This window comes from Felis catus, chromosome B3, assembly GCF_018350175.1.
Source record: "Felis catus isolate Fca126 chromosome B3, F.catus_Fca126_mat1.0, whole genome shotgun sequence".
Classification (NCBI taxonomy): domain Eukaryota; kingdom Metazoa; phylum Chordata; class Mammalia; order Carnivora; family Felidae; genus Felis; species Felis catus.
This window is the reverse complement of record NC_058373.1, coordinates 22,703,168-22,775,256: the sequence shown is the minus strand read 5'-3', so window position 1 is coordinate 22,775,256 and position 72,089 is coordinate 22,703,168. Positions and strand designations below refer to the sequence as shown.

The 72,089-nt window shown below is 36.7% G+C and overlaps 1 pseudogene; it reads left to right on the top strand.

Annotated features, from left to right (window-relative positions):
* The first annotated feature begins 38,129 nt into the window (after nt 1-38,129).
* On the top strand, nt 38,130-38,857 carry LOC101087407 (annotated as a pseudogene).
* The last annotated feature ends 33,232 nt before the right edge of the window (nt 38,858-72,089 follow it).

Genomic DNA, 72,089 nt, shown 5'->3' with positions numbered 1-72,089 from the left:
TGCCAAGTAGTATTCCATGGTATATATAAATCACATCTTCTTTATCCATTTATCAGTCAATGGACATTTAGGCTCTTTTCATAATTTGGCTATTGTTGAAAGTGCTGCTATAAACATTGGGGTACACGTGCCCCTATGCATCAGCACTCCTGTATCCTTTGGGTAAATTCCTAGCAGTGCTATTGCTGGGTTATAGGGCAGTTCTATTTTAAATTTTTTGAGGAACCTCCACACTGTTTTCCAGAGCGACTGCACCAGTTTCCATTCCCATCAACAGTGCAAGAGGGTTCCTGTTTCTCCACATCCTCGCCAGCATCTATAGTCTCCTGATTTGTTCATTTTAGCCACCCTGACTGGCGTGAGGGGGTATCTGAGTGTGGTTTTGATTTGTATTTCCCTGATGATGAGTGATGTTGAGGATCTTTTCATGTGTCTGTTGGCCATCTGGATGTCTTCTTTGGAAAAGTGTCTATTCATGTCTTCTGCCCATTTCTTCACTGGATTATTGTTCTTTTTGGGTGTGGAGTTTGGTTAGTTCTTTATAGATTTTAGATGCTAACCCTTATCCGATATGTCATTGGAAAATATATTTTCCCATTTTTCATCGGTTGTTTTGTTGATTGTTTCCTTTGCCGTGCAGCAGCTTTTTATCTTGATGAGGCCCCAATGGTTCATTTTTGCTTTTAATTCCCTTGCCTTTGGAGATATGCTGAGTAAGAAATTTCTGTGGCTGAGGTCAAAGAAGCTTTCTCCTGCTTTCTCCTCTAGGATATTTATGGTTTCCTGTCTCACATTCAGGTCCTCATTCATTTTTAGTTTATTTTCGTGTTTGGTGCAAGAAAGTGGTCTAGTTTCATTCTTCTTCATGTTGCTGTCCAGTTCTCCCAGCACCATTTGTAATTGCACCAAGAACCATAGAATACCTAGGAATAAACCTAACCAAAGATGTAAAAGATCTGTATGCTAAAAACTATAGAAAGCTTATGAAGCAAATTGAAGAAGACACAAAGAAATGGAAAAACATTCCATGTTCATGGATTGGAAGAATAAATATTGTTAAAATGTCAATATTACCCAAAGCAATCTACACATTCAGTGAAATCCCAATCAAAATTTCACCAGAATTCTCAAAGCTAGAACAAACAATCCTAAAATTTGTATGGAACCACAAAAGACCCTGAATAGCCAAAGTAATATTGAAGAAGAAGACCAAAGTAGGAGGCATCACAATCCCAGACTTTAGCCTCTACTACAAAGCTATAATCATCAAGACAGTATGATATTGGCACAAAAACAGACACACAGACCAATAGAATAGAATGGAGACTCCAGAATTGGACCCACAGATGCATAGCCAACTAATCTTTGACAAAGCAGCAAAGAGTATCCAATGGAAAAAAAAGTTAGTCTCTTCACTGTTGCACTGTATTTTTTAATTGAGGTACATGAAGAAAACCTGGCCTTGTACAGACATATATTTGATAAAAGGAAATGTTTTATTGACCTTTATAGATTTTCTTCATATATTTAAGCCAAAACAACATAGTTCAACACACTGAATATAGAAGTAGATATGTGAATATTTTTTGATAACCACTGTCTTAGTCCTTTTGGGCTGTTATAACAAAATGCCATAGACTAGGTAATAAACAACAGAAATTAGTTTCTCACAGTTCTGAAAGCTGGGAAGTCCAAGATCAAGGCACTGGCAAATTTGGTGTCTAATCAGACACCACTTCCTGCTTTATAAACAGTTATCTTTTCCTTGAGTCTTTTAATGGCATAAGGGACAAGAGGTCTTTCTGGGGTCTTTTTTATAAAGGCACAAATTTCATTCATGAGGGCTTTTTCCTCATGAGTTGACAAACTCCCAGCGGCCCCACTTCCCAATATCACACATCAAAGATTAGGTTGAATATATAAATTTTAGGAGGACATAAACATTCAGCCTATGGCAATGATGAACACCCTCAACAAGTGGTAGGTTTTTTTTTAAATAAGCTGCACTATATCATCTGAAACCATGCCAGTGAGTCTTTTATGTTGGAATGCATTGTTTCGTTTTGTATGAGATGAAGGCATAGTTTCCTAATAGAACTTCCAACATAACTTTCTAAAATAATGAAAATGTTCTAATCTGTGCTATTCATATGGTAGCCACTAGCCACATGTGGTTACTGAACTTATTGACTATGGGTAGTGAGACTGAAGAGCTAAATATTTATTATATTTTACCCCAATTAAAATTAAAATTTAAATAGTCACATGTGACTGGTGGCTCCCATATTGGACAGCATAGCTTTGTAATGTCATGTATTTGGAAAATAATTGTTCCCTGAGTCATACAGATGTTCCAAATGTAGATACACTTTATTATGAAATACATAAAAAAATCTTTCATTAATTACCACAAATCTTATCAGAAAAGTCATTAAATGTTAAGAAAGATGTCGGGGCGCCTGGGTGGCTCAGTCGGTTGGACGTCCAACTTCGGCTCAGGTCATGATCTCCTGGTCCATGAATTTGAGCCCCGCGTTGGGCTCCGTGCTGACAGCTCAGAGCCTGGAACCTGTTTCAGATTGTGTGTCTCCCTCTCTCTGACCCTCCCCCGTTCATGCTCTCTCTGTCTCAAAAATAAATAAACGTTAAAAAAAATTAAAAAAAAAAAGAAAGCTGTCAAAAATTACTGTTTTTTCCTTGAAAGCTCACATTTTAGTTTTGGAAACTCATATTATTAGTTGTTTTGTTTGAAGTTACTTGCACTGTTTGTCATTTTGGAAAAAAAAATGACAAATATCTAAACTTCTGACTAACTTCAGTTTATCTACCACTCAGTTTAAAATGATACTCTATGAACAAAAAGGCAGCTAGTTTAGCTTGTAATTCAAATGATTACACAAGTGTTTTTCTACAAGTAAACCATCCCTTAAAATGCAATAGAAGTGTGCTTCATGTGGATTTCCAATATCTTCACAGAAATTATTAAAAGGAAGTGCATAGAAGGGCTACCATTTAAAAATTAGAATTTTTTTATTGTTTTACCAATGGAATTATAAAGTGAGTTTCAATTTTTTTTTCTTGCAAAGCCACGATGGTGAAAAACACATTGCACTGCTACATTTTGACAACACAGTGTTAATTCATGCTAAGTCATCAGCAGCTTTACCATTGTTTCCCCCTATTATTACTAGTGTCAACAGTTAAAAATAATATCTTAGCAATATTATGACATTATTTTGATCTCAGGATTCCCTAAAATATTGTCAAGGACCCCCAATAATCCATAGGAAACCTTCTTATAAATGTTAATCTATAGTACTGTAGGATATCTCTTTGTGAGGTAAAGGACAAATGATTGAACGCATTAATGGTGTAATAGAAATCATATTATTAAGAATGAGATACAGCACTTGGTAGAGGACTTTAGATTTTGGAGATTTACACTTGGGAATACTGCTATGACTTGTATGTTAGGTACCTTGGAAGACTGAGAGTTTTAAGTGGGATTCATAGCAATAGAGGGCTTTGCAGAAGATCCAGACTGTGGTTCAAGTTACCCTGATGCATAGGCCATCACCTGACAAATTAAATAGTGCTAGATGTACTTATGGAAGATAGGATCTTTGTATGGGTCCTTGGCACGTTCCATTAAGAGGGTCAGAGTGTAATCCCTTAGGGGTTTGGAGCATGGCTAGGTCTTTACACCATTTCATAAACAACTTCTAGACTATAAGAGAGAATGAACACTGACCTGAGGGTATTCTATCAGAACTGACTATAACACTAGGTATTATCATTTTTTCCCAAGTCATTAAGTGATGTAGACATATAGCAGACTAGGAGGGGCTCAATTATACCTAAAACTTTATCTGTTGCCTAGTCATGTTGGGGTCTTCATGTCAGTAGATAAACAAGGATGAGAGTAATTGCTATGATTATGATAACAAACTAGAGTTGCAGCTCCATACGGTGGGAAACTAGGGAGAGCTGAGAATTTTCTCTGGATCCTTTGAGATTTCATGCCTAGTGATAACAAATAAATAAGCAATTAAAATACCCAATATACCTAGGATAGAGTAAAACTTTTGGCAAGCCATATAGGAAGCTGAGGGGCAGGCCAGCGTGAAGGAATATAGGCCAGAAGTATTTATCTATAGTTCTCTTGACACCTTGAAGTGCCAGCGTATCAGAATGGATTTCCTACAGGTCTTTAATAAATCTGACAAGGACCCGGAGTGTATCAGACACTCTACTCCATCAGTCCTTGGCCCACTTGAGTTTGTTTACAGCTGCAATGGAAAATTATGGAACACAAGTACGAGATTCATTTTCAGCTTGAGGACTTTCTTTAGCACTGGTGAAGATTGATCGGCTTAGTCACTGGGCAGTTTAGATATGCCACAGTTTTAATATCTCCAGTATTCTGTGAAAAGGATATAAATTGATGGATAGTATCACAATTTATCAGTGTGATATCCTGAAATTCATTCTATATCCTTTCCTCCAATGAGTTTCTAGTGGAAATAAGCTTGTTTGCCCAGTTACCTGCTCATTAACACTTTTTTTCATTGCCTCCACCCCTTGTCCTATTTCTGGGTCTCTCACTTACACATCCCATGGTCATTTCCCAAATAAATTACCTGCAAGTAGGTCCTTGACACAATGTTTGCTTTTGTGAGAACTCAAAGCAACACAAGTGGTATCAGATAAATTAATGTTTGATAAATATATGTAATTTTAATGTTTGTTTTCTTTTCTGCTTCCCGAATATTAAGCAATGACTAGAACTTTCTTTTTCCCACTGCACTTTATTTAAAGCCATGAGGTCACTTTGTGGTTATTGCACTTTGCTGCTGCAAAGGCTTAACCTCAGTGGGAATATGGTCTAAGAATGAAGAATTACTGGTATGAGGTTAAACATATTTTACCTCACAGATTACTAGTGTGTAACTTCAGGATAGGCAGCCTATCTATCTCTACTAATCAGTGATTCAAAATTTAGTCAAAATTTTGTTTGCAGATATCTTTTTTCTTGTGCAATTATTACTCTTGGGGAATATTTTATTCCTAATTAACATCAGCTGTTGTGAAAGAAAAAGTGACTCAGGCTACCTCAAGACAAGAGGGAAATATATGGAAATATATGACCCATGGACAGTAAACAGGATGCTCCAATCTTCATGGAATGACAAGCTATTTCCATCTAAAAGCATCCCTTAGAATTACCTGTGTCTCATTCACTTTCTTTTTTAGAATATATGCTAATCATTTTGAGAAATTGACTTCCTCTGTTGCCTTATTTCTTTTCTATCACTCCAGCTTACTTATGACTTTGGCTTCTATGGTATTACCCAGCCTCAACTTTATATGACTTTCAGATCAAGATACCCAGAGCTGATAAGTGTCTGGGTCTCAACCCTCAATTTTCAGTTGAGGTTTATGATTAACTACAATTGGGTCAGGTGTCCACCCCAGTCCATTTATTTGTGGCAGGAGGATGGTTGCACAGTACCTGGGTTTTCTCCTTTAGATCAGAAAAAGTGTTACATTCAGAATTTTATTCTTATGGTGGAAAATATTTTTCTAACAGAGAACAAGTGTATGCTGGACTGGGAAACTATACTAAATTATGCCCTGTGCTGATTTCCTTATCTTGCTACATTTCTCAGGGTCCTTGGAGTGAAGGAAACATTAATAGACTTTAGTTTGACCTAATGACAGTTTTCAGCCTCCTTAGGGGCTGTAATAATTAATACATTCCTTTATATCAGATGTTTAACAATACTATCTATGAAAAATGGTGTTTGCTCATTGTAGATATATAAGGCATTGAGGACTGATAAAGATGCTCCCAAGTTAGCTTTATTCCTGAACTTTTAAATTCAATTATTTTTGGTTCTCATCATTTTGCTCCTGTCCCACCCCACAATACCAATAAGAAGGTGTCTATACCAAGTGTATAGGCTGCTAGATTCTATAAAACCAAGCTTTCTGGGAAATTAATAAATTGATTGTCCAAAATAAATTGTCAAAAATTCCAATTGAATTAACACAAAGTTAATAGACTACTCCATATGGCAGAATTCCAGAAGGAACTCAGGACACTCAGATATGAACAAAATCAAAACATAGAGAAAGAGTGATAACTGGTGGATAATCATCTAAAAAATTCCTTTGGTCATACCTGTTTAATCATTTATAAACTGCTTAGTTTGTAGAATTGTTATCATGTGGGAAAAGATTTCAATGAAGGACATAAAATAATCTTTAAACCTGAAATACTTATGTCTTAGGTGATAGCAAAGAACATTATAATAATGAAGACAATATTCAGAAGAATTCCATAATAAAATGGAAATGGTTTATGCGCTAATATGCTAACAGGATAATTCAGAAAGGTACCTATCATTTTCCCAGACAGGTAGACTTTGTTCCCCTAGGGCTAAGTTTGAAGCCACCTAAACAACAGCCAGATTGTGGTGCCCTATAAGCTGCTCCTTATTGACCATAAAATAGATATTTAGTTTGTGGATAACAGTTCCAATATGGAGGGACAGTATCCTGTATGAAAGGCCACCACAAAATGACTTACTGACAGAAAAAGTCTGATTGAAGAAAGTAAGAAAAAAAATCAGCCAAAGGATGAATTGCACACTATTTTCCTTACAGTGATGGAAGAATTGAGCCATTGTAAGCACCCTTATATTTGGATTTTTACAAACTCATGGGCAGTGGCCAATGGCCTGGCCAAATGGTCATTAGGGGCACTGGAAAACTGGACCATTAAAAAGATACCCATTTGGGTCATGTGAAGGAAAAAAAATGTTCAATGACATGTATAAAAGATGATACGGCATACTTTACTTAGAATCTTTGCAACAGGTATAGGGACCACTGCAATGGGATTCTATAGTAGGAGAGAGAGAGATTTGTCTCAACTTCAAATATGGCATGGCAAGTGGCATTTTATAGCCAAGTAGCAGGATGGGAGTTAGTGAATGGAAAATTACTAAGAGGAAACATTGGGGTAAGGGGAATTCTGGTTAAACCAACCTAAAAGGATTCCTCGCTGAAAACAGGCTAGCGTTATCAGACATCACCCGGAGAGATGGTAGAGAATCAGAAACCCCATCAGATTTAAGAAGTGAGGGATTTGGGCTAAAATGATTTAGCAGTGATCTTGTTAAAACTAGATTTTAGAAGAAAGTGGACAAATGAGCCTGCAAAGAATTTCAGTCCTATATACAGTTGGAATCTTGTCATCTCACCTTTGTTCAAGGGAAGAAAAAACATTCTTTTTCCTTTGTATGGTGTAAATCCATTTCTTATTTGTTCATCTTTTGTTTTTTAAGGACAAGCTGGATCATCTTTTGAGACTAGAGTGTAAAAAGTACATGCTGGCTATGATGCTGGCCATCAGTTTTTTAACTGGTGGTATTTCTATGAAAATAAAACAAAAAACAACGATTAGTAGTTGGAAGCCGGGTGAACTTTACGAGTGGCCCACACAGCAGCAGGTATGAAAGTAGCCCATATGTGCTGTGCTGTGGTGATTTCTCCAAAGTTCGTAACAAGTCACCCATTTAACTTGCAAGGCTTCAGGAAAAAGGTCTGTTTTAGTTCTCAATGATTCCAAGTCAGAAGGGAGAAAATGGGAAACATTCGTTTGGGGAATTGTAACCGATACTGGAAGAAACAAGAAGAATTCAGGATTTGACCAGTTATAAGTAGGTAACAAAACCTTAAATAAAATGAAAAAACCAAGAAATTAATACCAACAAAAGTGTGCTATAGTTTTCCACTGAAATGTAATTTTTTCCTCTATAGTCACTCCCATTTTTTCAATTAATTAATTAATTTTTAAATTTACATCCAAGTTAGCATATAGTGCAACAATTATTTCAGGAGTAGATTTCTTTTTTTTTTCCAATATATGAAATTTATTGTCAAATTGGTTTCCATACAACTCCCAGTGCTCATCCCAAAAGGTGCCCTCCTCAATACCCATCACCCACCCTCCCCTCCATCCCACCCCCCATCAACCCTAGGTTGTTCTCACTTTTTAAGAGTCTCTATGCTTTGGCTCTCTCCCACGCTAACCTCTTTTCTTTTTTTCCTTCCCCTCCCCCATGGGTTTCTGTTAAGTTTCTCAGGATCCACATAAGAGTGAAAACATATGGTAGCTGTCTTTCTCTGTATGGCTTATTTCACTTAGCATCACACTCTCCAGTTCCATCCACATTGCTACAAAGGGCCATATTTCATTCTTTCTTATTGCCATGTAGTACTCCATTGTGTATATAAACCACAATTTCTTTATCCATTCATCAGTTGATGGACATTTAGGCTCTTTCCCTAATTTGGCTATTGTTGAGAGTGCTGCTATAAACATTGGGGTACAAGTGTCCCTATGCATCAGTACTCCTGTATCCCTTGGATAAATTCCTAGCAGTGCTATTGCTGGGTCATAGGGTAGGTCTATTTTTAATTTTCTGAGGAATCTCCACACTGTTTTCCAGAGAGGCTGCACCAATTTGCATTCCCACCAATAGTGAAAGAGGGTTCCCATTTCTCCACATCCTCGCCAGCATCTATAGTCTCCTGATTTGTTTATTTTGGCCACTCTGACTGGCGTGAGGTGATATCTGAGTGTGGCTTTGTTTTGTATTTCCCTGATAAGGAGCGACGTTGAGCATCTTTTCATGTGCCTGTTGGCCATCCGGATGTCTTCTTTAGAGAAGTGTCTATTCATGTTTTCTGCCCATTTCTTCACTGGGTTATTTGTTTTTCGGGTGTGGAGTTTGGTGAGCTCTTTATAGATTTTGGATACTAGCCCTTTGTCTGATATGTCATTTGCAAATATCTTTTCCCATTCTGTTGGTTGCCTTTTAGTTTTGTTGGTTGTTTCCTTTGCTGTGCAGAACCTTTTTATCTTCATAAGGTCCCAGTAATTCATTTTTGCTTTTAATTCCCTTGCCTTTGGGGATGTGTCGAGTAAGAGATTGCTATGGCTGAGGTCAGAGAGGACTTTTCCTGCTTTCTCCTCCTAGGTTTTGATAGTTTCCTGTCTCACATTCAGGTCCTTTATCCATTTTGAGTTTATTTTTGTGAATGGTGTGAGAAAGTGGTCTAGTTTCAACCTTCTGCGTGTTGCTGTCCAGTTCTCCCAGCACCATTTATTAAAGAGGCTGTCTTTTTTCCATTGGATGTTCTTTCCTGCATTGTCAAAGATGAGTTGGGCATATGTTTGTGGGTCTAGTTCTGGGGTTTCTATTCTATTCCATTGGTCTATGTGTCTGTTTTTGTGCCAATACCATGCTGTCTTGATGATGACAGCTTTGTAGTAGAGGCTAAAGTCTGGGATTGTGATGCCTCCTGCTTTGGTCTTCTGCTTCAAAATTACTTTGGCTATTCGGGGCCTTTTGTGGTTCCATATGAATTTTAGGAATGCTTGTTCTAGTTTCGAGAAGAATGCTGGTGCAATTTTGATTGGGATTGCATTGAATGTGTAGATAGCTTTGGGCAGGATTGACATTTTGACAATATTTATTCTTCCAATCCATGAGCAGGGAATGTCTTTCCATTTCTTTATATCTTCTTCAATTTGCTTCATAAGCTTTCTATAGTTTTTAGCATACAGATCTTTTACATCTTTGGTTAGGTTTATTCCTAGGTATTTTATGCTTCTTGGTGCAGTTATGAATGGGATCAGTTTCTTTATTTGTCTTTCTGTTGCTTCATTGTTAGTGTATAAGAATGCAACTGATTTCTGTACACTGATTTTGTATCCTGCGACTTTGCTGAATTCCTGTATCAGTTCTAGCAGACTTTTGGTGGAGTCTATCGGATTTTCCATGTATAGTATCATGTCATCTGCAAAAAGTGAAAGCTTGACTTCATCTTTGCCTATTTTGATGCCTTTGATTTCCTTTTTGTCTGATTGCTGATGCTAGTACTTCCAACACTATGTTAAACAACAGCGGTGAGAGTGGACATCCCTGTCGTGTTCCTGATCTCAGGGAAAAAGCTCTCAGTTTTTCCCCATTGAGGATGATGTTACCTTTGGGCTTTTCATAAATGGCTTCTATGATGTTTAAGTATGTTCCTTCTATCCCGACTTTCTCAAGGTTTTTATTAAGAAAGCGTGCTGAATTTTGTCAAAGGCCTTTTCTGCATCAATTGAGAGGATCATATGGTTCTTATCTTTTCTTTTATTAATGTGATGTATCACGTTGATTGATTTGCAAATGTTGAACCAGCCCTGCATTCCAGGAATGAATCCCACTTGATCATGGTGAATAATTCTTTTTATATGCCGTTGAATTCGATTTGCTAGTATCGTATTGAGAATTTTTGCATCCATATTCATCAGGGATATTGGCCTGTAGTTCTCTTGTTTTACTGGGTCTCTGTCTGGTTTAGGAATCAAAGTAATACTGGCTTCATAGAATGAGTCTGGAAGTTTTCCTTCCCTTTCTATTTCTTGGAATAGCTTGAGAAGGATAGGTATTATCTCTGCTTTAAATGTCTGGTAGAATTTCCCAGGGAAGCCATCTGGTCCTGGACTCTGATTTCTTGGGAGATTTTTGATAACTGATTCAATTTCTTCGCTGGTTATGGGTCTGTTCAAGCTTTCTATTTCCTCCTGATTGCGTTTTGGAAGAGTGTGGGTGTTTAGGAATTTGTCCATTTCTTCCAGGTTGTCCAATTTGTTGGCATATAATTTTTCATAGTATTCCTTGATAATTATTTGTATCTCTGAGGGATTGGTTGTAATAATTCCATTTTCATTCATGAGTTTATCTATTTGGGTCATCTCCCTTTTCTTTTTGAGAAGCCTGGCTAGAGGTTTGTCAATTTTGTTTATGTTTTCAAAAAACCAACTCCTGGTTTCGTTGATCTGCTCTACAGTGTTTTTAGATTCTATATTGTTTATTTCTGCTCTGATCTTTATTATTTCTCTTCTTCTGCTGGGTTTAGGCTGCGTTTGCTGTTCTGCTTCTATTTCCTTTAGGTGTGCTGCTAGATTTTGTATTTGGGATTTTTCCTGTTTCTTGAGATACGCCTGGATTGCAATGTATTTTCCTCTCAGGACTGCCTTCGCTGCATCCCAAAGTGTTTGGATTGCTGTATTTTCATTTTCGTTTGTTTCCATATGTTTTTTAATTTCTTCTCCAATTGCCTGGTTGAACCACTCATTCTTTAGTAGTGTGTTTGGAGGTTTTCCAGACTTTTGGAGGTTTTCCAGACTTTTTCTTGTGGTTGATTTCAAGCTTCATAGCATTGTGGTCTGGAAGTATGCATGGTATGATCTCAAGTATTGTATACTTATGAAGGGCAGTTTTGTGACCCAGTATGTGATCAATCTTGGAGAATGTTCCATGTGCACTCGAGAAGAAAGTATATTCTGTTGTTTTGGGATGCAGAGTTCTAAATATATCTGTCAAGTCCATCTAATCCAATGTATCATTCAGGGCCCTTGTTTCTCTATTGACCGTGTGTCTAGATGATCTATCCATTTCTGTAAGTGGGGTGTTAAAGTCCCCTGCAATTACCACATTCTTATCAATAAGGTTGCTTATGTTTATGAGTAATTGTTTTATATCTTTGGGGGTTCCGGTATTCGGTGCATAGGCATTTATAATTGTTAGCTCTTCCTGATGGATAGACCCTGTAATTATTATATAATGCCCTTCTTCATCTCTTGTTACAGCCTTTAATTTAAAGTCTAGTTTGTCTGATATAAGTATGGCTACTCCAGCTTTGTTTTGGCTTCCAGTAGCATGATAAATAGTTCTCCATCCCCTCACTCTCAATCTAAAGGTGACTTCAGGTCTAAAATGAGTCTCTTGTAGACAGCAAACAGATCTTGTTTTTTTATCCATTCTGATACCCTATGTCTTTTGGTTGGCGCATTCAATCCATTTACATTCAGTGTTATTATAGTAAGATACGGGTTTAGAGTCATTGTGATGTCTGTATGATTTATGCTTGTAGTGATGTCTCTGGTACTTTGTCTCACAGGATCCCCCTTAGGATCTCTTGTAGGGCTGGTTTAGTGGTGACTAATTCCTTCAGTTTTTGTTTGTTTGGGAAGACCTTTATCTCTCCTCTCTTCTAAATGACAGACTTGCTGGATAAAGGATTCTCAGCTGCATATTTTTTTCTGTTCAACACATTGAAGATCTCCTGCCAATCCTTTCTGGCCTGCCAAGTTTCAAAAGAGAGATCAGTCACGAGTCTTATAGGTCTCCCTTTATATGTGAGGGCACGTTTATCCCTTGCTGCTTTAAGAATTTTCTCTTTATCCTTGTATTTTGCCAGTTTCACTATGACATATGCAGAAGATCGATTCAAGTTACATCTAAAGGGAGTTCTCTGTGCCTCTTGGATTTCAATGCCTTTTTCCTTCCCCAGTTCAGGGAAGTTCTCAGCTATTATTTCTTCAAGTACCCCTTCAGCACCTTTCCCTCTCTCTTCCTCCTCTGGGATATCAATTATGCGTATATTATTTCTTTTTAGTGTATCACTTAGTTCTCTAAATTTCCCCTCATACTCCTGGATTTTTTTATCTCTCTTTTTCTCAGCTTCCTCTTTTTCCATAACTTTATCTTCTAGTTCACCTATTGTCTCCTCTGCCTCTTCAATCCGAGCCGTGGTCATTTCCATTTTAATTTGCATCTCGTTTAAAGCGTTTTTCAGCTCCTCATGACTGTTCCTTAGTCCCTTGATCTCTGTAGCAAGAGATTCTCTGCTGTCCTGTATACTGTTTTCAAGCCCAGTGATTAATTTTATGACTATTATTCTAAATTCACTTTCTGTTATATTATTTAAATCCTTTTTGATCAGGTCATTAAATGTTGTTATTTCCTGGAGATTCTTTTGAGGGGAATTCTTCTGTTTGGTCATTTTGGATAGTCCCTGGAGTGGTGGGGGCCTGCAGGGCACTTCCCCTGTGCTGTGGTGTATAACTGGAGTTGGTGGGCGGAGCCGCAATCAGACCTGATGTCTGCTCCCAGCCCACCGCTGGGGCCACATTCAGACTGGTGTGTGCCTTCTCTTCCCCTCTCCTAGGGGCGGGATTCACTGTGGGGTGGCGTGGCCTGTCTGGGCTACTTGCACACTGCCAGGCTTGTGATGCTGGTGATCTGGCGTATTAGCTGGGGTGGGTAGGCAAGGTGCACGGGGGCAGGAGGGGCAGGCTTAGCTCGCTTCTCCTTAGGTGATCCACTTCAGGAGGGGCCCTGTGGCAGCAGGAGGGAGTCAGATCCGCTGCCGGAGGTTTGGCTCCGCAGAAGCGCAGAGTTGGGTGTTTGCGCGGAGCGAGCAAGTTCCCTGGCAGGAACTGGTTCCCTTTTGGATTTTGGCTGGGGATGAGCGAGGGAGATGGCACTGGCGAGCACCTTTGTTCCTTGCCAAACTGAGCTGTGTCATCCTGGGGCTCAGCAACTCTCCCTCACTTTGTCCTCCAGCCTTCCCACTTTCCAAGCAGAGCTGGTAACTTATGACCTCCCAGATGCTAAGTCTCAGGGGTAGATTTCTTAATGCCCCTCACCCATTTACCCCATTTCCCCCCCAGAATCCTTCCAGCAACCCTGGTTTTTGTCTATATTTAAGAGTCCCTTATGTTTTGTCCCTTCCTTGTTTTTATATTATTTTTGCTTCCCTTCCCTTATGTTCATCTGTTTTGTATCTTAAAGTCCTCATGAATGAAGTCATATGATATTAGTCTTTCTCTGACTAATTTCGTTTAGCATAATACCCTCCAGTTCCATCCATATAGTTGCAAATGGCAAGATTTCATTCTTTTTGATTGCCGAGTAATACTCCATCATATATGTATACCAATTTTCTTTATCCAATTATTCATAAATGAACATTTGGGCTCTTTATATACTTTGGCTATTATTGATAGTGCTGGTATAAACATTGGGAGACATGTGCCCCTTCAAAACAGCACTTCTGTATCCTTTGGATAAATACCTTGTAGTGCAATTTTGGGTCATTGGGTGGTTCTATTTTTTAATTTTTTAAGGGATATCCATACTGTTTTCAAGGGTGGCTGTACCAGTTTGTATTCTCACAAGCAGTACAAAAAAGATCCTCTTTCTCTGCAACGTTGCCAGCATCTGTTGATACCTGAGTTATTAATGCTAACCATTCTGACAGGTGTGAGGTGGTATCTCATTGTGGTTTTGATTTGTATTTCCCTGATGAGTGATGAGCATTTTTTCATGTGTTGGTCGGCCATGTAGATGTCTTCTTTGAAGAAGTGTCTATTCATGTCATCTGCCCATTTCTTCAATGGGTTATTTGCTCTCTGATTGTTGAGTTTGATAAGTTCTTTATATATTTTGGATACTAACTCTTTATCTGACATGTCATTTGCAGACATCTTCTCCCATTCTGTTGGTTGCATTTTAGTCTTGCTGATTGCTTCCTTCACTGTGCATGAGCTTTTTATTTTTTTGAGGTCCCAATGGTTCATTTTTGCTTTTGTTTCCCTTGCTTCTGGAGATGTGTTGAGTAAGAAGTTGCTTCAGCCAAGGTCAACGTGGTTTTTGCCTGCTTTCTCCTTGAGGATTTTGATGGCTTCCTCTGTTACATTTAGGTCTTTCATCCATTTTGAGTTTATTTTTATGTATGGTGTAAAAAGGGTCCAGGTTTATTTTTCTGCATGCCTCTGTCCAGTTTTTCCAGCACAATTTGCTGAAGAGACTGTCATTTTTTATTGGATATTCTTTCCTGCTTTCTCAAAATTAATTGCCCATACCTTTGTGGTCCATTCCTGGGTTCTCTAGTCTGTTCCATTAATCTGTGTGTCTGTTTTTGTGCCAGTACCATACTGTCTTGATTATTATAGCTTTGTAATACAACCTGAAGTCTGTGATTGTGATGACTCCAGCTTTGTTTTTTTGTTTTGTTTTGTTTTGTTTTGTTTTGTTTTGTTTTGTTTTCAAGATTGCTTTGGCTATTCAGGGTCTTTTCTGGTTCCATACACATTTTAGGATTGTTTGTTCTAGCTCTGTGAAGGATGCTAATGTCATTTTGATAGGGATTACATTGAATATGTAGATTGCTTTGGGTAGTATTGACATTTTAATAACATTTGTTTTTTCCAATTCAGAAGCATGGAATCTTTTTTCCATTTTTTAGTGTCTTCTTCAATTTATTTCATAAGATTTATATCGTTTTTCATGTACGGATATTTCACCTCTTTGGTTAGATTTGTTCTTGGCATTTTATGGTTTTTGGTGGAATTGCAAATGGGACCAATTCCTTGATTTCTCTTTCTGCTACTTCATTATTGGTGTGTAGAAATGCAACTTATTTTTGTGCATTGATTTTATATCCTGTGACTTTGCTGAATTCATGGATCAGTTCTAGCAGTTTTTTGGTGTACTCCTCTGGGTTTTCCATATAGAGTATCATGTCATCTGTAAAGAGTGAAAGTTTGACTTCCTCCTGGCCAATTTGGACGCTTTTACTCCTTTATGTTGTCTGATTGCTGATGCTAAGACTTCCAACACTATGTTGAATAACAGTGGTGACAGTGGACATCCTGTCATGTTCCTGACCTTAGGGGGGAAGCTGTCAGTTTTTCCCCATTGAGGATGATATTAGTGGTGGGTCTTTCATATATGGCTTTTATGATCTTGAAGTATGATCCCTCCATCCCTACTTTCTTGAGGGCTTTTATCAAGAAAGCTTGCTGTATTTTGTCAAATGCTTTCTCTGCATCTATGGAGAGGATCCTGTGCTTCTTGTCCTTTCTTTTATTGATGTGATGTACCACATTGATTGTTTTGTGGATGTTGAACCAGCCATGCATCCCAGTATAAATCCCACTTGGTTATAGTAAATAATTCTTTTAACGTATTGTTGGATTCAGTTGGCTAGTATCTTGTTGAGGATTTTTGCAACCATGTTCATTGGGGAAATTGTTCTGTAGTTATCCTTTTTAGTGGGATCTTTGTCTGGTTTTGGAATCAAGGTAATGCTGACTTCATAGAAAGAGTTTGGAAGTCTTCCTTCCATTTATATTTTTTGGTACAGCTTCAAGATAATAGGTGTTAACTCTTCCTTAAATGTTTGGTAGAATTCCCTGGAAAGCCATATGACCCTGGACTCTTGTTTTTTGGAAGATTTTTGATTACTAATTTGATTTCTTTAATGGTTATGAGTGTGTTCAAACTTTCTATTTCTTCCTGTTTCATTACTGGAAGTTTATATGTTTCTAGGAATATGTCTATTTCTTCCAGATTGTCCTTTTTATCAGCATATAATTGTTCATAATATTCTCTTATTATTGTTTGTATTTCTGTTGTGTTGGTTGTGATCTCTTCTTTCATTCTTGATTTTATTCATTCGGATATTTCCTTTTTGTTTTGATCAAACTGGCTAGGGGTTTATCAATTTTGTTAATTCTTTCAAAGAACCAGCTCCTGGTTTCTTTGATCTGTATTACTGTTTGTTTGTTTGCTTGTTTGTTTCATTTGGTTTGGTTTGATAGAATTGACGTCTGCTTTAATCTTTATTATTTCCTGTCTTCTGCTGGTTTGGGGTTTTATTTGCTCTTCTTTTCCAGCTCTTTAAGGTGTAAGGTTAAGTTGTGTATCTGAAACCTTTCTTCCTTTTTTAGGAAGGCTTGGATTGCTATATGCTTCCTTCTTATGACCGAGTTTGCTGCATTCCAGAAGTTATGGGCTGTGGTGTTATCATTTTCATTAGCTTCCATGTACTTTTTAATTTCCTCTTTAACTTCTTGGTTAGCCCATTCTCTCTTTAGCAGGATGTTCTTAACTCCAAGTATTTGTTATCTTTCCAAGTTTTTTTTCCTGTGGATGGTTTCAAGTTTCATAGCATTCTGACCTGAAGTATGCAAGGTATGATCGCAATCTTTTTGTACTTGTTGGGGGCTGATTTGTGTCCCAGTATGTGATCTATTCTAGAGAATGTTCCAAGTGCACTGGAGAAGAATGTATATTCTGCTGCTTTAGGATATGTTCTCACTATATCTGTTAAGTCCATTCAGCCCACTGTGTCATTAAAAGCCATTGTTTCCTTGTTGATATTCTGTTTAGATGATCAGTCCATTGTTGTAAGTGGGGTGTTGAAGTCCCCTACTACTATGGTATTATTATCAATGAGTTTCTTTATATTTGTGATTAAACCATTTGTATATTTGGGTTCTCTCACGTTTGGAGCATAAATGTTTACAATTGTTAGATCTTCTTGGTGGATAGACCCCTTGGTTATGATATAAAGCCCTTCTTCATCTCTTGTTACAGTCTTTATTTTAAAATCTGGATTGTCTGATATAAGTATAGCTACTCCAGCTTTCTTTTGGCAACCGTTATTATGATAGATGGTTCTCCATCCCCTTACTTTCAATCTGAAGGTGTCTGTAGGTCTAAAATTGTTCTATTCTAAACAGCATATAGATGGATCTTGTTTTCTTATGCATTCTGTTACCCTATGTCTTTTCATTGGAGCATTTAGCCCATTGACATTTAGAATGAGTACCCAAAGATAGGAATTTATTGTCATTATGTTGCCTGTGGAGTTGGAGTTTCTGGAGGTGTTCTCTGGTCTTTTCTAGTCTTTGTTGCTTTTGGTCTTTGTTTTGTTTTCATCTTTTCTCCCCTCAGAGAGTCCCCCTTAAAATTTCTTGCAGGGATGGTTTAGTGTCACAAAGTCCTTTAATTTTTGTTTTTCAGGGAAACCTTTTTATCTCTCTTTCTATTTTGAATGACAGACTTGCTGAATATGGCAGACTCTTGGCTGCATATTTTTCTGACTCAGCACATTGAATATATCCTGCCACCCCTTTCTGTCTTGCCAAGTTTCTTTGGATAGGTTTCTCCTCCAAACCTGATCTCTCTTCCCTTATAGATTACAGACTTTTCCCCTTGCTGCTTTCATGATTCTTTCCTTGCCAGAGTATTTTGTGAATTTGACTATGACATGCCTTGTTGATGGTCTGGTTTATTGAATATAATGGGAGTTCTCTGTGCTTCCTGGATTTTGATGTCTGTGTCTTTCCCAGGTTAGGAAAAATTTCCACTATTATTTGCTCACCTAAACCTCCTACCCCTTTTTCTCTCTCTTTAACCTTTGGAACCTTTATGATTCTGATGTTTTTTTTTCTTTTTCTTTTTTTTTCTTTTCAATGGGTCACTGAGTTCTCTAATTTTTATATCATGCCCTTTTGCCTTAATATCTCTTTTTTTTCTTCATCATTATTCTCCATAAGTTTGTCCTATATTTCACTGTTCACTGCTCTGCTTCAAAAATCCTTGCTGCCGTGGCATCCATTTGAGATTGCAGCTCGGTTATAGCATTTTTTTATTTCATGCTGACTAGGTTTTACTTCTTTCATCTCTGCAGAAGGAGATTATAATCTATTTTCAACCCAAGCTAGTACTTTTATTATTGTGATTCTAAATTCTGTTTCAGACATCTTGTTGACTTTAAGTTATGTTTCAGACATCTGTGATGATTAAGTCCCTGGCTCTCATTTCTTTCTGTTCTTTCTCTTGGGGTGAATTCCTTACCTTTGTCATCTTGAAGGAAGAAAAGAAATTAACAAAGTAAATAAAAATTAAAAACAACACAAAAAAGTCAAATAAAGAATACTATATCCTAGGTGTACTTTGGTCTGGTTGTTGAAAGAAGTTTGATAGATTAGAGAAAAAAGGGAAATATAAGAAAAGAAAAAAAGGAAAAATGTTTGAAAATTTGAAAAAAATGAATACAACAAAATAGAATAAAATGAAATGATGAAAGTAAAATAGAATTTTAAAAATTTACAAAAAATAAACAATATAGTAGAAAGAATTTAAAGATAAATCTTTTTAATAAAAATGGAAAATAAAAATATTTTTTCTCTATATGTATTCAAGAATAAGTTAAGAAAAAGAAAAAAAAAGTTGAATAGATGGACCAGCATACAGAATGAAATATGATTGAAATTGCATCTGTTTTCCCCTACAAGTCAAACTATGAAGCACTTTATAGTTTATAAACTAAGCAGACAGAGAGAATTGTGATTTTCCTCAAGAGCATGGTTGGCCCAGTTGGGCAGGGCTTAGTGTAATAGCTCAGTTCTTCACTACATGGTGCTGTTTAGCTTAGTGGGGTGGATTTTTGTGGCATGTGTAGGTGTGTATGTGCATGCACGGGAGCAGTGAAAATGGTGTCACCCAGCTACCCAGTCTCTAGTATCAGAACTCTGTGCTCTCCCCAACCAACAATCAAGTACCCCTCCTTTGTCTCTGGCTTCTGTCCACTCCCTGCTTCTACACTGTTAGTGACCATGCTGTCAGGCTGCCAGGCGGCACCTCCCTCCTGAGTTTTATCTCAGATGGGGCTGTATTTCCCAACCCCTCACTTCTAAAGGACTGTGGTTTTGACCTGTTCTGACACTCTGGGGGAAGGTCTCGCTGAGCAATGGCTGGGTGCTGGCCCACCCTCAGAAACTTTCATGACACTGTGTTGCTGCCAATGCCCAGAGACTGTGGCTAGGTGCCAGCTCATCCCCAAAAATGTTCATGCAATCATGTACATTCAGCAGCATTTCAGGATTATGGTAAATCACAATACACATCTGGTGTCAGGCTTCACCCTTAATGTCGTTTTTCCAATAGTAAACGTGGTTGTTCTCTGAGGTCCACTGTGACCTTTGCTTGTGGGGTGGCTGCACAGCCTCTACAAAATGTACTGCCAGCAGGGGAACTGCCTCTTCCCTTGTGGCCCGTGGACCCTTCAGACCTCACTTTCTGCTCCTGGGGATTCACTTTTCCCACCAGAGCACCACTAGGTATCAAGCTGAAAAGTTTTAGACTTTGCACTTCCCCTATTTATAGAGTCTTAATGGAATTTAAACCCTCCCCTTTCTCCTTTCTCCCTTTTTTGTTCAGTCCCTTGCATCTGCTTCCACTCTTCCTATTTCTCTCCAGCTGCTTTTGGGGGGAAGGTGTGGCTTTTCCCATACCCTCCCCCCATCTCCATCTTCTCTCCACAAGCAAAAGCAGCTCCCTGCCCTCTGAAGCTTCTCTCTCCCCCCATTCACCTCCCCATGCTGTGTACCTGCTGAGCTCTGTGGTTCAGGTTGTGAGGATTATTGTGTTAATCCTGAAATCGGTTTTCTAGGTGTGCAAGATTGTTTAGTGTTGATCTGGCTGAAATTCAGGGGTGAAAGACGCAAAACAAAACAAAACTAAACACAACTTCCATGCTGTTCTGCCAACTTGGCCCTTCCTCTGTTACTGCCATTTATATCAAATGTAATCAAGTACAACTAATGTGTTTGCAGAGACAGAGAGAGAGAGAGGGAGAGAGAGAACTAATTTGTTTGCAAAATGTCTCATTAAAGTTGACTGATTACTTACATAAGTAAGCAGCAAGAATAGTAATTGATCACATAGATCTTTTAAGTTTGCTTTGCTGGAACTTTTAAGAATCTCACATTAACCTTTTCAAAGACCTTTGAAACTAGGAAGCCAAGCCAATAATTTCATATCAGATTTTTCTGGCAATACCTATAGTTTGGGTGAATTCCTCCCTTCTTGAAGTCCACAAAATATCTTCAGGTTCCTGAGCCTCTCATAAACTGACCTTCCCTTACCTTGTAAGGCCATCAGAAACCCTGTAAACAAGATACCAGTAGTTTTCCCAAGGTGAGCCTTTTAAGTGTTGTCTCCATAAAGTCAACCTTATTTCTTTAAAGCTTTCTAGTCACCTGATTCCATGTACCATTCTCAAATATAGCATTCCAATCAAAGCCTTGGTACTATAATCAATACTTCCAATTGTATCCTGATACAAGAACAAATTCTTATTGAACTTATTCAAATGTCTATCTTGCCTTGAAAATAAAAATATTAACTGAGAGTTTCTGAATTCTGGATGGAGCAAGTAATGAAAAAATATATTTATTTTCTTTGTTCACTAAGAGATACTTTACTAAATTTCTATGTTATACAGAGCTTTATAGAAAAGAAAAAAAAGATTTCCTTAAATATAGGAATGAAACATTAAAACACCAACAATGTTTCAAAGAATTGTAAAAATTTATAATCATCTTCATCAATTTACTCAGTTCCATTCAGTAACTTTTGTTCTGCATGATCTTGAGTTAGCAGTTTCATAAAAACTTCAACTTCTTAATTAGTTCTATAAAGTCTTAGTCTAGAGTCATGATCATGAAGTTTTTTTAAGTGATGCCATCATAGAGTATCCTCACTATAGCTAATTGTAAATGCTTTAAGAGAAGAATCAGAGTAAAATAGCTGTCTGTGAATGATAGACTTAAAGTGGCCAAGGTTAAAGAATGATAGAAATTCATTTGATAAGAAAAATTAGTTATTTATGTGGTGTCCAATATTTTAACATAACAAGACAATGGAGGTATTGACACATTTCTATGAGTGTTTTACAATTTCTGGAATACTTACATTAGTAACATATATCCATATACTTGTAACCTAAAAAGTTTTATCATTACTTTTATCATTACTTCTTATTTAACAATGTTTCCTACATAATTTAACATATAAAATAAACCAAATTATTTTAATATCTCTCTTTGACAAAGTGAGAGACCAATTTGAGATTTTTCAGGGGTGTTATGGGATATTTCAAAGTTAGGTTAAGGTAAAAAATATTCCATTTAGAATTTGATTTGGTGCAGCTTGACAAAGATATTAAAGATTCTGAACACTTTATTAACTAAAATTTTGATTATCTGTTCATAAAATATTTCAAAAGCAAATACAGAAGGTTATATAATAGTGAGCATAACATATCTTTTACAATTGAGAAAACCTGATTTTCTTTTTTTTTTTTAATTTTTTTTTCAACGTTTATTTATTTTTGGGACAGAGAGAGACAGAGCATGAACAGGGGAAGGGCAGAGAGAGAGGGAGACACAGAATTGGAAACAGGCTCCAGGCTCTGAGCCATCAGCCCAGAGCCTGACATGGGGCTCGAACTCACAGACCGCAAGATGGTGACCTGGCTGAAGTCAGACGCTTAACCGACTGCGCCACCCAGGCGCCCCAAGAAAACTTGATTTTCTTAAGTGATCATAGGGTTGATAAAAATAACATAAAGCACAGAAAATTACTCTAAAACACAAAAGCTTTGTTTTCCAGGCAGGTTAATAAAAAAAGTAAAGAAAAAAAAACTTTTAAAATAATTTCTTATTAAGAGCAGACTAATAATCTATGAAAACTATTGTTTTTTTTACAGAGAAACCCAAATTCTAGTTTTACACCAATATGCTTTTGACATAAAAGCTCATTTTTTTAAAAATTTTAAGTAAATTCAGTCTTAATAGCTCTGACTACTAAGATAGCATTTTTTTCCCCAAGATTTCTTTTACAATACATTTAAATATCTACTTACTTTTTGTCCTACTCTTTTTATCTTTCTCATTTTGAAAAAAAAATACAGTCATTCTACTCTAGGACAAAATTACTTCTTTTCCCCTTAACAAAGACATGTCTTTCTTTCCTTTTCTTATAAAAAGTAGCAAATTTCTCTAGCAAATTTATAAATACATTATTTAATAATTTTCTAGTGTCATATGACTTTTTCGCAGTACAATATCTCATGTTTACTAACAGAGATAAATATACTTTCGTTATTTTTACCATATAAGAACAAGATTCCAAAAGTAGATAAATTTATGTTCATCAAGTTATGTTTCAACATTTAAACGATCTAGATATTCAACGAATATCCATCGTTTAACTTAGCATAGCTTTAAGTATCAAGTTATCATAAATATTTTAACCTATTTTTAAGTAGACATATAAAACATAATTACTGTTAAAAAGTTTATTTATAAAATTCTACTCCACTTACATCTATTTAATTAGCTTGTTCTGAACAATTATGCATGAATTGATAAAAAAAAAACTCATGGGACATTAAATAAAGCAAATCTTTATATATTTTTTCTTGTTGACAAAGCAATTTCCAAAGAGAAATCCCAATGGGAACAGTATTTCCCTCCCCATTCTTATTGTCATAATTGACATGAATCAATAAACTAGGTTTTATTATACTTTTTGCTTTTTGACTGGATTGACACTTTATAATTGTAAACCTTTACTAGAGATAACATAAACTTGTTTCACTAGTAAATCTAGGTAGAATAAATTGTTTCTTCATTATGTTGAATACTGACAACTCTGAAAACATGCCTATTGGGAATTTATCGATAGTTTTAAAACTATCTTTATTTTCCAAAGATTACTCCAGGTCATGTTAACTTACAAACAAAACAAATATTCAGAATAGTTTCCCTACTTCCAAGAGTTTCAAGAATTATTATTTTTCTTTTTTATTCTTTACAAAATTTATTTATTATATTTATTTATTTATTTAAATTCAAGTTTGTTAACATACAGTCTAGTATTGGTTTCAGTCTAGTAATGCTTAATTTACATTATCACTCATTTGTGTCTAAATCATACTGAAAAGGATCCATACTGAATATCTGTAAGGTGTTTTATAAATTAATTTGATAACACTATCCAGAAGTAGAAAAATATCACATAAACAGAACATACGTGCATGCATACATGCACACATAAACACACAGACCCAAATAGAGATTTATGGCATTCTAAAATTTTAGCCATGAATCAGTAAAACAGTAATATAGAACTCACTGGTTTATACCCACATTATTTTTCTTTCAATTTTTTATTTAAATACAAGTTAGCTAACATACAGTGCAATATTGATTTCAGGAGTAGAAATCAGTGATTCATCACTTAAAACACTCAGTACTCATCATAACAAGTGGCCTCCTTTATACCCATCACCTTTCTAGCCCATCTCCCATTTATCTCCCTCCATCAATCCTCAGTTTGTCCTCTATCTTTAAGAATCTCTCATGGTTTGGGGCACCTGGGTGGCTCAGTAACTTGATCATCCGACTTCAACTTAGGTCATGATCACATGATTTGTGAGTTCAAGCCCCACATAGGGCTCGCTGCTGTCAACACAGATCTTGCTTTAGATCCTCTGCAATTCTCTGTCCCTCCCCAGCTCCACTCTCTCTTGAAAATAAATATAACATTAAAAAAAATAGACTCTCTCATGGTTTGTTTCCCTCTCTTCTTGCCCTCCCTCCATGTGCTCATCTTTAATTTCTTAAACTTTAGATATGAGCCAAATCATATGGTATTTGTCTCTGACTGACTTACTTTGCTTAGCATTGTACATGCTTGCTCCATCCATGTTGTTGCAAATGGCAAAATTTCATTCTTTTTGATGGCAGAGTAATATTCCATTAAAATACATATATCACATCTTTATTCATTAATCAGTCTATGGACATTTGGTCTGTCTCCATACCTTGGCTATTATTGATAATGCTGCTATAAATGCATGCTTTGGTGTGCATGTGCCCCTTTGAATATGTATTTTTGTATCCTTTGGGTAAATACCTACTAGTGCAATTACTCGATCCAACAATAGTTCTATTTTTGATTTTTTGAGGAAACTCCATACTGTTTTCCACAGTGGCTGCACCAGTTTGCATTCCCCTCAATAGTGCAAAAGGATTGCCCTTTCTCTGCATCTACACCAAAACCTAGTGTTTCTTGTGTTGCTAATTTTAGCCATTCTAACAGGTCTGAGGTGGTATCTCATCATGGTTTTGATTTCTATTTACTTGATGATAAGTGTGTTGACATATTTTCATGTGTCTCTTAGTCGCCTGGATGTCTTCTTTAGAAAATTGTCTAATCATGAATTCTGCCCATTCCTTAACTGGATTTTTTGTGTTTGGGGCGTTGAGGTTGCTAAACTCTATATAGATTTTGGAAAGTAACCCTTTATCAGATATGTCATTTGCAAATGTCTTCTCCCATTCCATCGGCTGCCTTTTAGTTTTGTTGACTGTTTCCTTCACTGTGTGGGGGTTTCTTATCCTGATGAAGTCTCAGTAGTTCATTTTTACTTTTGTTTCCCTTGCCTCCAGAGAAATGTTTAGTAAGAAAATGCTATGGCTGAGGTCAAAGAGATTGCTGCCTGTGTTTTTCGGTAGGATTTTTGTGGTTTCCTATCTCACATTTAGGTCTTTCATTACTTTTGAATGTATTTTTGTGTATGGTGTGAGAAAGTCGTCCAGTTTCATTCCTTTGCATGTCACTGTCCAGTTTTCCTAGCACCATTTGCTGAAGAGACTTTTTTCTTTTTCTTTTTTGATTATTTTTAATTAATTAATTAATTATTTATTTTTAAATATTTTTTAATCTTCATTTATTTTTGAGAGAGAGAGAATGTGAATGGGGGAAGAACAGAGAGAGAGGGAGACACAGAATCTGTAGCAGACTCCAGACTCCGAGATATTGGCACAGAGCCCGATGCGGTGCTTGAGCTCACAAATTGCAAGTTCATGACCTGAGCCGAAGTCAGATGCTGAACTGACTGAGCCACCCAGGCACCCCTAAACATTTATTTATTTTTGAGAGAGAAACAGTTTGTGAGCAAGGGAGGGGCAGAGAGAGAGGGAGACACAGAATCCAAAGCAGGCTCCAGGCTCTGAGCTGTCAGTGCAGAGCCCAATGTGGGACTCAAACTCATGAACCATGAGATCATGACCTGAGCTGAAGTTGGACACTTAACAGACCGAGCCACCCAGGTGCCCTGAGACTTTTTTCATTTGATTATCTTTCTTGATATGTCGAAGATTAGTTGGCCATACATTTGTGGGTCCATTTCTGGGTTCCCTATTCTGTTCCAATGACCTATGTATCTGTTTTTGTTGTTAAGGATGATATTAGCTGTGGATCTTTCATATATGGACTTTATGATGTTGGGATATGTTATTTCTATCCCTACTTTGTTGAGGTTTTTTATCAAGAAGTTATGCTGTGTTTCGTCAAATGCTTTTTCTGAATCTATTGAATCATATGGTCTTATTCTTTAATTAATGTGGTGTATACATTGATTTGCGAATATTTTTTTTTAATTTTTAATGTTATTTTTGAGTGAGAGAGACAGAGCATGAGTGGGGGAAGTGCAGAGAGAAGGGGAGACACAGAATCTGAAGCAGGCTTCAGGCCTGCATGCTCCATATTCAATGGAAAGACAGTCTCTTCAACAAATGGCACTGAGAAAACCGGATAGCCACATGCAGAAGAATAAAAGTGTACCACTTTATCACACCATACACAAAAAATAAATTCAAAATAGATGAAAGACTTAAGTGTGAGACCATAAAAATCCTAGAAGAGAAAACAGGCAGCAACCTCAATGAACTAGGCTTCAGCAACTTCTTACTAAGCACGTCTCCAGAAGCAAGGGACACAAAAGCAAATGTGAACTATTGCAACCTCATCAAATAAACAAACAAACAAAAAACAAAAAAAAACAAAAAAAAACTTCTGCAGAGAGAAGGAAACGAACAGAACTAAAAGGCAACTGATGGAATGGGAGAATACATTTGTAAATGATATCAGATAGAGTTAGTATCCAAAATCTATAGAAGATAGGATACAAAGTCTATAAAAAACTTATCAAACTCAATATCCAAAAACCAAATAATCCAGTGAAGAAATGGACAAAAGACATGAACAGACATTTATCCAATGAAGACATACAGGTGAGCAACAGACACAAAAAACGATGCTCAATATCACTTATCATCAGGGAAATAGAAATCAAAACCACGATGAGACACTAGCTCACCCCTATCAGAATGACCAAAATTAACAATTCAGGAAACAACAGAAGTTGGTGAGGATGTGGAGGAAGGTAAACACTTTTGCAGTGTTGGTGGAAGTGTAAGCCGGTGTAGTCACTCTGGAAAACAGTATGGAGGTTTCTCAAAAACTTAAAAGTAGAAATACCCTAGGATCCAGCAATTGCAGTACTAGGTATTCACCTAAAGGATACAAAAACACTGATTTGATGGGGCACATGCACCCCAATGTTTATAGTAGTACTATCAGCAATAGCCAAATTATGGAAAAAGCCCAAATGATGTCCATTGACTGATGAACAGATAAAGAAGTGATTTATATATATATGAATAAATATATATGAGTAACATATATATTGTTCAATATTATTCAATAAATATATAACATATATATATGCATATTACTCAGCAATCAAAAAGAATGTAATATTGCCATTTGCAACAACATGGATAGAGCTAGAGTATATAATGTTAAGCAAAATAAGTCAGAGAAAGACAAATATATGATTTCACTCATATGTGGAATTTAAGAAGCTCAACAGATGAACACAGGAGAATGGAGAAAAAATAAGAAAAATAGAGAAGGAGGTAAACCATGAGACTCTTAAATATGGAAAACTGAGGATTGCTGGAGGGGAGATGAGTGTGGGATGGGCTAAAATGTGATGGGTATTAAGGAGGGCACTTGGGATGAGCATTGGGCTTTACATGTCTGTGATTAATCACTAAATTCTACTGAAACCAATGCTACACTATGTATGTTAACTAACTTGAATTTATACAGATAGAAGATAGATAGATAGATGATAGATTAGATAAATAGAGAGGTGATAGATAAAAATAAAGGTTATTAACTTCTTTAAATGTCTGTTAGAATTCTCCTGGGAAGTTGTCTGGCTCTGGACTTTGGTTTGTTGGGAGATTTTTGTTACTGATTTGATTTCTTTGCTAGTTATGAGTCTGTTCAATTTTTTCATTTGTTCCTGTTTCAGTTTTGGTAGTCTGTATGTTTTTAGTAATTTATCCTTTCCTTCCAGGGTGCCCAGTTTGTTGGCATATAATTTTTGTAATACTCTCTTATGATATATATATATATATATATATATATATATATATATGTATATATATATATATATATTTTTAAATTTCTATGTTGTTAGTTGTGATCCCTCCTCTTTCATTTGTGACTTTTTTTTAAAAAAAATTGGGTCCTTTCTTTTTTGTTTTTGAGAATTCTGGATAGGAGACTTATCAATTTTATTACTTGTTTGGAAGAACCATCTCTTAGTTTTGTTGGTCTGTTCTACTATTCTACCAATTTCATAGGTAAAGTGTTTTCACCCTTTCTTTATCTCTCTCCTTTTCTCTTACTACTTTTGGGGGGAGTGCTTTTCTTGCACAAACCTGATTCACTGCTCAATCTCCCCCTCTCTTTTTCTCCTCTTCGTGAAAAGAGCTCCCACTCCTCAGCAACACTACCACTTTTCTCTCCCTAATTCATCTCTCCAAACCACATACTTGCTGTGTTCTCTCTCAAATTAAGCATATTGTTTTGTTTATTCTCAGATCAATTACCAAGGTGTTCAAAAATAGTTTGAGGTTGATCTAGCTGTGTTCAAGGGAGGAGACAAGCCCCAGTCCTCCTACTACTCCACCATCTTAACTCCCCCACCACAAACACATGTAACTTACTCTCCATATTGTTATCCAAATTGTGTTTTTTTACATAAATGAAACAAGTTGAGGTTTCCCAACGCAATCAGGGATATATTTTTTTTTTACTAATATTCAGGAAATTTAAGATTTTCTTTTGTCCTGGCATGTAATCTGATGCAGGCTCTGGAGTAAATTTTAGGCAAGTGACTGATGAAATTCTAGCAGCTCTCCGAATGTCTCCATAACCCATCTGAGTGAAGAAACATCCAGTTTTGTTTCCAAATAGCTTTTTCCTTCCTTTTTAACCTCAATTTGTTGTTTTTGGAAGTCCTCTTTATCCCTTGAAAGCCTGAGAGGAGGGGGGGTAAATTCCATGTGACTTAGGGAGATGGGGAGCTGAAGAGGGAAAGGAAAAGTTTGACATGGGTGGACAGAACAATGAAGGAAATAAGGGTGTGAAGGGGGACATCATCAAAGATTCACAGCATGTTGCTGTCCAGTTCTCCCAGCACCATTTGTTAAAGAGACTGCCTTTTTTCCACTGGATATTCTTTCCTGCTTTGTCAAAGATTAGTTGGCCATACATATGTGGGTCCAATTCTGGAGTCTCTATTTTATCCCATTGGTCTATGTGTCTGTTTTTGTGCCAATACCATGCTGTCTTGATGGTTACAGCTTTGTAGTAGAGGCTAGAGTTTGGGATTGTGATGTCTTCTGCTTTGGTTTCTTCTTCCATATTACTTTGGGTATTCAGGGTCTTTTGTGGTTCCATACAAATTTAAGGATTGTTGAGATAAGCACTGGTTGTTATATGTAAGAGATGTATCACTGTGTTCTACTCCCGAAACCAATACTACACTGTATGTTAGCTAACTTGAATTTAAATAAATAAATTTTTAAAAAGAATAAAAGTCATATCTAAATAAATGCAAAAAAAGCATTTGACAAAATTCAACATTCAGCATGAGAGCTTTTTCTATAAGACAACAAGACAAGGATTTCCCTCTTGCCAATTTTACTCAACATGGTATTGGAAGTCCTAGCCACAGCAATTAGGAAATAAAATGAAATAAGGAATATCCATATTGGTAAAAATGATGTTAAACTGTCACTATTTGCAGATGACATGACACCATGCATAGAAAACTTTAAAGGCTCCACCAAAGAACTATTAGAAGTAATAAATTAATTCAGCAATGTTGCAGGATACAAATCTAATACTCAGAAATTGGTAGAATATCTATACATGAATAACAAAATAGCAGAAAGATCAATTAAGAAAACAATTCCATTTACAATTTTACCAAAATAGAATAAAATGCCTCCTTAACCATGGAGGTGAAATATTTACTCTGGGAATTATAAAACATTAATGAAATAAATTGAAGATGATATATCTACATTTATTTAAATGGAAGGATATTTCATGCTCATGGATCAGGAGAATTAATATTGTTAGAATGTCCATACTCTCCAAAGCAATCTACAAATTCAATGCAATACCTATCAAAATATCAACAGTATTTTTCACAGATCTAGAACAAATAATGCTAAATTTGTATGGAACCACACACACACACACACACACACACACACACACACAAAACATGAATAGGCAAAGCAATCTTGAGAAATAGGAACCAAGCTGGAAGTATTACATACTGAAGATACACTACAATGCTGTGCTAATCAAAGCAATATGGTACTGGCAGAAAAATAGAGACATAGATCAATGGAACTAAGTAGAGATGTCACATATAAGCCCATGATTATATGGTCATGTAATCTGTTACAAAGAAGGCAAGAATACAATGGATAAAAGACAATTTCTTTAGTAAATGATGTTGGGAAATTGTGGGCAGCTACATGCAAAAGAATAAGACTGGACCACTTTCAGACATCATACATAAAAATAAAACTCAAATGGATTAAAAACCTAATAAGGTTTTAATACACACAATATAAGGGGTTAATATGCAAAATATATAAATAACTTATACAACTCAATATCCAAAAAAGGAAATAATTACACTAAAAATGGGTAGAAGACCATAAGGGTGCATGTATCCCTTTGAATTAGTGTTTTTTGTTTGTTGCTTTATTTTTGGGGTTTGTTTGTTTGTTTTGGTAAATACCCAGTAGTGTGATTGTTTGATCATAGGGTAAATTTATTTTTAACTTTTTGAGGAACATCCATAATGTTTTCCCCAGTAGCTGCACCAGTTTGCATTCTCACCAACAGCATCTTTCCATGCCATAAAAAAAGAATGAAATCTTACTATTTGCAACAACATAGAGATTATAATGTTAAGCGAAATAAGTCAAAGAAAGACAAATACCATATAATCTCACTTATATGTGAAATTGAAGAAACAAAACAAACAAAAGGTAAAAAAAAATGACAGACAAACCAAGAAATAGTCTCTTACCTAGAGAGAACAAACTGATGGTTACCCATAGGGGGTGGGGGGGAAAGTGGGAGAATGGCTTAAATAGGTGATGGGGATTAAAGAGTACACTTATCATGATGATAAAAAAAAAATTAAAAAAAAAACTATGAAAAAAAACTATGAAAAACACTAACCTAAACAGCCATTTTTCCAGAGACATACAGATGACCAACAGACAAATGAAAAAGTTCTTGACATCACTAGTCATCAAGGAAATGTAAATAAAAATTACAATGATAGATCAGTCAAGACAGGAAGATGGAGGCCTAGGAGGATGCTGGGTTCACCGCGCATCCTGCTGATCACTTAGATTCTACCTACACCTGCCTAAATAACCCAGAAAACCACCAGAAGACTAGCAGAATGGAGTCTCCAGAGCCAAGTGCAGACGACAGGCCCACAGAAGAGAGTAGGAAGGGCGGAGAGGCGGTGCGCGGCACGGACTGGCAGGAAGGAGCCGGGGCGGAGGGGCAGCCTGCCGGCCAAGCAGAGCCCCCGAGTCTGGCTTGCAAAAGCAGAGGGGCTGGATGGAGTGTGTTCTGACAACATGCGTGACTTAGCATCTGGGAGGTCATAAGTTAACAGCTCTGCTCGAAAATCGGGAAGGCTGGAGGACAAAGGGAGGGAGAGTTGCTGAGCCCCGGGAGGACAGAGCTGTTTGGCGGGGAACAAAGATGCTCCCCAGCGCCATCCCCCTCCCCCCTCCCCCAGCCAAAATCCCAAAAGGAACCAGTCCCTGCCAGGGAGCTAGCTTGCTCCACGCAAACACCCAACGCTGTGTTTCTGCGGGGCCAACATTCTGGCAGCGGGTCTGACTCCCGCTGCCACAGGGCCCCTCCTGAAGTGGATCACCTAAGGAGAAGCGAGCTAAGCCTGCCCCTCCTGCCCCCATGCACCTTGCCTACCCACCCCAGCTAATACACCAGATCACCAGCACCACAAGCCTGGCAGTGTGCAAGTAGCCCAGATGGGAGATGCCACCCCACAGTGAATCCCGCCCCTAGGAGAGGGAAGAGAAGGCACACACCAGTCTGAATGTGGCCCCAGTGGTGGGCTGGGGGCTGTGGCTCCGCCCACCAACTCCAGTTATACACCACAGCACAGGGAAAGTGCCCTGCAGGCCCCCACCACTCCAGGGACTATCCAAAATGACCAAACGGAAGAATTCCCCTCAGAAGAATCTCCAGGAAATAACAACAGCTAATGAACTGATCAAAAAGGATTTAAATAATATAACAGAAAGTGAATTTAGAATAATAGTCATAAAATTAATCACTGGGCTTGAAAACAGTATACAGGACAGCAGAGAATCTCTTGCTACAGAGATCAAGGGACTAAGGAACAGTCACGAGGAGCTGAAAAACGCTTTAAACGAGATGCAAATTAAAATGGAAATGACCACGGCTCGGATTGAAGAGGCAGAGGAGACAATAGGTGAACTAGAAGATAAAGTTATGGAAAAAGAGGAATCTGAGAAAAAGAGAGATAAAAAAATCCAGGAGTATGAGGGGAAAATTAGAGAACTAAGTGATACACTAAAAAGAAATAATATACGCATAATTGGTATCCCAGAGGAGGAAGAGAGAGGGAAAGGTGCTGAAGGGGTACTTGAAGAAATAATAGCTGAGAACTTCCCTGAACTGGGGAAGGAAAAAGGCATTGAAATGCAAGAGGCACAGAGAACTCCCTTCAGACGTAACATGAATCGATCTTCTGCATGACATATCATAGTGAAACTGGCAAAATACAAGCATAAAGAGAAAATTCTGAAAGCAGCAAGAAGTAAACGTGCCCTCACATATAAAGAGAGACCTATAAGACTCGTGACTGATCTCTCTTTTGAAACTTGGCAGGCCAGAAAGGATTGGCAGGAGATCTTCAATGTGTTGAACAGAAAAAAATATGCAGCCAAGAATCCTTTATCCAGCAAGTCTGTCATTTAGAAGAGAAGGAGAGATAAAGGTCTTCCCAAACAAAAACTGAAGGAATTTGTCACCAGCCCTACAAGAGATCCTAAGGGGGATCCTGTGAGACAAAGTACCAGAGACATCACTACAAGCATAAATCATACAGACATCACAATGACTCTAAACCCGTATCTTTCTATAACACTGAATGTAAATGGATTAAATGCGCCAACCAAAAGACATAGGGTATCAGAATGGATTAAAAAAACTAGACCCATCTATTTGCTGTCTACAAGAGACTCATTTTAGATCTGAGGACACCTTTAGACTGAGAGTGAGGGGATAGAGAACTATTTATCATGCTACTGGAAGCCAAAAGAAAGCTGGAGTAGCCATACTTATATCAGACAAACTAGACTTTAAATTAAAGTCTGTAACAAGAGATGAAGAAGGGCATTATATAATAATTACAGGGTCTATCCACCAGGAAGAGCTAACAATTATAAATGTCTATGCGCCAAATACCGGAGCCCCCAAAGATATAAAACAATTACTCATAAACATAAGCAACCTTATTGATAAGAATGTGGTAACTGCAGGGGACTTTAACACTCCACTTACAGAAATGGATACATCATCTAGACACATGGTCAATAAAGAGACAAGGGCCCTGAATGACACATTGCATCAGATGGACTTGACAGTATATTTAGAACTTTGCATCCCAAAGCAACAGAATATACTTTCTTCACGAGTGCACATGGAACATTCTCCAAGATAGATCACATACTGGGTCACAAAACACCCCTTAATAAGTATACAAGAATTGAAATTATACCATGCATACTTTCAGACCACAATGCTATGAACCTTGAAATCAACCACAGGAAAAAGTCTGGAAAACCTCCAAAGGCATGGAGGTTAAAGAACACCCTACTAACGAATGAGTGGGTCAACCAGGCAATTAGAGAAGAAATTAAAAAATATATGGAAACAAACGAAAATGAAAATACAACAATCCAAATGCTTTGGGACGCAGTGAAGGCAGTCCTGAGAGGAAAATACATTGCAATCCAGGCCTATCTCAAGAAACAAGAAAAATCCCAAATACAAAATCTAACAGCACACCTAAAGGAACTAGAAGCAGAACAGCAAAGGCAGCCTAAACCCAGCAGAAGAAGAGAAATAATAAAGATCAAAGCAGAAATAAACAATATAGAATCTAAAAAAACTGTAGAGCAGATCAACGAAACCAAGAGTTGGTTTTTTGAAAAAATAAACAAAATTGACAAACCTCTAGCCAGGCTTCTCAAAAAGAAAAGGGAGATGACCCAAATAGATAAACTCATGAATGAAAATGGAATTATTACAACCAATCTCTCAGAGATACAAACAATTATCAGGGAATACTATGAAAAATTGTATGCCAACAAACTGGACAACCTGGAAGAAATGGAAAAATTCCTAAACACCCACAGTCTTCCAAAAATCAATCAGGAGGAAATAGAAAGCTTGAACAGACCCATAACCAGCGATGAAATTGAATCGGTTATCAAAAATCTCCCAACAAATAAGAGTCCAACACCAGCGGGCTTCCCAGAGGAGTTGGACCAGACGTTTAAAGCAGAGATAATACCTATCCTTCTCAAGCTATTCCAAGAAATAGAAAGGGAAGGAAAACTTCCAGACTCATTCTATGAAGCCAGTATTACTTTGATTCCTAAACCAGACAGAGACCCAGTAAAACAAGAGAACTACAGGCCAATATCCCTGATGAATATGGATGCAAAAATTCTCAATAAGATACTAGCAAATTGAATTCAACAGCATATAAAAAGAATTATTCACCATGATCAAGTGGGATTCATTCCTGGAATGCAGGGCTGGTTCAACATTTGCAAATCAATCAACGTGATACATCACATTAATAAAAGAAAAAGTAAGAACCATATGATCCTGTCAGTCGATGCAGAAAAGGCCTTTGACAAAATTCAGCACGCTTTCTTAATAAAAACCCTTGAGAAAGTCGGGATAGGAGGAACATACTTAAACATCATAAAATCCATTTATGAAAGCCCACAGGTAACATCATCCTCAATGGGGAAAAACTGAGAGCTTCTTCCCTGAGATCAGGAACACGACAGGGATGTCCACTCTCACCGCTGTTGTTTAACATAGTGTTGGAAGTACTAGCATCAGCAATCAGACAAAATGGAAATCAAAGGCATCAAAATAAGCAAAGATGAAGTCAAGCTTTCACTTTTTGCAGATGACATGATACTATACATAGAAAATCCGATAGACTCCACTAAAAGTCTTCTAGAACTGATACATGAATTCAGCAAAGTCGCAGGATACAAAATCAATGTACAGAAATCAGTTGCATTCTTATACACTAACAATGAAGCAACAGAAAAACAAATAAAGAAACTGATCCCATTCACAATTGCACCAAGAAGCATAAAATACCTAGGAATAAATCTAACCAAAGATGTAAAGGATCTGTATGCTGAAAACTATAGAAAGCTTATGAAGGAAATTGAAGAAGATATAAAGAAATGGAAAGACATTCCCTGCTCATGGATTGGAAGAATAAATATTGTCAAAATGTCAATCCTACCCAAAGCTATCTACACATTCAATGCAATCCCAATCAAAATTGCACCAGCATTCTTCTAAATTTCATATGGAACCACAATCCTAAATTTCATATGGAACCACAAAAGTCCCCGAATAGCCAAAGTAATTTTGAAGAAGAAGACCAAAGCAGGAGGCATCACAATCCCAGACTTTAGCCTCTACTACAAAGCTGTAATCATTAAGACAGCATGGTATTGGCACAAAAACAGACACATAGACCAATGGAATAGAATAGAAACCTCAGAACTAGACCCACAAACGTATGGCCAACTCATCTTTGACAAAACAGGAAAGAACATCCAATGGAAAAAAGATAGTTTCTTTAACAAATGGTGCTGGGAGAAGTGGACAGCAACATGCAGAAGGATGAAACTAGACCACTTTCTCACACCATTCACAAAAATAAACTCAAAATGGATAAAGGACCTGAATGTGAGACAGGAAACCATCCAAACCCTAGAGGAGAGAGCAGGAAAAGTCCTCTCTGACCTCAGCCGTAGCAATCTCTTACTCGACACATCCCCAAAGGCAAGGGAATTAAAAGCAAAAATGAATTACTGGGACCTTATGAAGATAAAAAGCTTCTGCACAGCAAAGGAAACAACCAACAAAATGAAAAGGCAACCAACGGAATGGGAAAAGATATTTGCAAATGACATATCAGACAAAGGGCTAGTATCCAAAATCTATAAAGAGCTCACCAAACTCCACACCCGAAAAACAAATAACCCAGTGAAGAAATGGGCAGAAAACATGAAGAGACACTTCTCTAAAGAAGACATCCGGATGGCCAACAGGCACATGAAAAGATGCTCAACGTCACTCCTTATCAGGGAAATACAAATCAAAACCACACTCAGATATCACCTCACACCAGTCAGAGTGGCCAAAATGAACAAATCAGGAGACTATAGATGCTGGCGAGGATGTTGAGAAATGGGAACCCTCTTGCACTGTTGGTGGGAATGCAAATTGGTGCAGCCTCTCTGGAAAACAGTGTGGAAGTTCCTCAGAAAATTAAAAATAGACCTACCCTATGACCCAGCAATAGCACTGCTAGGAATTTACCCAAGGGATACAGGAGTGCTGATGCATAGGGGCACTTGTACCCCAATGTTTATAGCAGCACTCTCAACAATAGCCAAATTAGGGAAAGAGCCTAAATGTCCATCAACTGACAAATGGATAAAGAAATTGTGGTTTATATACACAATGGAGTACTACATGGCAATGAGAAAGAACGAAATATGGCCCTTTGTAGTAACATGGATGGAATTGGAGAGTGTGATGCTAAGTGAAATAAGCCATACAGAGAAAGACAGCTACCATATGTTTTCACTCTTATGTGGATCCTGAGAAACTTAACAGAAACCCATGGAGGAGGGGAAGGAAAAAAAAAAGAGGTTAGAGTGGGAGACAGCCAAAGCATAAGAGACTCTTAAAAACTGAGAACAAACTGAGGGTTGATGGGGGGTGGGATGGAGGGGAGAGTGGGTGATGGGTATTGAGGAGGGCACCTTTTGGGATGAGCACTGGGTGTTGTATGGAAACCAATTTGACAATATATTTCATATATTGAATAAATAAAAAAAATTACAATGATATATCACCTTACACCTGTCAGTATAACTAAAATCAAAAGATAAAAATAAGTATGGCAAGGATGTGAGGAAAAGGAATTCTCATATACTGTTAGTGGAATCCAAATTGGTGCAGCCACTGTGGAAAAGAATATAAAGATCCATCAAAATATTAATAATGGGAATACAATATGATCCAATAATTCCACTATTTACCCAAAGAAAACAGAAACATTAAATCAAAAGACATACACAACTCTGTTTATCACACTACTATTTACAATAGTCAAGATACAGAAGCAATCCTTGTGTCCATTGATAGATGAATGGATATAGACAATGTGAGATAGATAGACAGATAGATAGATAATATGGTGGAATATTACACAGTCATTAAAAAGGAATGGATTTTGCCACTTATGAAACCATGGATGGACCTAGAGGGAATTATGCTAGGTAAAATAAATCAAATAGATAAAGACAAATACTATATAATTTTGCTTATATGTGGAATCTAAATAACAGAACAAATGAATGAACAAACAAACAAAAAGCAGAATCAGACCTAAAAATAAAGAGAACAAACTGATGGCTGCCAGAGGAGAGGGGATGTGGGAATGAGCAAAATGGGTGAAGGAAAATGGGAGTTACAGGCTTCCAGTTATGGAATGAATAAGTCATGGGAATAGAAGACACAGCATAATGATAATGTAATAGAGATGTTTTGGGACAGATGGTAGCATAGACAGATGGTGAACATAGCGTAATAGTATGATGCATAAACTTACCAAATCAGTTTGTTGTTCACCTGAAATTAATGGAACACTGTGTGTTAACTATATTCAAATAAAAATATTTTAAAATAAATAGAGTCTCTTGTAAAAATATATTTTAGAGGTGGGCTGGGAGGGTCTGGATGGAGGAGTTGCTCCCCACCCCATCCCTTCCTCTGTGAAGTGGACTCCATTGGTGGCCAGTCCTTGGGAAGGCCTTGGGGAACTACTACTCCCAGAGCATCCCAGGCACCTAATCTCTGCCCTCCTGGCTTTTTGCATGGAGCACTACTACTCTGGAAATGCAGTGAACTTGATGGCCCAGCCTCTGGTGTCCCCCACCATGCATAGAATATGGAGGATTCAGTGCCCCCAGGCTGTAGCAAGCACACCTGGAGAAGCTGACCCTGGGAATCACCTGCATACTAGAATCTTCCCCAGGTGTGACAGAGGGTGATTATCATAGAAAAAAAACCTGCTTAATGTCATATGATTTCTTCATGGGAATAAAAAATAACTGTGTGTTACCTGAGGATGTGAAGAACTTTTACCTGATGACCATTGGCTTCCACAGGACATGGAATGTGAAACTGGATGAGCATATCATTCTACTGGGCATCATGGCAATTAACAGAATCTCAAAACTGACTCAATTCAACCAGTTTTCTGTGTATTCACTCCCTAATCCACCAACCCTGGTAAACCTGGAGGATGATGGTCTTGAAGCCAGTGAGAACCAGCCAGAGAAGACTCACTTTGATTCTCCAAGTGTGATATTTGAGCTGGATCCTCGCAACAGGAATAGGAAGTTTTCCTTGTCTACAAAGAGGGAAAGCAGTGTTAGTGTGACACTGAAATCTGGTTCCTGGACAGAGTGTTATACTGGCATTTTCTTACAGATACCTTTACCACTTACTATCACCTGCTCATCATGCACATGGGTCTGCCACAGTGGCAGTAGGACTTCATCAGCTATGGAATTAGCCCACAAGACAAAAAAAAAATGGTTCAACATGTATCAATCCATAACCCACAGCACAAACCTGCTTGCAGAAGAGACCAACTCCTTTGTGAACAAAGCTGGATCCCAACAAAGTGTTCAAAAGCAAGAATAAGGCATTAATCCCCCAAAAGAAAATGCCTGTCCAGTCTGCATAGGCAGGATGCGAGGAAAGGACTCTGGGGGAGATCTGAGCCCTTCAAGTGCTGGCTAATACCAAAAGGAGTATAAGGCCTAGGATTTGGCCAGAAGGGGCCCTCAGGTCCTCCCTCCACCTCTAAATCCACTTCTAGCCCTGGAAACCCTGTCCATAAATGAGCACCCCCACCTTCCCACCAGCCCCATCAGATGATGCACAGATGACCCAAGGCTCAGATTCTGTGTGTGGACCATAAGCATCTTCCCATCTGAGTGAGTCAAACCCTAGGCTTTCTATGTGCCTTGGTATTCGCCAGGAGTTCAATGGTGTACTCAGGTCTCCCCAGAGTCTTTTCTTCATGCCCTGCCTCCGAAAGATGTGGAGAGTTTCAGAACTTGTTTAAGTAGCTAAATAAATCTGTTAAGAGCTTTCCTCTCTTTCCATCCCCAACCCTCTGTACCTCTCAGCAGTGATTCGAGAAGTCTCACAAATAAACCACTGTTTTGACCCATGAGAGATTAGAGCTGTGCTGTTCAACTGGTAGCCACTAGCCACATGTGGTTGTTTAAACTATATTAAAAATTCAGTTCCTCAGTCTCAAACCATAAGGGACTAATATAGAGAGACCAAACTTAAGGTTTCTGGCAGGGTGCTGGGTGGGGGGGGAATGGGCTAACTGGGTTACGGGCATTAAGGAGGGCACTTGTTGGGATAAGCACTGGGTGGTATATGTAAGTGATAAATCACTGAATTCTATTCATGAAACCATGATTACACTATATGTTAACTGACTTGTATTTAAATTTAAAAAAATCAGTTCTTCAATCACATTACCCATATTGTTAGTATCCATGTGGCTGGCAGATTCTGTATTAGACAACATAGAGATAATAGAACATTTCCATCATCACAGAAAGTTCTCTTGGGCAACACTGCATTAGAATATTTTCATGCTGCCCTTGCTTAGATCAGTTCATTTTTGTTAGACAATGTGAATACCTTAATCTGATAGGTCATAATGTTTCATGAAAACTCTTGAAGATACAATTATGTGTTTTTATTTTTCATGAGTAATTCTCACTCTGCTCCTTTTCCAGTTTCCTATAAAGTTTATTGCTTCCAAAAAAATATTCTAGGCATTTCTGTGAGGATGTTTTGTATGGGAATAAGATTTAAATAAGAAGACTGGGAACCTGGGTGGCCCAGTTGGTTGAGAGTCTGACTCTTGATTTCGGCTCAGGTCATGATCCCAGGGTTGTGGTATCATGCCCCATGTTAGGCTCCAGGCTTAGTGTGCTTAAGATTCTCTCTCTCTCCCTCTGCCCCTCTGCCCCTCTGCCCCTCTGCCCCTGCTCATGAACTCTTTTTTTCCCTTCTCTCTCTTAAAAAATGAACTTAAAAATTAAAAATAAGGGGCACCTGGGTGGCTCTGTCAGTTAAATGTCAGGCTATTGCTCAGGTCATGATTTCGTGGTTCATGGGTTCAAGCCCTGCATCGGGCTAACTGCTGTCAGCACAGAGCGTACTTTGGATCCTCTGTCACTCTCTCTCTGCCCCTTCCACACTTGAACTCTCTCTCTCTCTTTCAAAAATAAACATTTTAAAACTTATTTAAAAATTTAAAAATCAATCAATCAATCAATCAATCAGGAGACTGAGTGATTTGGAGACTGAGTGATATGGGCTATTCTCCATAATGTGGTCTCCCACATCAATCAGTTGAATGCCTCAGGGGAATAAAAAGGCTGACCCTAAGTAAGAGAAGTTTTGTTGTCAGGTAGTCTTTGATCTGGTGTCAGCTGTTTTCCTGCCTTCAGACTTGAACTGAACCATTGGTTCTTCCTGGGGTTCAACCGTGCTGGTCTTCAGACTTCAAGTTTCCAGCTTGACATCTCATCCTGTAGAACTTAGAATTTGCCAGCCTCCATAATAGTGTGAATCAATTCCTTATAATAAACTTGTGTGTGTGTGTGTGTGTGTGTGTGTGTGTGTGTGTGTATAAATCTTATTTGTTATATTTCTCTGGAAAGCCCAGACTAATACAGATGGATTAGTTGTTTCTTTAAATCTATCCCTAAACCACCCTGGCTTCTCCAAATGTTAAGCATATTCATGTCGATACTATTTGAGTATATTTTATATAAATGCTATCCTATATGTAGATGCTCAAATACGATGTTTTTTTCTATAAGAGAACTAAGTCCCTACACCAAGGGATGGGGGGACGACCTGTACAGTAAAGGTTAATGGTAGATTTGAGGTGTTCAGTCCCTTTACATTCCAAAGAAACCGACCCTTGAACCTACCCTTGGGAGGTAACCTCTAAGGACTGGTCAGATCCTGCCTAACAAGAGTGTCTTTGTATACCTGAGGACTTGGGCTATACCAGAGAGGTTATGCTAGTGTAATTTATGGTGGAGACGTTAAGCCATATTGTATCTGTTTTGACCTCTGGAGTAGAAGGGGATTGAGTGACTCATGGACATTTTATGCCTACATGAACAACTCCAATAAAATCTCTGTCTTGGGATTGTATTTCTGGGTTACGATAATACATATGTGTTGTTATGCATTAATCTAAGAGAAATAAGCATTGTTATACAATTCCACTGATAGGGAAAACCAAAAGCTCATACCTTGTCCCTCCTGGACTCTTCTTTATGTGCCTTTTACTTTTACTTTACTTTGTAATAAATTAGAATCATGATTATAACAGCTTTTCTTAGTTATGTTTCTTTATAGTGAATCATTTGACCTAAGGATTGTTTGGGTCCCTGACACAACATTAGCCCCCCCAAAATGTATTATTGGTAGTTTTTAAATATGTATATATATACAAATACACACACCACACACACATATGCATTATGCTTATATGTGTACATGTGGGGTGTGAGTGTGTGTGTGTTTGCTTAAAAGATCAGTTCAGTCCCACAGTGGATTAAGTCATTCTCAACTAATGGTTTTTGTTATTATAAAGTTCCAAAGTAATAAAATAATAACTAATATTTGTTTAGTTCTAATTATGATCCAGATCAGGTGTTATATACCCTTTACTGCATTTCCCAAACTAACTCTGAAGTAAAGTTTATTCACTCTATTTTGGACAGAAGTAACGAAGCTAAGATGGATTACCCAATGTGCCCAGTGTCTCACAGCTAATGCACTCAATCTCAGTTCTGTCTGGTTCTATTCTTTCTGGGAGGTGGGTCCACCGCCCTATTTCCAATGATATTTTGCGGTCCAGATGCTTCAGCAATTTTAAATTGGTTTTTATTTAAATTACAGTTAGTTAACATACAGTATTAATCTTAGTTTCAGTTGTGCAATACAGTGATTTAACACTTCCATATATCACCCAGAGCTCACCACAATAAGTACACTCCTTAATCCCCATCTCCTATTTAACCCATCCCCCATCACCTCCCCTCTGGTAACCAATAATTTGTTCTCTATAGTTGAGTCTGTTTCTTGGTTTGCCACTCTTTCTCTTCTTTTTCCTTTTACTCATTTCTTCTGTTTCTTAAATTCCACACATGGCTGAAATTATATGGTATTTGTCTTTCTCTGACTGACTTAACTTAGCATAATAGTGTCTAGCTCCATCCACATTGTTGCAAATGACAAGATATTCTTTTTCATGGCTGAGTGATAGATGATAGGTAGATAGATTGATATTAGATAGATAGATAGATGGATAGATGATAGATAGATGATAGACCACATCTTCTTTATCCATTCATCAGTCATGCAATTTTGTAAACTTGAACCACTTTTTGTAGAGATTAATCTGTCTTTACTTTCTTTGGATATTACACATTATATTTTACAGTAGACTTTTGCACTAGATTTTCTAGAGTGCCCACATTTCATGCATGAGGAAACTTGGAGCCTCAGAAAAGTCATCTGACCTTCTAAAGTCTATATAGCCAGCTTGAAGACTTAAACTAAAACTTCTGGTTCCAAAGTACACACACTTTTCATGGAAAGAAAAAAAATTAAGTTTTTGTTCTTCCTGAGTCATGGAAGATAAAATGACTACTGGGGTAAAACCTCCTGCCTGCTATTAAAGTTTAATAAGGTCTACAATCTCAAAAACTCTGCAAAAACACTTCAGTATATTTACTTTCTGAATTTTCTAAGTTGTTGAGCTTCACTTGGAGATGACTAAATAAGAATGGTTGGCCTTGACTTTGCCTCTCTCTTTCATTTAGCTTGTGTTTGTCACATTTAATCCAGAATGAAATTGAATCCTCTGTTAAAACATTTGGTTTGCACAAACCCTGAGGCAATGTTGACTTTACCTGAAAATATCCTTCTGTGCTCTTCCATAATGAATGAACATTTCATTCCTAATGTGTGTGAACTCTAGGACAAGATGTCTGAAGGGTAGATAGAGTTGCTTGATTCTAGTGTGTTGTTGTTGCTACTGTTATTTTTCTTTTAATGTTAAAACACTACACAAGGAAGACACTAAATATTTATTGTCATATACTGGAAAGAGATAAGATTAAAATGTTTGTTTATGTATATATAAGTTTATTAAGAAAAGTTTATTATATTTTTATACAGCAGCATATGAGGTGGGCTGATCACAGGCTATAATATTAGAAAAGAGAGTTAAAACTTCATCCCATGAAGTGATATCATGGGCAAGTCACTTCATCTGCAGTGGGATGAATGTACTGAGATGGGATGTCTCATTTGTAGAGTGAGGTGATTGGCCAAGGAGTGATTAAGTATTCTAATTTTTTATCTATCTCCTTGATGTATTATAAGGAATTAATTTTCCTAACAGCTTTGTTGAGGAAAAATGTAAATACCATGAAATTCTCCCATTTTACGTGTATATAGTTAGATGAGTTTTAGTACATTTACAGAGCTACACAACCATCAACACAATCCAGTTTTAAATATTTCTATCATCCCTCAAAGTTTCCTCAATCTGTTGTTTCCCTTTCAACCCCACGCAGCCACAGATCCACTTCTTGTTCTAATAGATTTGCTTCCAACACCTCCCCCAGCTTTATTGTGGATATATTTGACATATATGACACTGTGCAAGTTTAAGGTGTAAAATGTGATATTTTGATACACATATATAATTGTGAAATAATTACCATAGTAAGTTTAGTTAACACATTTATCACCTCACATTATTACCATCCCTCCCCATGGTGAGAACATTTAAAATTTGTTCATTTTGCAACTTTCAGGTATTTAATACAATATTGTTAACTATAGGGGCGCCTGGGTGGCGCAGTCGGTTAAGCGTCGACTTCAGCCAGGTCACGATCTCGCGGTCCGGGAGTTCGAGTCCCGCGTCAGGCTCTGGGCTGATGGCTCAGAGCCTGGAGCCTGTTTCTGATTCTGTGTCTCCCTCTCTCTCTGCCCCTCCCCCGTTCATGCTCTGTCTCTCTCTGCCCCAAAAATAAATAAAAACGTTGAAAAAAAATTAAAAAAAAACCAATATTGTTAACTATAGTCATCATGCTTCCCATTATATCCCCAGAACATAACTGGAAGTTTGTGTCATTTGATCAACATCTCTTATTCCCTCCACCTTCCAGCCCCTTGGCATCCACCAATCTATTTTTTCTTTCTATTAGTTTTTTTTTTTATTCTACATACAAGTGATACCATATACTGTTTGTCTTTGCCTGATTTATTTCACTTCACGTAATGCTCTCAAGGTTTATCCAAGTTATTGTAAATGGCAGCATTTCCTTCTGTTTATGGCTTAATTGTATTCTATTGTATGTATGTGTGTTTCACCTTACCCATTTATCCATCAATGGACACTTAGATTATTTCTATGTCTTGACCATTATAAATAAAGCTGCAGTGAACATGCAGATATTTCTTCAAAATAGTGATATCATATATATATATATCATATATATCATATATCATATATATCATAGTGATATCATATATATAATAGTGATATCATATATATATATATATATTATATGGTAGTAATAAAATCATACATTCTGTGTTTGGCTTCTTTCACTTAGTGTGATGGTATTGAGATTCATTTATGGTGTAGTGTGTAGTTTGTTTCTTTTGGTTTCTGGGTTGCACTTCTTTGTCAACTTTTAAAAAGTCACATCCTCCTCTCTGAGGGGATATGACTTTATAAAAATATTATAAATCTGGGTTTATAATTTCCCATTACACAATGCTTTGAGGTCCTCACTTCTCTCAGAGCTCTGAAGTAAAACGCATCAAATAATTATGTACTTAAAATGTACTGTGTAGGGCACAATAGGTTTTGTAGTACCAAATGTTCTTTAAGATATTATTGCCCTCTTTATACTAGGGAATTATCTGTATTCCGTACCTGTGAAGCCATAATGGAGGACAATATGTTCCTAATAAAACTAGCTCCAGGTGTTCAAATTCATAAATGATTTGTTCTGGATAGATAACCTTAAATTTCCTCTTTGTCAAGGCTTGTTATTCATTTTTAAGTTCTCTTCTTATTATATTGCTTTCCCACTAGTTATTATTATTTTTTTGGTGAAAATATGATTTGAAGGTATTCCTGACTATGTGCAATCATATCCTCAGTTTAAGTACAATGATAATCCTTTCCAAAAGGACTAAGTTTTGGAAAGTTTCCTCTTTCTCAACTAAGTTTCCTCTTCTCTCAACTTCCACATAAATTACCCTAAAGAAGTTTAAATGTTGAAAAAAACCTAACCACGATACGAACAACAGTCATGTTAAGGGTAGTGGTGGTGGTATCATCATTGGGAGGACACTGGTGAGTTTTCAAGAAATTTCTGGGAAATGGAAAAGAGTGGGCATGTAATGGGAAGGTGTTGTAACTAGAATATAAATAAGATCTGGACAACTAATGCTGAGCATAGTGATTATAATAGACAAAACTGTGTTACATACTTCAAAGTTACTAAAAGACTAGGTATTAAATGTTCTCACCACACACAAGAAAAGAAATGATAATTATGTGACTTGATAGAGGTGTTAGCTAATGATATGGTGATCATCATATTGCAATCTATAATTGTATCAAATCAACACATCATATACCACAAACTTATAAATGTTATATTTTAGTTATAATCTCATTTTTAAAAAAGGATGGGAACCTACTAATAAACCATATATAACGGGAAGGCATATCTCAGAAGGTATGCAGAATAGGCTTGGTGAAGGCAGGCTAAAGGTATGAAAGGAAGAATGGGGCAGAAAATGCAGAGTAACTTAACATCTGCTCTTAGAACATTTGCCTATTTTCTTCCTCACCCTCTCTGTATATTCAGCTTGCACAGTTATCAGCATTCTGGACTTTTCCTTGGGCAAAACACAGATAAAATGATACACCTATAAAAGAATAATGACAACAAAACTTCTCAGATATTCTCTAGTTAAAAATAGAGTTATTTGAGGAGTTATGGGTAATTTGAACCTCCAGAAGAATACCTCAAAATTCAGATGCATTTGAGCTAGGGAGCAAGAAATCCACCATTTTCCTTCCACACAGAACCCTAAAGCTCACTTCCCACTTGTGCAGGGCTGCAGCTGAACCTCCAAGATTCCTAGTAATTAATCAACATACTCCTTTATTTTTAAATACAAGTAGCAACCAAGAATCAAAATATTTATGAAGAAAATCAACAGGCTAAAAAAAAAGACAAAAAACAAGGAGGTAACAAACAACTGACATCCCAAGGAACAGAAATATTTTAATATGTTCCATAATTCAGTAGAATAATTCAAATTAAAAAACAAAGAAGTAAATAACTTCAAAGAAACTCAGAAAAATATTTGACACAGTCATAATATGATGTTATGAAAAAAGAGGTCATCAGTGAAGAATACAAGCCTTTCGGAAATTCAAAATCTAATTGCTGAAGTAAAAATTCAATTAAAACTCAGAGGAAAATACAGAAAAGAAAATGATAAAAATAGAATTAAATAATCAATGCATAAATTATGACTTTTAACTATTAGAAGTTCATGAAAAAGAGACAATGGAGATAAATAAATTACCAAATAAAATAACATTTTCCAGAACTAAAAATTAAATTTCCCAGAACTGACTATCTGGCAAGGTAAATGCAACAAAGATTGCACTTTGCCATGTCATGGAAGATTTTTGCATATCCAAATTATTAAAAATAATTCCAGAGAGAAAACAAGATTACCAATAGCCGAATAGGAATCAGATTGAATTCTAAGAATGTTCAAAGGAAGCACTTGATGCTAAAAATTTTGAGTAATGTCAAAAATTGCAAAATATTTTGGTATTTTGGTTACAGTGTTCTAGATCCAGAGAATATATCAGTCAAGAGAGTATTAAAACAAACGAACAAAGAAAACAAACAAACTAAAACTAAGAAAATCCACCTCTCATATGCCCTGAAGTAAAGTTACTTATGATGTATCCACCAAAATGAGAGGAATACAAAACAACAAAAAATAAGGCTAAATAATAATGGCCCTCTCAAAGATATACATATTCTAATCCCTGAAGTCTGTGAATGTTACTTTATATGGGAAATATGAATTTTTAAGTGTAATCAAATTGAGGATCTGGAGATGGGGAGATTATCTTGGATTAGTTGGCTGGATCCAATATAAACAAAAGGAACTTATAAAATAAATGATGATGATAGATCAATAGGTAGGTAGCTGCCATATGATATATATACACATATATATCATATATATACATATACATACACACACATAGGTGGATAGATACATAGATGAATAGGATATGTTGAAAATGTGAGATCTAGCCTTGGCTTTGTCAATTGAACACGTCTTCCTGGATGTTCTTTGTTATTTCAAATTCAACATGCATGAAACTAATTTTTCAAAATTATCTCTTGCCACAAACTAGTTTCTCCTCTTGAGTTCCATTAGATAATTGGCTATTATTCCTTTCTTTTCCTACATCCAGTGATTGATCTATCAATTACATTTTTAGTCTGTTTCCTAAGACATTATATTTTGATGTTATCAAAATATTTTACTGTACTATTGCCAGTCGTGATAAGAGATTAGAGATAGAGATAGAGATGAGACAGAGAAATCCTCAAGAGTGGCAACTAACGCTCCCTCATTGCCTCAAGCCAACAAGTTTTTAAACATATTTTTGTAAGAATAAATATTATGTTTCTAACTTTTTAAAAATCTTTATTTATTTTTGACAGAGAGAGAGAGACAGAGCATGAGCTGGGGAGGGGCAGAGAGAGAGGGAGACATAGAATCTGAAGCAGGCTCCAGGCTCCAGGCTCGGAGCTCCGAGCTGTCAGCACAGAGCCCAACGCGGGGCTCAAACTCACAAACCATGAGATCATGACCTGAGCCAAAGTCAGGACGCTCAACCGACTGAGCCACCCAGGCGCCCCTAGATATTATGTTTCTAAACCATAGATTTAATTGTCATTTCTCTGCCTCAAATTGAACATGCTCCTTCAACTTGCCTTTTACACTTTTTCTCTGACACTACTAATACTCTGTACCTTCTGTGTACAAACAAAAAATCAAAATTTATTTATACTAGGGAATTTCTATCAGGATTTTGGACAGCTTATAGAATTGATGTTATCTCCAGTAAATTTAAGAAAATGGTCATACACCAAAGGAATCAGCTAGAACTACAGTCAAAATCATGCCACAAAGAAAGCCAGCTGCTGTAGGACACTGGACTCTTCCCTTTTATATAATGGGCTCTGCAGCTGTGATCCACTTGAATAATCCAGTGTCTCCTTTGCTTGGCATGACTACTTTCAGATCCAAAATATTGGACAGAAACATCTGTTGGTTGGATTACGATTCAGGCACAAGCAGCAGATAGCATAGAGGTCATATCTGGACATTTTTGCTACTTGTAATGACACCCACTGAAGTTAAACAGCAAGAATGTCTGCCACTTGAAGAATTCCCAGACATTTTGAAGTTAAAAAAATTACAATGTCCAAATATTCCACTCCTTTGGCTGTTCAACACCCATACATGCATTTCTTCTAAAACATCCTACCTAAATTAAAATTTCCTTCATAAAATGGAAAATGTGCACTAAGCCTCTCCCCCAAAAGCAACTGCATCCAGAAACCAATCCACATATGTGGTAGCTATTCCATTCTAGTCTCATCAAAATCTTTTTTTAATAACTCTCATACAACATATGCAGAATTAATGGCAGCAGCAGACTTTTAATTTTAGCAATGATTAAGTTGGTTTCATCAGACTAAGCTTCCTGCCAAGAAAGCTGCTATTTATTTATTTATTTATTTATTCATTTATTTATTTATCTATTTATTTAAAAACAATCACAATAACAGTCACCAACTGTTTGAAGACACTATAGAGCAACCAGCTCATCCAGGACATGATGATTATCTTAGGGAGATAATCCAGGACAAACTATTATCTTGAGGAGAATGAAAACATAATGATGGAAGTTAGATATTCCCCTCCATGTTTTCCTCTTGAGGCATTTGTTGATTTTCAGCAGTGGGCATTGAGGCTGTCTCAGGGTCATCTCTTCAGTCAGATCTTAATGGGCCAAGACCACAAAGAAAAGAAACAACAAACAAGGAATTTCTGCGTTCTGTGTGGCTTTTTCAGTCTGGTCAATTCGTAACTGTCTAAGTAAAGTTTAGCTAGGCATTGCTGAGCAAAGTTCATAGTGTTGGGGACAAACAAATCGAGTTCAGTGTTCACCAAGGATGAGGGATATTTGCTGAGCATGCTAAAACTTGGGTTGAAGCCTCTAAAATGCTATTATTTCCTAGAAACAAAGACAATACATAAATAGGCCAGTCCTCAGACTGAAACCCAGACTCAAAACTACTTGCTCTTGGTTGAATTGGTTTGCCCTTCTCCCGGTGTATATGTCTGACAGAACATTAAATCTTATATGGAGTAAAATGATATTTCACAGAGCCTCTACAAATTTTCAAACACCATTTAAAGTTCTTAATATAAAATTATAAGGTACATCAGGATACAGAACCAAATCACTAAATCTAAGAAACGAGATAATGGAAACAGATTAACTTGTTATTATGTTATACATTAGAATGATCAAACATGGTCTTTCAAGTATTTGTAATTAACGTATTCAAAAACTGAGGGCACAATGAATAATTTTTACAGAGACCTGTATAAACATCAAATGAAAATTCTTACAAAGAAAAATATTACTAACATTAATAACTCATATGAGAATAGCAATAGACATGTTAGTAGAAAATGTCTAGATGGAAACTCAAAGAAAGTAAAGAATAAGAAATACAGAAATAACTTCCAGAGGTACATGGAGCAGGGTAAAAAACTCCGGTACACTTATAATCATAGACGGAAAGAAAAGAGATAATAGATGCAATAAATGAAATACTACTGGCCACTACTTTTCTAAAATAGATAAAATATATCAAGTCATTGCTAACCTTAAAAATAAAACTGCTAGAGAATGTCTGGGTGGCGGAGACGGTTAAGGGTTCAACTCTTGATTTCAGCTCCAGCCCCATGCTAGGCTCTGAGTGGAGCCTGCGTGGGATTCTCTCACTCCTGCTCTCTCTACCTCTCTTCCCACTTGTGCACATGGTCACTCTCTCTCTCAAAATAAATAAATAAATAATAAGCATTGAAAAAAATTTAATGTTTTATTTATTTTTGAGAGAGAGAGACAAAGAGACAAAGAGACAGAGTAAGAGCAGGGGAAGGGCAGAGAGAGAGGGAGACAGAATCCATGAAACACGCTTCAGTCTCTGAGCTGTTAGCCCAGAGCCCCAGGAGGGTCTGGAACCTGTCAACCAGGAGATTGACCTGAGCTAAAGTCAGATGCTTAGCCACTGAACCACCCAGGCATCCCTATGCATTTTTAAAAATAAAACTGCTAGTTATTTTACCAGAAAAAAAAGCGGGATTTATTCAGGAATAGCAGAGAATTGCATTCTGGGACAAGTTATGACAAAACCATATGCAAGTGGGGGGGGGGGAACAGAGGGATGCTCCTTTACAGAGGAAAAGGGGAAGTTGGGAGTGCTGATATAAACAAATCAGCATTAGAGTAAATTAAGAGTTCAAAATATGGTGGCTTTTTATTGGCTGAGTTGTCACAGTCTCTCATTGGCTGGGCTGTTGTCAGAGTAGGAAAAACTTTTTTCCTTCTGCTGAGAGAGTAAAGTGGTATCCACTTGTAGGCTCAGTCTCATCCTGTAGGGTTTGCAATTGTGGACTAGTGGTAGGGTGTAGAGGGCTCCCCCTCCTGGCCTTCCAAATTCATTGTAAATGATATTTTTTCCCACTAATTTTCACATCATGTAATCAAGAAACTCTGAGTCCCATGCAAGATTAAAAACAAAACAAATCAAAACAAACAAACAAACAAAAACAAACACTAAATCACATTATGGTAAAACTCCTGAAAATCAAAGACAAGAAAAAATCCTTGAAAACAGCCAGAGGGAAAAAGATCCATCAATTTCATCAGAGCAACAATCAAAAGAAAATACTACATAAACAAGTATACATTTTAAAAAATCAATTAGATTATCCACTACATTTACAGAATAAAGAAGATACAAATAATTATCTAATAGATAAAGAAAATATAATTTCATAAATCAACAAGTGTTTATTAAACAAATCCCTAAGTAAACTACTGTCTTAGTGCATTCAGGCTGCTATAACAAAATACCACAGACTACTGATTTATACGTAGCAAATATTTATTTCCCACGGTTCTGGAGGCCAGAAGTTTGAGATTATCAGTTTGTGTTCTGGTGAAGATCCTTTTCTGGATTGCAATCTGTTGGCTTTTTGCAGTGTCTTCACATGGTGGAGAGGGCTATGGAGTACTGTAGAATTTCTTATATAACACTAATCCCACTTATTTTATACTACGGGTTATAATCCAATATGTACTATGTATATTGCTCAAATTCTTCCAGCTTTGACCAGAGGGAACTTTTTTGGTTGGTTCCTGCATCATTTTGACATTCCACCATCATTGTGATCTTCTTTTTATCTTATTTATTTAGTTTCTGCCACTATAAGATATTCTATGATTGTCTTGTATATTTTCTATGTTAATTCTAGAATTGGTTATTTCTCCAAGGACTCTGCTTCCTTTTGTTGGAGAATGATTTTAATACCCAAAGAAAGGTGTATTTGTAGCTACTTGGATATCTTAGTCTGCTTTGCCTTCTATGATAAAATACCACAGACTGGGTGATTTACAAAGGACAGAAATTTATTTCCTATAGTTCGGGAGGCTACAAGTCTGCCAGCAAGATGTAATGCCCTTTTTTGGGGGGTTGCTGTCTACCAATTTCTCACTGTGCCTTTACATAGTGGAAAGCGTTAGGTAACTCTCTGGGGTCTCATTCGTAATAACACTAATCCCATTCATAAGGACCCCATTCTCACAATCTGAGCACTTCCTAAATTTCCTATTTGCTAACACCATCACATTGGGCATTAGGATTTCAACAAACAGCTTCTTGTGGAACGCAAACATTCAGTCCATAGCAACTAGAAATAGAAAGCTTAAAATATCATTAAGGGTATATATGAAGAAAATTACAGTTTGTGGTATAAATAATGATAAATTTTGAATGTTTCTTCTTGAAGTGAGGAGCAAGACAAGGACATACATTCCACCACCCTTATTCAATACCATGCTGGAGGTTGTATACTGTGTTAAAAGACAAGGAAGAGAAATAAAAGCCAAGAATAGCAAAGATTGAAATGGCAAATATCTACTGCTTTCTGATTGTTTACATAGAAGACCGAAATAATCTACAAATGATTTTGATTTTAGCAAGCCTTCTAATATAAAGGTCAAAATAACATGTCAATTTCATTTCTACACTACTAGAAAATGATTAAAAAACAACGTTTAAGAGGTGACTTAAAATAAAAAATAATGTTTATAACAGTACCAATAATATGAAATTGCCTATGAATAAATCTAACTAAAAATTAAAACATTACTGAGAAAAAATTTAAAGACTTAACTAAATGGAACTCTATACTCTTAAATATATTGGACAATTCAATGCTGCTAAGATGTCAATCTCCTTTGCCTCAAAAATTGATCTATAGATTCAGTGCAATACAATAAAAATGCATCTTGTCTACCTTACACCCAACACAAAAATTAATTTGGATTGACTCATTGGCCTGAAAATAAAAGGTTAAAAAACAATAGGATTTTTAGAAGAAAACACTGGAAAGTATAGTTTTCAGTCAGGATTCTAAAATTTATGTAAAATAGGGGTGAAGATGGTGGTATAGGCGGAGGCTGGGCTCACCATGTCCTGCTGACCACATAGATTCCACCCACATCTGCCTAAATAACCCAGAATACCGCTAGAAGCCTAGCAGAATGGAGCCAAGCATAGACGAGAGGCCCACAGAAGAGGGTAGGAAGGGCAGAGAGTCAGTGTGTGCTACACAGACTGGTGGGAAGGAGATGGGCGGTGGAGGCGCAGCCAGCCCACCTGGCAAGGCAGAGCCCCTGAGTCTGGCTTGCAAAAGCAGAGGGGCCAGATGGAGTGTGTTCTGACAGCCAGTGGGACTTAACATCTGGAATGTTATAAGTCAACAGCTCTGCTTGGAGAGCGGGAGGGCTAAAGGACAATGGGAGGCAGAGTTGTTGAGCCCCAGAGACAGAGCTCAGCTTGGCAGGGAACAAAGGCGCTGGCCAGAGCCATCTCCTTCACCCATCCCCAGCTGAAATCCCTAAGGGAAACAGTTCCCATCAAGGAACTTGCTTGCACTGCACAAACACCCAATGCTGTGCTTCTGTGGATCCATCCCTCTGATGGGTCTGTCTCCCTCCTGGTGCCACAAGGCCCTTCCCAAAGCAGACCACCAAAGGCAAAGCAAGCTGAGTCTGCCCCTCCTGCCCCTATGCACCTTGCGGATCCGCCCTGGCTAATACACCAGATCCCATCAAAGCAGCACCACAAGCCTGGCAGTGTGCAAGTAGCCCAGACAGGGGCCACACTGCTCCACAGTGAGTCCTGCCTCTGGGAGAGAGGAAGATAAGGTACACACCAGTCTGACTGTGGCCCCAGCGGTGGGCTGGGGTCAGACATCAGGTCGGACTTCGGCCCTGCCCACCAACGCAAGTTACTCCAGACAGCACAGGGGAAGAGCCCTGCAGTTCCGCACCATTCCAGGGACTATACAAAATGATGAAACTGAATAATTCTCAAATGAAACTCCAGGAAGTAGTGACAGCTAATGAACTGATCAAAAACGATTTAAGCAATGTAACAGAAAATGAATTTAAAATAATAGTCATAAAATTAATTGCTGGGCTTGAAAAAAGTATACAGGACAGCAGATAATCTATTACTACAGAGATCAAGGGACTAAGAAACACTCAGGAGGATCTAAATAATGCTATAAATGAGCTGCAAAATAAAAGGGAGGTGACCACAGCTCGGATTGAAGAGGCAGAGGAGAGAATAGGTGAACTAGAAGATAAAATTATGGAAAAAGAGGAAGCTGAGAAAAAGAGATAAAAAAGAATCCAGGAGTATGAGGGGGAGAATTAGAGAACTAAGTGACACAATTAAATGTAATATACGCATAATTGGGATTCCAGAGGAGGAAGAGAGAGGGAAAGGTGTTGAAGGTGTACTTGAAGAAATCATAGCTGAGAACTTCCCTGATCTGGGGAAGGAAAAAGTACGGAAATCCAAGAGGCACAGAGAACTCCCTTCAGACGTAACTTGAATCAATTTTTGCATGACATATCATAGTGAAACTGGCAAAATACAAGCATAAAGAGAAAATTCTGAAAGCAGCAAGGGATAAACATGCTCTAACATATAAAGGGAGACCGATAAGACTAATGATAGATCTATCTACTGAAACTTGGCAGGCCAGAAAGGAATGGCAGGAAATCTTCAATGTAATAAAAAGAAAAAATATGCAGCCAAGAATCCTTTATCCAGCAAGTCTGTCATTTAGAATAGAAGGAGAGATAAAGGTCTTCCCAAACAAACAAAAAATGAAGGAATTCATCACCACTAAACCAGCCCTACAAGAAGTCCTAAGGGGGATCCTGTGAGACAAAGTACCAGAGACATCACTACAAGCATGAAACCTACAGACATCATGGTGACTCTAAACCCGTATCTTTCTATAAAAACACTGAATGTAAATGGACTAAATGCTCCAACCAAAAGACATAGGGTATCAGAATGGATAAAAAAAAATAAGACCCATCTATTTACTGTTTACAAGAGACTCATTTTAGACCTGAGGACACCTTTAGATTGAAAGTGAAGGGATAGAGAACTATCCATCATACTACTGGAAGTCAAAAGAAAGCTGGAGTAGCCATACTTATATCAGACAAGCTAGACTTTAAATTAAAGGCTGTAATAAGAGATGAAGCATTATATAATACTTACAGGGTCTATCCATCAGGAAGAGCTAACAATTATAAATGTCTATGCACCGAATATGGAAGCCCCCAAATATATAAAACAATGAATCACAAACATAAGCAACCTTATTGATAAGAATGTGGTAATTGCAGGGGACTTTAACACTCCACTTACAACAATAGATAGATCATCTAGACACATGGTCCATAAAGAAACAAGGGCCCTGAATGATACATTGGATCAGATGGACTTGACAGTTATATTTAGAACTCTGCATCCCAAAACAACAGAATATACTTTCTTCTCGACTGCACATGGAACATTCTCCAAGATAGATCACATACTGGGTCACAAAACAGCCCTTAGTAAGTATAAAGAATTGAGATCATACCATGCATACTTTCAGACCACAATGCTATGAAGCTTGAAATCAACCACAGGAAAAGACTGGAAAACCTCCAAAAGCATGGAGGTTAAAGAACACCCTACCAAAGAATGAATGGATCAACCAGGCAATTAGAGAAGAAATTGAGAAATATATGGAAACAAATGTAAACAAAAATACAATAATCCAAATGCTCTGGGATGCAGCAAAGGCGGTCCTGAGAGGAAAATACATTGCAATCCAGGCCTATCTCAAGAAACAAGAAAAATCCCAAATACAAAATCTAACAGCACACCTGAAGGAAATAGAAGCTGAACAGCAAAGACACCCAAAACCCAGCAGAAGAAGAGAAATAATAAATCAGAGCAGAAATAAACAATATAGAATCCAAAAAAACTGTAGAGCAGATCAATGAAAGCATGAGTTGTTTTTTTAAAAAAAATAAACAAAATTGACGAAGCTCTAGCTAGGCTTCTCAAAAAGAAAAGGGAGATGACTCAAATAGATAAAATCATGAATGAAAATGGAATTATTACAACCAATCCCTCAGAAATACAAGCAATTATCTGGGAATACTATGAAAATTATATGCCAACAAACTGGACAACCTGGAAGAAATGGACAAATTCCCAAACACCTCAAACAGAAAGAAATAGAAATCTTGAACAGACCCACAACCAGTGAACAAATGGAATCAGTTTTCAAAAATCTCCCAACAAATCATTCAAAGCAGAAATTATACATATCTTTCTCAAGCTATTCCAAAAAATAGAAAGGGAAGGAAACCTTCCAGACTCATTCTATGAAGCCAGCATTACTTTGATTTCCAAACCAGAAAATGACCCAGTAAAACAAGAGAACTACAGGCCAATATCCCTGATGAATATGGATGCAAATTTTCTCAATAAAATACTAACAAATCCAATTCAACAGCATATGAAAAGAATTATTCACCATGATCAAGTGGGATTCATTCCTGGGCTGCAGGGCTGGTTCAACATTCGCAAATCAATCAATGTGATACATCACATTAATAAAAGAAAATAAAAGAACCATATGATCCTGTCAATCGATGTAGAAAAAGCATTTGACAAAATTCAGCATCCTTTCTTGTAAAAACCCTCGAGAAAGTTGGGATAGAGAAACATACTTAAACATCATAAAGGCCATTTATGAAAAGCTCACAGCTAAATCATCCTCAATGGGGAAAAACTGAGAGCTTTTTCCCTGCGATCAGGAACACGACAGGGATGTCCACTCTCAACGTTGTTGTTTAACATAGTGTTGGAAGTTCTAGCATCAGCAGTTAGACAACAAAATGAAATCAAAGGCATCAAAATTGGCAAAGATGAAGTCAAGCTTTCACTTTTTGCAGATGACATGATATTATACATGGAAAATCCGAAAGACTCCACCAAAAGTCTTCTAGAACTGATACATGAATTCAGCAAAGTCGCAGGATACAAAATCAGTGTACAGAAATCAGTTGCATTCTTATACACTAACAATGAAACAACAGAAAGACAAATAAAGAAACTGATCCCTTTCACAATTGCACCAAGAAGCATAAAATACCTAGGAATAAACCTAACCAAAGATGTAAAAGATCTGTATGCTGAAAACTATAGAAAGCTTATGAAGGAAATTGAAGAAGATATAAAGAAATGGAAAAACATTCCGTGCTCATGGATTGGAAGAATAAATATTGTTAAATGTCAACACTACCCAAAGCTATCTGCACATTCAATGCAATCCCAATCAAAGTTGCACCAGCATTCTTCTCGAAACTAGAACAAGCAATCCTAAAATTCATATGGAACCACAAAAGGCCCCGAACAGCCAAAGTAATTTTGAAGAAGACCAAAGCAGGAGGCATCAGAATCTCAGACTTTAGCCTCTACTACAAAGCTGTCATCATCAAGACAGCATGGTATTGGCACAAAAACAGATACATAGACCAATGGAATAGAATAGAAACCCCAGAACTAGACCCACAAACATATGGCCAACTCATCTTTGACAAAGCAGGAAAGAACATCCAATGGAAAAAAGACAGTCTCTTTAACAAATGGTGCTGGGAGAACTGGACAGCATCATGCAGAAGGTTGAAACTAGACCACTTTCTCACACCATTCACAAAAATAAACTCAAAATGGATAAAGGACCTGAATGTGAGACAGGAAACCATCAAAACCCTAGAGGAGAAAACAGGAAGAAACCTCTCTGACCTCAGCCACAGCAATTCCTTACTTGACACATCTCCAAAGGCAAGGGAATTAAAAGCAAAAATGAACTATTGGGACCTCATGAAGATAAAAATCTTCTGCACAGCAAAGGAAACAACCAACAAAACTAAAAGGCAACCAATGGAATGGGAAAAGATATTTGCAAATGACATATAGGACAAAGGGCTAGTATCCAAAATCTATAAAGAGCTCACCAAACTCCACACTTGAAAAACAAATAATCCCATGAAGAAATGGGCAGAAAACATGAATAGACACTTCTCTAAAGAAGACATCCGGATGGCCAACAGGCACATGAAAAGATGCTCAACGTCGCTCCTCATCAAGGAAATACAAATCAAAACCACACTCAGGTATCACCTCACGCCAGTCAGAGTGGCTAAAATGAACAAATCAGGAGACTATAGATGCTGGCGAGGATGTCGAGAAACGGGAACCCTCTTGCACTGTTGGTGGGAATGCAAACTGGTGCAGCTGCTCTTGAAAACAGGGTGGAGGTTCCTCAGAAAATTAAAAATAGACCTACCCTATGACCCAGCAATAGCACTGCTAGGAATTTACCCAAGGGATACAGGAGTGCTGATGCATAGGGGCACTTGTACCCCAATGTTTATAGCAGCACTCTCAACAATAGCCAAATTATGGAAAGAGCCTAAATGTCCATCACTGACGAATGGATAAAGAAATTGTGGTTTATATACACAATGGAATACTATGTGGCAATGAGAAATAATGAAATATGGCCCTTTGTAGCAACATGGATGGAATTGGAGAGTGTTTTGTTAAATGTAATAAGCCATACAGAGAAAAACAGATACCATATGTTTTCACTCTTATGTGGATCCTGAGAAATTTAACAGAAGTCCATGGCGGGGAGGTGGGGGGAGAAAGAGGTTAGAGAGGGAGTGAGCAAAAGCATAAGAGACTCTTAAAAACTGAGAACAAACTGAGGGTAGATGGGGGTGGGAGGGAGAGGAGGGTGGGTGATGGGTATTGAGGAGGGCACCTTTTGGGATGAGCACTGGGTGTTGTATGGAAACCAATCTGACAGTAAATTTGATATTAAAAAATAAAATTTATAGAAAATGGGAAGAATGAAAAAGCCAGAGCATTCTTGATTAAATAACAACCACGTAACAAAGTTGGAGGATTTACACTACTATATAGCAGTAACTATTATAAAACATGAATTAAGTGTGGTTACTGGAATAAGGAAAACAGCAGGACGTTAGAATAGAAAAACAAGAAACAACCCATAAATCAGCCACATGATTTACAACAATAGCAAAAAAAAAAAATGAGTGTAATTAAGTGGGAAAAAATGATAGCCATTTCAATAAATAATGCTGTATCAACTGTTTAACTGTATGTAATAAAAAATACATCTTGAGTACCTCACACCCAACACAAAAATTCATTTGGAATGGGTCATTGACCTGAAAGTAAAAGGTTAAAAAACATTAAGATTTTTAGAAGAAAACACTGGAAAGTATCTTTATGACCTTACAGCAGGAAGATTTCTCAGACAAGACACACACACACACACACACACACACACACACACACACACACCAACTATGAAAACAAGAAGATAAATTTGACTTTATCAAAATCAAGAACCTCTATTTAGCAAAGTACAATGATATGAGAATGAAAAAGGCAAGACACATACAGGGAGAAGATATGTACCATAAAACATTCAGCAAAGTACTCAAATCTAAATCATTTAAAGAACTTCGACAAATGATTATGAACAATGTTAATAATTCAATATAAAACAAGTAATATATAAAATGAGTGAAATACTCTAACAGATACTTCACTACCCATTCACCATAATAACTAAGTTCATATATTGCTGGTGGGAGTGTAAATGGGCACATACCAACTATATATACACACTTATAGTAGGCAGTACCAGATAGATGACAGATAGATAGATAGATAGATAGATAGATAATATGGCCCCAGCAATTTTTGGGTTATACCTAAGAGTGAAAAGTGGTTATGTTCACTGAAAGGCAAATAATGTTTACAGCAGCATTACTTATAATAGTATGCATTAATAGAATGGTTAAAAAGGTATATAAACAACATAAAATGCAACACAATAATAAGTAGTAACCTTTGAAACACACAGCAGTGTGAATGAATAATACCAATATAAAGTTGATTGAAAAAGGTCATTCTTAAAGGTTATATCCTATCCTGTGTGCTTCAGTTTGTACGAAATTCGAAAACAATGTTTCTCTGCTCACATAAATCAGACTAGTGGTCACGTTTTGGGTGGTATCAACTAGGAAGGAGCACAAAGGTGTCTTCTGGCATGCTGAAGATATTCTTAGTTCATTCTAAATGATGACTACATTCATATATGTGCATATAAAATAGTCAAGTTGTGCACTTCAGATTTAAGAGCTCTAGATTTGTTATGCTTTAATAAAATAGAAATGAAAAGAAAAGATAGATGTGCAGGAAAACTACAAGCTCAAAATTATTACTGAAAAAAAAAATTAAAGAAGACCTAAATTGTTAGAGGAATAGACCATAGCCTGGAATTAGATGACATAATATTGTAAAGATGTCAACTCTCTCTAAATTGATCTATAGATTCAATTAAACCGTAAAAATTGTAGCAGGCCCTTTGTGGAAATTTATAAGCTGAATCATGTAAAGACATAAGTAAAACCAAGAACATCTTCAACAAATTTGGAGAACTTACCCCAGTGGATATCAAGTCTTATTTTAAAACCACTGTAATTTTAAAAGTCTCAAATAAATAAAAAATAAAAAGTCTGAGATTGGCTCATGGAGAGATAAAAAGACTGAAGTAACAAAAAAAATTAACAAAAAACACACCACAAATCTATATTTATCTACCATTTATCTATATCTATCTATCATCCATCAATCTGTGTCTATCTACCATTATACCATCTCTGTCACTATAGTATAATGGGGAAAGATGGTATTTCCAATGTACTGAACTATATCTACATGGGAAAAATAAATAATTAACCTAACCACATGTTATACACAGAAATAAATTCCAGATGGATTATCTAGCTAAACATGTAAGATAAATAGCTTCTATAAAGTAACTTAGAATAACATCATCACACACAACAAGCAGTACATAAAAAGCCTGAAACCAAAAGGAAAAAAAAATGATGATGTAAATTCATAAAAATGAAGAATTTCTGTAGTAAAAAACAGCATTAGAAAGTTGAAAGAGCAAGTCAAGATTGGTAGAAAATATTTGAAATAAAAATATCCAGCCATATCTAAAGCAGGTTTCCATTCTACTTAGTTACATAGTAACAAAAATAATTACAGTAATGATAATATGAGTAAAGGGATTAATAAGTGACATTTATTAAATACAGATTTCAGAATCTAATCTAAATATCTTAATGGTTTATTTCTTTTAACTCTGCTAAAAGCCTTATAAAGTGATCTTGTTGTTATTTAAAATTTTCCAGCTAGGAAACCATAGCAGGGTGCATTAAGATACTTTTCTAAGATCACATGAAATGATGGCTTTTGAATGTGAGTGGAGTCCTCCTCTTGTTTCTCACTGGAGATCCCTCTTCTGCTCTGAGATGCAATTACATGTGTATATCTGTAGACCACTTAGTAAAAGGATCAGCACAGTATATCCAGTAGTGTTTTGTGTTTCCTCTAAAATTCAAAGATGTTTACAAATGAGTTGCTTATTTCTTAGAAACTGGGAGTTTAAGGCACAAAAATTGCCTTACATTTTGGGAGATTTACCCTAATGTAACTCATTCTACTGCACATTAAGAACTTCCAAAACTGTAGGCTGCTGAATTTTATTAGGATTTACCTTAATCTTATAAGCATATATCCAACATACCTGAAGGGCATACCATGAGGGAAATTCAAGTCAAACTGTCCTATCACCTGGTTTCCAAGAGAGTTTAACTCTATCTATTGGAGCCAACTGGTACTCAGAGACCCCAGGAAATAGCATTAACTCAGAGTCACTGTCTAATCATTGTAAGTAAATTTGGGTATTCCTATCCCAGTATATCAACTACAGTATGTAACTTCTTTGAAGATTGACAGGAGGAACATTCACAGGAAGAAGTTATGCAGCCACAGGGTTATTCCTTTAATATACTTGGATTCTCCTTCATTATATAATCTCAGATCTGTGGGAGTCAGATATCTATTTTTCAGGCCCAGAGATTTTATTGTTTTTTATTATTATTGAAATATAATTGACATACAATGTTACATTATTTCAGGTGTACAACATATTGATTTAACAAATCTATATGTTACTCAGTGCTTACCACTATAAGTGTAGTCACCATACAGTTTGTTACAATATTATTGACAATATTCCCTATGTTATGCTTTTTATTTCCATGACTTATTTGTTTTATAACTGGAAGTTTGTACCTGTTAGTCTTCTTTATCTATTTGGCTCATTCCCCTACCCACCTCCCCTCTGGCAGCCATCGGTTTGTTATGTGCATTTACAAGTATGTTTTGCTTTGTTTGTTTGTTTTGTTTTGTTTAGATACCACATATAAGTAAAAGAGTTTGTTTTTTATTTAAGAAAATTAAGTAGAGAACACAGAACTTTGGATTGACAAGGTGGCATTGACTCATCTCTGTTCCTTCCCACTGAGTACAATCATAAACACTGGAAATAATAAAAATAATAACTGAAGGAGAATTCTGAAAGGTGGTAAAGGGAAAGAGAACTGGCCAGGGGCCCCAAGTCTGGAGGAACAACTATAACTACCATCCAACAGGAGAGGTGATCCAGGCCCAGAGTTTCCCAACCTCCATGTAGCATCACAAGGGAGCCCAGGTAAGATTATTCCTCCCCTGAATTAAATGGGAGTTTTGCCAGTAACATTACATGAGCCCAGGAGAACCTGCAAGGGAGATAAATTGACTAGAAGTTCAGTTAACAATAAGCATCCAAGATAAGGGCTCTCCTTTTCCAGTAAGCCTGATGTCCCTTCCCCTACCCAGAGGAAATGTGCAGCCAGGAGCACATTTAAAGGCATTCACACCACCACCAGCACCTGGCCAGGTAAATATACTTTGTCCTTGCAGGCCAGATACTCCCTTTAACCACTTAGACACACCAAATAACTCAGTTTGGGGAAACCCTTTCCTCCTCCTCGATAGCACAATTAGGGGTTAGTGGGAACTCCAAGAGCACAAGACACACCAAATAAACCAATAACATGGCAAAGACTGAAAAGTAGATTGTCATTGGAACCAACCCATCCAAATTAGGTAAGAACTGGCATGCTAAGCCTAAAAAGGTAAATGCCTATTTAAAAAAATTAAATATGGTCCAGATCTTCTAAAATAATATAAAAAAATGTGTAAGAAACAGGAAAATAGGAAATTAAATGACAAAAAATCAACTGATGCCAACACTGATTGGACGAATCAAATGCTGGAATTATCTGACAGTAATTTGATCGCATAAAATTGATTCAAGAAGCAATAAAAAGGGGCACCTGGGTGGCTCAGTTGTTTGAGAACCTTGGTTTCAGCTCACATCATGATCTCATGGTTTAGTTTGTGGGATAGAGTCCCACATGGGGCTCCACACTGATAGTGCAGAGTCTGCTTAGGAATCTCTCTCTCTCTCTCTCTCTCTCTCTCTCTCTCTCTCTCTCTCTCTCTCTCTCTCCCCAACCTCAAAATAAGTAAAAAGGAAGGGAAGGGCACCTATGTGGCTGAGTCAGTTAAGCATTGGACTTTGGCTCAGGTCATGATCTCACAGTTCATGAGGTCAAGCCCTGCACTGCGCTCTCTGCTGTCAGCACAGAGACCACTTTGGATCCTCTGGCCTCCTTTCTCTGCCCCTCCCCAACTTGTACCCTCGCTCTCTGTCTCTCTCTCTCTCTCTTAAAAATTAATAATCATTTGGGGCAGTTGAGTGACTCGGTTGGTTGAGCACTCAACTCTTGATTTTGGCTCAGGTCATGATCGCACGGTTGGTGGGTTTGAGCCCCATGTCAGGCTCTGGGCTGACAGTGCTGTGCCTTCTTGGAATCCTCTCTCTTCCTCTCCCTCTGATCCTCCCCTGCTTGTGCTCTCTCTCTCTCTCTCTCAATAAATAAACTTGAAAGAAAGAAAGAAAGAAAGAAAGAAAGAAAGAAAGAAAGAAAGAAAGAAAGAAAAGAAAGAAAGAAAGAAAAGGAGGGGAGAGAAAGAAAGTGAGCAAACAAGCAATAAACATTATCTTGAAACAAATGAAAACAAAAATACCAGCAAAAGAATAGTGATTATGAAAAAAACAATGAATGGACATTATGGAACAGAAAAATACAATAAAAGAAAAAAAAGCTTGCTGGATGGCTTCAATAACTGCATGAAGATGATAGAAGATATAATTAGTAAATTTGAGGCTACAGAGAATGGGGAACACTTACGCACTGTTGATGGGAATGCACACTGGTGCAGCCACTCTGGGAAAGAGTATGGAGGTTCTTCAAAAACTTAAAAATAGAACTACCCTATGACCCAGCAATTTCACCACGAGGTATTTATCTAAAGGATACAAAAATGCTGAGTTGAAGAGGTACTTGCACCCCAATGTTTATAGCAGTGTTATTAACAATAGCCAAATTATGGAAAGACCCCAAATGTCCCTCGTTGATGAATAGATAAAGAAGTGGTATATATATATATATATATATATATATATATATATATACACACACACACACACACATACATATATACATATATACATATATGTGTATATATATATATATATACACATTCAAGAAGAATAAATATATATATTCAAAAAGAATAAATATATATACACATTCAAGAAGAATAAATATATATATTCAAGAAGAATAAATATATATACACATTCAAGAAGAATAAATATATATATATTCAAGAAGAATATATATATATATAATAGAATATTACTCAGCACTCAAAAATAATGAAATCTTGGCATTTGCAACAATGTGAATGCAATTAGAGGGTATTATGCTAAGCAAAATAACTCAGAGAAAGACAAATATCATATGATTTCACTAATATGTGGAATTTAAGAAACACAACAGATGAACATAGGGGAAGGGAAGGAAAAATAAGATAAAAACAGAGAGGGAGGCAAACCATAAGGGACTCTTTCTAAATGTTTATTTATTTTTGAGAAAGAGAGAGAGCACAAGAAGGGTAGGGACAGAGAGAGACACAGAATATGAAGCAGGCTCCAAGGTTCTGAGCTGTCAGCGCAGGGTCTGATATGGGGCCTCATCCCACAAACCACAGGACCATGACCTGAGTTGAAGTTGGACACTCAACTGACTGAGCCACCCAGGCACCCCTAAGAGACTCTTAAATATTGAGAGCAAACTGAGGGTTGCTGGAGAGGAGGTGGGTAGCAGGATGGGCTAAATGGATGATAGGCAATAAAGGAGAGCACTTGTTGGTATGAGCATTGGGTGTTATATGTAAGTGATGAACCATTGTGTTCTATTCCTGAAACCAACACTACAGAGTATGTTAACTAACTTGAATTTAAATAAATGAATTAAAAACAAAGTGCTCTGTGCTATGCCTATTAATCTCCCTATATTCTCCTGGAAACTGATGATTTTTTTTTAATGTCTTCACATTTTACTTTTTTCAGAATGCAAGATAGTTAGAATCATATACTATATAGCATTTTCAGATTGGTTTATTTCACTTAGTAATATGCATTTAAGGTATTTTCATGGATTAGGGGCTCACTTTTCCTTTTCTTTGTTTTTTTTTTTTTTTTTTAAGCACTGAATGATATTTCATTGTCTGGAGATGTCACAGATTATTTATCCAATCTCCTACTAAAGTATATCTTAGTTGCTTCCACGTTTTTGAAATTTTAAATAAAGTTTATAAACATTAGTGTGCAGGGTTTTGTGTGAACATAAGTTTTCAACACCTTTGGGTAAATATTAAGGTGTGTGATTGTGGATTCTATAAGAGTGTAATTAGTTTTGTAAGAAACTGTTAACCTGTCTAACAAAGTGCCTGTACTGTTTTGTGGAGTCACTGTTGCTTCATATCCTTGTCAACATTTGGTAGTGCCAGTGTTCTGGATTTTGGCCATTTAATAGGTGTATAGTGATATCCCATTGTTTCAGTTTGCATCTCCCCTATGGCATATAATGTAGAGCACCTTTTCATGTGTTTATTTGGCATCTGAATATTTCTTTGGTGAAGTGTCTATTAAAGCCTTTGGAACATTTTTTAATTGGGTTTTTTGTATTCTTATTGCTAATTTTTAAGAGTTCTTTGTATATTTTGGATAACAGTTCTTTGTATGTATCTTCAAATATTTTCACCCAGTCTGTGGCTTGTCTTCTCATTCTCTTTGGCAAGGGAGAAGTCTTTAATTTTAATGACATCCAACTTATTAGTTATTTTTCGTGGATAATGTCTTTGGTATTTTATATAAAAAGGCATCACCATACCCAAAGTTGTCTAGGTTTTCTTTTACATTGTCTTTAGGAGTTCTATAGTTCTGCATTTTACATTTAGGCCTATGTTCTATGTTGTTTTAATTTTTGTGTGGGGTGTAAGGTTTGAACCTAGATTCTGGGTTTTTTTGTTGGTTGGTTGGTTGGTTGGTTTTGCATATGGATGTCCAGTTGTTCCAGTACTATTTAAGATACTATATTTGCTCCATTGTATCACGTTTCCCCTTTGTAAAAGATCCATTGATATATTTATGGGGGTATATTTTTCCAGCTTTCTCCTCTGTTCCATTGATTTGTCTATTTCTTTCATCAATACCATACTGTCTTGATATATATTATAGCATGATATATACTATAATAAGGCATGAAGTTGTGTAGTGTCAGTGTTCTGACTTTTTTCTTCTCCTTTCAATATTGTGTTGGCTATTCTGGATCTTTTTATTCTCCATATAAATTTTAGAATTAGGTTATCAATGTCCATAACATAACTTGATGGGAGTTTGATTGCTATTGCATTGAAACTATATATCAAGTTAGGAAGAACTGACATCTGGACAGTATTTAATATTTCTATTTATGAGCATGGAATATATCTCCATTTATTTATTCTTTGATTTCCTTCACCAGAATTCTGTAGTTTTCCTTATATAGATCTTTTACATATGTCATTAGATTTATGAATAAGTACTTTAATTTTTGTGATGCTCAAGTAAAAGGAGTTCTCTGTTCTTTTGTTTTTTAATGTTTATTTATTTATTTTGAGAGAAAGAGAGCAAACAGGGGAGAGACTCAGAGAGAGGGAGAGAGAGAATTTCACGGCACTGTCAGTGCAGAGCCTGACACAGTGCTTGAACTCACCAACCATGAGATCATGACTGAAGCCAAAATCAAGAGTCAGACACTTAACTGACTGAGCACCCAGGCACCCCTGAAGTTTTGTTTTCAATTTGAAATGTCTACCTCATTTAAATTTAATTTTAATTTTATTGAATTTAAGTCATTTTATTATTAGTGTGTATTTAAGATGTAAATGCTTCATGAACAGAAGAAAAGCCAAAACTTTTTTTCTTTTTTTTCCCCTAGACCTGAAATGAAAACATCATAGGTGTGGGTGAAATTGTAACTTTTAAACAATAACTAATACTTTGAAAAGACTCTGCTGAGAATTGGAAGGGAAAAATCTTGAACCTAGGATTAGACTTGTCATATGAAAAGTATATCTAAAGAATAAGATGGGATTCTTGGGTGTCTCAGCTAGTTAAGCACTGACTCTTGATCTCAGCTCAGGTCTTGATATCAGGGTTGTGAGTTCAAATCCCACATTAGGCTCCACACTGGGTATGGAGCTTACTTTAAAAAAAAATTAAAGAATAAGAAGTAAAGTTATTAGGTCCCAAAAACAATTTATATAAAATGGTACATTACTTTCCACAATGAAAAGTGGTTATAAATGATGAGGTCCTGACATTTAAACTAAGACACTGAGTGTAGTGGTAATGGGGTATGGGTTGAAGTCTGAAGGATGCTGTAAAATGAGCTGCAAAGGACAGATTAAAATTTATCCCAAATAATAAAGGTCTGTCATCTATCTCTCTAATCTAATCCTATATTTACCATCTATCTTCTATCTACATTTATACAAAGACAGATAAGTAATAAACTGATCTAAAGTACTATAACATTAAAATGATAGTGTAGTTGAAGAGAAAGAGATAGGAAAGGAAGTCTGAGAGATATTTGATAAATGAAGTCCTTGGACCCTTGGTATGGGATAGGGGACAGTTTTTGGAGTCTGATGCATGTTATTTCTCATAGTAGAGAATGCTTAGAAAATTAGTAACCATGATATAAAAGCCGAAGTTTATGAACTATCATTAGACCATTCTCTAACTCTCTATGATTTTAAAATAAAAATTGTAAATAAATAAAATTACAAAGTCTCTTATGGTTTGCCTCCCTCTCTGTTTTTAACCTTATTTTTCCTTCCTTTCCCTTATGGTCTTCTGTTAAGTTTCTCAAATTCCACATATGAGTGAAATCATATAATATCTGTCTTTCTCTGACTGACTTATTTCACTTAGCACAATACCCTCAAGTTCCATCCACATTATTTCAAATGGTAAGATTTCATTCTTTTTTCATTGCCAAGTATTATTCTATTGTGTGTGTGTGTGTGTGTGTGTGTGTGTGTATGTGTGTGTGTAGATATATATATCTTATTTATCCATTCATCACTTGATGGACATTTGGGCTCTTTCCATAATTTAGCTATTGTTGATAGTGCTGCTATATACATTGGGGTACATGTGCCCCTACAAATCAGCATTCTTGAAGCCAAGACTACATTGTATGTGAGCTAACTTGACGATAAATAAATTTAAAAATTAAAAAAAATAAAATAGAATAATAAGACACAACAAACAAAAATATTACAGAGGCTGTATGGCCATTTGAGAATAATTCTACAAACAGAACTCAAGTATCAGATGTTGTGTTGAACAAGATGAGCAGTAAATATACAGTAAATATTGTATTTGTATACTTACTTCAATTATGTTAAAATCAATCAACATGTCATCAAGGTATTCAAAGCTCCATGTTAATTTTCAAATAATTGTTATATTATTTGATATTCATATTCAAATATAAATTATTGACAAATAATTCTGCAAGTTATTTTTATCCTTTATTTGAAGATATTTACAATAGAAACATATTGGGAAACCTATTGAAATTATAATTGTCATAGAATATAGTGTGTGGGGGAGTGCACCTAGGTGGCTCAGCCAGCTAAGCATCCAACTCTTGATTTCAGCTCAGGTCATGATCTCACAGTTGTGAGATTGAGTCCTGTATCAGTCTCCACACTGGCTGTGGAGCCTGCTAAGATTCCTCTCTCTCTCCCTCTGCCCCTTCTCTGGTTATGTGCATGGTGTGTGTGTGTGTGTGTGTGTGTGTGTGTGTGTGTGCACGCGCATGCTCTCCCTTTCTCTCTCAAACAACCAAAATATCAAGATCAGAAGGAATTGAGATGAAAAGGCCTAAGTAAGAAAAATAAAGGGTGCATAAAAAAAGATCATAAGACCACCCTTATTTCTATATATGAATTTCAATTTTGATTCTGAGGTTTCTAAAAAAGAAGTAAGTGGAACATGTTCAGTAGTGATTATCAGAAACTTTAGGAAAGTAAAAATTCTCTTACCTCTATATACTAAAAGAAATTGCTCATGTAGGCTTTTCCAGGTGATTGGTGGGCAATGTGCTTTGATATTTGAAAATAAATGACAGCTTTATTGATGCACTAAAATACCATTAAATCCCTGTTTAGAATGTACAATTCTGTGATTTTTAATATATCTACAGAGTTGTCCAAATATTACCATTATATAATTTCACTATATTTTTAGCATTGCAAAAATAAACCCTATCCCTATTAGCATTCTATTCTCCTTCATTCCCTCTACCAGTCCTTGGAAATAACTAATCTATTTTCTATCTCTATGGATTTATCTGTTCTTAACATTTTATAAAAATGGAATCATAGAATATGTGGCTTATGTGTATGGCTCTTTACAGTTAACATATTATTTCAAGGTTCATCCATGTTGTAGCATGTGTCAGTATTTAATCTTCTAGAGCTGAATAATATTTCATTGTGTAAATAAGCCCATTTGTTTCGCTTATCTAACCTATGTTCAAGTTCATGAATTCTTTCTTTTGCCATATTAAATATGTTGAATTTCTCTCTTAGATGTTTCATTTCAGTTATTGTACTTTACAACTTCAGAATTTCTATTTGACTTTTTTATTTCAATCTCTGTATTAATATTCTCTATTTGATAATATCATTCTCATACTTTCCTTTAGTTCTTTAGGTTTGTTTATCTTTAGGATTTTGAGCATATCAATCAATCTTTGAATATGTCTGATTTAACATCTTTGTCTAGTAAGTATAAAGTCTGCCTTTCTTAGAGACAGTTTCTATTAACTGCTATTTATTCTTGTGTATAGGCCATGCTTTCCTATTTCTTAGAATGTTTCATAAGTGTTCTTTGAAAGTTGGACAACTTTACTATCATTTGACAATAGTAGAGATTTAATCCTTCCAGTGTTTGTTGTTATTGGTATTTGTTTTGGTTGTTGTTAACATTGTTTGATGGTTTAGTGACTCTCTTCAACTAATTATGTAATTTTTTGTCTTGTGACCATTGAAACTTGCTCAGTTTACTTAATAGTTGGCTAATGATTATGCAGAGATTTCCTTAAATGCCTATGATTATAAGTCTTCCATTCTTTATCAGTGGGCTTTATGTATTCCTTCAATGCTCCTTCAATTCCTACAATGGGTAGTTTACATCTTTGGCTTAGCTTTCACATACTGCTTTTCAGAGCATTCAGTTCATCCACAGATAAGAGATTTTGGCCAAATTTTCCTTGATATGTGCACAGCCTTATACATGCACGTGGGCTTCTAGATGACAGAAATTTGCTACAGGTTTTCAAAGAAGAGTATGAACATTCTCATTTTACAGCATTCATTTATAGGTTTTGGCCAGTCTCTTATTTGCCCCCAAACTGGTAACAGTGCCTCAGACAGCTGAATTTAATTGCCTCTGATTGCTTTCATCAAATGCCCTAGGGAAAAGACTAGCTGTGAGTTAGCTTTGAGTCAATTCAAATAAGGACAAACTGTGCAATTGGGTGTGTAGTGGAAGCAGCACATAGGTCAAATAATAACAATTCTCTGGAGAAGATGTTTTTGGGGGGACTATACTGGTGTGTTCCCTGTAGCAGTCTTTAGTGTTTTGGTTTTCAGAATCACTGTAGTTGTGAATCTGTTTCTGAGGGTACTACAGAGCTGGAGAGAGTGGATGGAAATAGGGCAAATTAAGTACAACAGTGCTCACTGTTCTTGAGATGAGATTCATCTATGCTTTTCAATAAACACTCCTCCGATTGTTCTAAGGCCTGGGTTGATTGATTTTGACAATACTTGGTCAGTATTCTTGCTGCATTTTTAGAAAAATAGGTTTTCAGAAGTCTTCACTCCACTATTCCTGAAGTGTTCCTTCCCCTACAATGTTTTAAGCACAAAAAAAAAGAAGATGAATTTTGTATGGGTATGTTTGCTTTATAGTGACCTTTATAGAAGCTTGAGACATTACATTAAGGGCAATTCAGTGAAGGTGAAATAAACTCCTGTCATCGGAGAGTTCAAAATACAGTTAGTATATATGACAAACATAACTAAAACAAGTATAGCAAAACATGAAACCATTAGCAATCTGTTGGCAAAAACAAATAAACAAACAAAAAACAAACAAAACTCTATGACTTTGGAGAGAAAAAAGGGCTATGAAGACAGAGGCAAAAGAAATTGTTTGGCAAGGAATGAAGATTGCTATGGTCTGAGACAGCCATCTCTAGGTAGAATGAGTAATAAATGTTTATTTTCATCTTTAATTTTTATTATACTTAGTATATATAACAGTATTACATTTGCATAAAAATTGTGGAGATAGAGAAGAGTTCTCATTGGTATGATGCACTTGTTACAACTGATGATCCAATATGGAGAAATTAGTACTAACTAAAGACCATAGTTTATTTAGATTTCCCCAGTTTTTATCTAATGTCTATTTTTTTTCTGTTCCAAGATCCTATCCAAAATAGAATATTTTCTTGCCACATCCCCA